Source organism: Mesoplodon mirus (assembly GCF_964341445.2).
Source record: "Mesoplodon mirus genome assembly, chromosome: 15".
NCBI classification, from domain to species: Eukaryota; Metazoa; Chordata; class Mammalia; order Artiodactyla; family Ziphiidae; genus Mesoplodon; species Mesoplodon mirus.
The window spans coordinates 87,066,095-87,135,811 of NC_138991.1; the positions used below are offsets into that span (position 1 = coordinate 87,066,095).

At 57.7% G+C, this 69,717-nt stretch overlaps 2 protein-coding genes across 2 annotated transcripts; both read right to left on the reverse strand.

Annotated features, from left to right (window-relative positions):
* Positions 1-8,252: 8,252 nt before the first annotated feature.
* FOXL3 (forkhead box L3) lies at positions 8,253-9,489 on the reverse strand (the record flags this gene model as incomplete). Its single annotated transcript, XM_082644585.1, has 3 exons — positions 8,253-8,663; positions 8,891-9,059; positions 9,383-9,489. The coding sequence occupies 3 exons, from the start codon at positions 9,487-9,489 to the stop codon at positions 8,253-8,255; spliced, it is 687 nt and encodes a 228-aa protein (XP_082500711.1).
* An 8,577-nt stretch (positions 9,490-18,066) lies between these two features.
* On the reverse strand, positions 18,067-56,440 carry FAM20C (FAM20C golgi associated secretory pathway kinase). Its single transcript, XM_082644922.1, has 10 exons — positions 54,742-56,440; positions 52,816-52,991; positions 47,076-47,154; positions 27,081-27,173; positions 26,556-26,671; positions 21,054-21,234; positions 20,398-20,507; positions 20,158-20,239; positions 19,501-19,560; positions 18,067-18,940 (listed from the first exon to the last, which is right to left on the reverse strand). Exons 1-10 carry the CDS (start codon positions 55,350-55,352, stop codon positions 18,691-18,693), a joined length of 1,758 nt encoding a protein of 585 aa, XP_082501048.1. The 5' UTR covers positions 55,353-56,440; the 3' UTR covers positions 18,067-18,690.
* Positions 56,441-69,717: the final 13,277 nt, after the last annotated feature.

Here is a 69,717-nt window from a genome sequence, read left to right on the forward strand (position 1 = left end):
GTGTCATACAGAGACCTCCAGGGTGGTGGGGGGTTGGGTTACATCCAGCTGGCCCCCATGCCCCTAGCTCACTAGTCTGTGAGCTGCTCAGGGCACCTCCCATCCTTCCTGGCAGCAGCCCCGGCTGAGACCGGCCACCGCGGCTTGGTCACTGGGTAGGACGCCTGAGACGCTGCTTTAGAAGTGATGGGTCTGGACGGGAGATTCAGGGTTTTCTCAACTGGTGGATCTGTTTTGGCAAATAGTCCTTGGCTTTAATTAGTTATATGTGGGAAGTTACTGGGGTTTCTTTGGGTTTCTCCTCGATGCTAAGAGCTGAAGCATGTGCCTCCAGGTGAGAAGTCACACCTGGAATCCAAGGTCAGCTGGGGGCGTTGGCACTTCTCTGCTACCTCTAAGTAGACTGATCAGGAAAAAAGGAACAATGTCAGGAATGAGAGACGCGACATCCTTGCAGAGTCTATGATTATTAAGAGGATACGAAAGGGAATATTAGGAAGCATTTTTATAAATTAGACAACATATATGAAATGGACAAATCCCTTAAAAATCGGAAGGCACCACAGCTTATTAAAGAATAGATAACCTGATTAGCCCTATATTTGTTAAATAAATCAAATTAGTAGTTAAAACCCTTCCCCCACAGAAAACTCATGTGGCTTCACTGGTGAATTCTACTAAAATTTAAATTCTACACCAATTCTCCATGAAATTGAGAAGGTGGGAATATTTCAAACTCATCCTACAAGATCAGATCAGCATTACCTTGAAACCAAAGCCAGACCATGTCCTTAGAGGAAAACTGCAGCCCAATTTCTCTTATAAACATAGAGATAAAAAGTCTAAACAAAAAAATCAAATTGAATCCAATATATATAAAAAGAAAAATGTATAATGACCAGTGGAGTTTATCCCAGGAATGCAGGGATGATTTAACATTTGCAATCAATGCAATCAACCATATTAACAACATAAATTTGACGAAATCCAATATCCATTCCCAGTAAAGACCTCTTAGCAAACTAGGGAAAAAAACGAACTTCCTCAGCCTGATAAACAACATCTATTTACAAAATAAATGTAAATAAATTTACAGCTGGGTTCACACATCACAGTGGAAGATGGAATTCTTTTCCCTCAGGATCAAAACAAGGCAAGGATACCCACCCTTGCCACTTCCATTCAACATTGCACTGGAGGTTCTACCCAGTGCAAAAAAGCAAGAAAATAAAGTGCATCCAGATTGGAAGTCACGAGATAAAACTCATAATTTATTCACTGAAGACATGGTCATCTACGTAGAAAATCTGATGGAAACGACAAAAAGCTAATAAGTGAGTTTAGCAAGGTTTTGGAATTCAGGATCAATATACAAAAATTAATTGTATTTCTGTAGACTACCAACAAGCAATCAGACCTTTAAAATTTTAAAATACAATTCATAGTAGTATCAAAAATATGAACTACTTAAGTCAATTTTCCTGCAATTGATCTATGGCTTCAACACTATACTAATCTGTCCCAGCAGGTTTCTCATAGCAATTCACAAACTGATTCTAAAATTTATTTGGCATTTCAAAGGCTCTAGAATAGCCCAACCAACTTTGAAAAAGAAAAGCAAAGTTGTGAGGAGAACACTCCACACTTTCCATATGTATTTTAAAGCTATAGCCATAGATACAGCGTGGTATTTGTACCGAATAGACAAGCAGATCAATGGAACAGAATGAGAGTTTAGAAATAAACCCACACACAGACAACCGATTTCCAACAGAGACATCAAAATAATCCCACAGGGAGAGGGAATGAATGGTGCTGAAATGACCCTATGGGGAAAATAAACTTTAACACATTCCTGATGCTATACCCAAAGCTTAATTCAAGATGGAGCGTATAACTATGTGTAAAGTATAATACTGTGGGCTTCCAGACCAAAGTGTAATATAAGACGTTTATAACCTGGGGTTACAGGCAGGGCAGTGGGGAAGGCTTCCTGGATGAGGCAGCCTGGGCACACACATGAGTTAGCAAGGCTGAGAGCCCAGGCGCCCAAGGGAGGGCCTGGCATTTGGCCCTTTACAGGGAGCAGAGAGCTGGGCAGCCGGGCACACTCAGCCCGGAAAGCTGGCAACTCCCGGCTCTGGGTGGGGGAGCAGGACAGGGTCATGGTCTCCTGAGGCAGAGAGAGGGGAAGGGGCCTCTTTTATTTACTGCAGTTGTAGAAATGCTAAAAAATGAAGAATTATTATTATTATTATTATTATTTTTTGCGGTACGCGGGCCTCCCACTGTTGTGGCCTCTCCCATTGCGGAGCACAGGCTCCGGACGCGCAGGCTCAGCGGCCATGGCTCGTGGGCCCAGCCGCTTTGCGGCATGTGGGATCTTCCCGGACCGGGGCACGAACCCGTGTCCCCTGCATCGGCAGGCGGACTCTCAACCACTGCGTCACCAGGGAAGCCCAAGAATTATTATTTTTTTTAAATGGAGTAACTGGCCAAACAGGGCTGTGAGTTTTAAGACTAGTTTTAATGCTTACGTTTAACAATGTTTAATACCGACTGCAAAGCATCATCTCATTTGGAGATAATATAGAAAGTGTACCTGCAGCCCTTTGCAGATGTGAGGTCTGGAGCCCCGACATCCCACCACGGCTCAGGCCCTGCGCCCGATCCTGGCTGTCAGAGGCTGCCTGGAGGCCCTGGGGAGGGTCTTGGCCCCATTTGGAGTGTCCTATGTGAGGCTGGCAGCCACAGGCAGAGAGAAGGCACTGGGGCCTCGACGGAGCAGGGCAGGAAACAGGCTGCATGGGGAGGTCTTGGGGCGGAAGGCGTCTGCTGAGCTTTCTGTCAGGCTCCTCAGGGACGATCCCAGGATGCATGGGCTCTCGGGCCATTTGGAAAGTTCTCGTGGCCTGACCCCGTGTTTGTGACGCGTCCTGGATGTCCTCAGCACCAGCAGACCGGGGGCCTGAGCGCTGGACACACACTCCCACCTGGGAGGCAGCAGAGACTTGCGTCTGGAGTGAGGGGCCATCAGTCTGGGGATGTTACGGACATGATTTTTCTGAGGTTTCGTGAGCAGGTGCCCAGTGCTCGGCCCTGCCCCAAGTTATGCCTCCGTCAGTGTTAAGAGGCATTTGACATTTCCCTTTGATTTAGGCACTAACCTTTACAACCAGCAGCTGTGGTTGCCCCTCCTCTGAGCACGTCTCACCTCGGCCCGCTGAGCGGCTCCAGGAAATGGGGCTCACCGCGGAGACCCCAGTGGAACCCCCACCAGCCACTCCACAGAGGAGCTGTTCCTCAGGACCTGCGGAGCTCCCAGGCACCTTTGCTTTGCATACACGTTTCTTGGCACAAAAAGGACCGGAAGAGATGTTGATGTGACACACACTCACGAGTGTACACTGGTATGTGCCCACACTCTTGTGTGCACACCCATCTGAGCACACTCGCAGGTGCATGCTCTGCTCAACCACGTGCACACACAATGTACACTCATTCACACCCACACGTGCACACTCACCAGGGCTCACAGAAGCACACCTGGCAGACACACACACATGGCCCGTGCACACCCAGCATTCAGACACACACAGAGCACCCCAGGTGGGGAATCCTCTCTGCTCCCAGTGGCCAGGGCCCAGGGCAGACAGGACTTCCCATCACACCCGGTGGACGCAGCGATCCCACTGACGGTGCCCTTGGCCTGGACCAGTATCTGAGGGAGGCGACGTGCTGAGCCCCTGACCCGCCCCCGCAAAATGCACCAGGCCTTCCTCCTGTGTCCCTCCTCTGGCTGAAATGCCAGGCTCCCTGCGTGTGGATGGAGTCCAGGCTCCACTGCCCCAGAACCAGTGGCGTAGCCTCCCCAGGCTTCTTGTGGGGAGCAGACCCTCCTGTCCCCATCACCTGAGTGAGGCTCTGTCATCCGGGATGCCCGTAAGTGGGTGGAGGGGCAGGTGGTGTCACCCTCAGGAGCCTGGCCTCTCAAGCCTCGGGCTTTGCTGCGCCCGCCACGTCTCCCACGCTGAGAGGCCCTGGGACCTGCGGTCTGTGGCTCCCCATCTACATTTGAAGGGATGGAGACGAGTATGAAGCAATTAACGGCAGGAATGGTTACGGATCCCTCACCACCTGGAGCCCAGTGCTTTTCGTGGGTGTCTGAAGAGACAGCTGGTCTGAACTCTCTCTTCTTGCCCCCAGTTCAGGGACAAAGAGTGTGGTCTCTTGGATCGTGGGGCCCTGGGCTTGGCGGGGCGGGGGGCACACATTGGCTGCCCCAGAGGACGACGGGCTCCTGGGTGAGAAGTGTGGATGGAAAACCAGCACCTGATGGGCAACAGGGTGAGGGCCGGGCAGGAACCCGGGAAGGGGGCACCCGTCCTCCCACCTCCCCACTCGCATTCCGCACAGAGCCAAGCAAAGTCGGACGGAGAGCTCCAAAGTTCCCACCCCATTTCCGCTTTTTGAAAACGGCACAGCCGCGCAACCTCTCTCAGTTTATTATAAATCTAATACTGTGAGTTTCAGCTGAGTGAACTCACGTCTTGTTTGGACTCTGGGCCTGAAGTCGCCTAAAGCTGGGGAAACGTAATTGCACAGCTGCACATGAGGACACTTAATTTGTTCTCAGCGGCAGCCTGACAAGCTGTGCCTTCCGTTCTGGGGAACCCGTTTCTCCAGAACAGCAAGGCCCATTTACGTAAGGTGTACTTGGTTTTTTTTTTTTTTTTTTTTTTTTTTTTGGCGGTACGCGGGCCTCCCACTGTTGTGGCCTCTCCCGTTGCGGAGCACAGGCTCCGGACGCGCAGGCTCAGCAGCCATGGCTCACGGGCCCAGCCTTTCCGGGGCATGTGGGATCTTCCCAGACTGGGGCACGAACCCGTGTCCCCTGCATTGGCAGGCGGACTCTCAACCACTGCGCCACCAGGGAAGCCCTGACTTGGTATTTTTAATGGGATGAAAACAAGCAATTTTGCAAATGTTTATGGACTGTTAATTTGGCTGAACGCAGAAGCAAATCCAGGTAACAGACTGTCCTTCCTGGGTTCCTCTTGAAGTCAGGCCTGGGGGCCTCACACCAGGCTGACCCCCCTGGTGGGGGGCGAGGGAAGTGCTGACTCCCCCCTGACTAGGGGGGGTGGAAGGTTAGTCTGCTCAGGGGTCCACACCCTCGAATTCCCAGATTCGGGTCCCTGGCACTTGCTCAGGGGTCGAACGCAAGTGGACGCAGTGAGTGGTTGGAGGGGCCCGGAGTGTGATTACCTCTAACCTCCTGGCCAGAGGGTGTTACCTCCTCCTCAGCCAGGCATCCTGGGCACTTGGAGTGGGGAGGGGGGCCCAGGACCTGACCCCCTGAACCTCAGTTTCCCCATCTGTGAAATAGAGCTGTGTGTCTGCCTGTCCCTGCTCACAGGGCTGCTGGAGCTGGCGGGACAAGGCCACTCGTGTTTACATATAGGCTTGGCAGTCGAGGGCCCTGAAGAGGGGAGCCACCCCTGTGCGGTGGCCCTGTGGGGATGAGGGGATGCCGCCAGAGGGGGCATCCACCCTCCCCTTGGTTGTCATTACCCTGTCTTCCCCTCACCCCTGCAGCACCCAGCTTGGGTGGAGGCCCCTCGCTCGGCCGGCTGCTCTGAACAGGGACAACCCACGGTCCGTGGGCAGGAGGCCGCACAGCCCAGGAACCTGCTCTGCACAGCGGCAGTTCGCACGCGTCTCCCACAAGCAGCCCCCCGACTTTGCTAATGGAAACCTGGTGATCCATGATGCGTGTGGCAGACATCTGCTTGGGGTAATGTGCTGGTGATGTACGTATCGGTGATCAATCAGCGGATTTGCAAGAGAGGCATAAAGTGTTTAATTATAATTGCGTTGGGCAGGTGTGGCTGGTGGAGGCGACATTTGAATAGGTCAGGCCAGCCCTCGCCCCGCTGTGTTGTTGGGGATTAAATGCCATTCACTCTGAGGGCTGGGAGGCTTTCTGAAGTCGCAAGGTGTCACACGCTGGCAAATTGAAAATGTCCCTTTGCTTCTAAAAACATGATTGATATCCTTTGCAAAACAAATGCTACACCTCACAGTACACAGATCTCGCGGCCCGGTGCTGCCCTGTGGCTGCGGCCGCCGTGGGCCTTTGCCCAGGAACGTGAGCAGGGAGGCCGATCCGAGGCCTCCTCCTCCCTCTCCAAGGCTGGAGCCTCCAGATCGTCTGCTCAGGGCACAGGGTCCTTCCATCCCCGCGAGGCTTGATCCCCAGAACGAAACTCAGGAAGAGAACTCGAAAGATAAACTGAAACGTTATTTGCTCAGTTGGTAGCAGAAAAATATATCTTCAGATACTCTATATGCCGTATTCTTGTGTATAGAACCACCTGTATCCTGTCACCATCTGAACTATACCTGGTATAATTTAAAATGATGCTTTCAGCACAACTGACAAGGGGGTATAAGTAAGAGGAATGAGACAGACATAACACATGCCCACGAGGCACACGCATGCACACATGCATGTGACCACGGCATGGAGGATGCCGTATGTTAGCAGCCTGACCCCAGAGTCACACGCCTGCGTCCTGGACCTGGCCTGCTGTGCTGCAGGTCCCCGACTTGTAAATGGGATGAGGGGAACAGGGCTGGGGTGCTGGCCAGTGGATGGTTGGCACTGGGGGCTCAGCACTGTGCCTGGCCAGCCCTGAGAGACCACAGTCACTGGCTGCTTCCCCAGCAAAGAGTTCTGGCCGTGGGTGTTTGCGAAGGCGCAGTGACCTCCACGTTACAGACCTTGGTCCTCTCCCATTGACAGAGGCTGCCTTTGGCGGCCTGGCCAGGCCGAGAGGACGCTGGTGGAGTGAGTGGGCACATCACCGCCAGTGCCCATCTCTGGAGTCAGGGATCGGCACCTCACATGAGTAATCCCCCTCTTCTCAAAACAGTGAAAGGAACGCGTGGGGTTTCTATTTACAGGGCGGGTGAAGGAAGGGATACTGTGATTTAATGAAATGCCCAGCCTTCTGAATCAGACGCAAAGCCGAGTGTAAGCGTGTATTTTGTGTGATTCAGCCTGTCTAGGCTGCTGCCTGCCTTCATCTACCCCCAGCCGCAGTTTCTCCGAGTCCAAGTCCGATAAAGCAAGGCTGTAGTTCCCAGTCGAGACAGCTGGCCTCCTTGGGTGTGTTTTTGCCATTTACAAAATTAGCCAATCATTGTCACCTAGTGAATCAGATTAGGTGTAATCCATACTAATGTTCAAATTAAGTCATGGAAAGCAGTTAACTCTGCAAAAAAGGGCTGGTGAAAAATGATAAGATTGGTCAAATAGTTTCACTTTGCATAATTGTGTTTTTTAAATGCCCATGTCTACACGGTAATTAAATCATTTACATTTCAAATGGGTGTACCCACCTCCAATGCTTGTAATTGTGCACTCCCTAACCATACACCTCACGGTGTAGCAGGAATTTATCAGCCTCCTGCCTCGGAATGTCTGCTTTCTCGGGAAACCAGCTGGATGGAACATGCTGGAATAGGGCTTACTTCCTGCTCAGAAGAATCAAGAAAAGTGTGCTTTGCCCCCATGCTGTCTCAAATTTGGACCTCCCTCCCTTCCCCCTCCCACCCTTCCTTCCTTCCTTCTTTCGTTTATAAAAAAGTACACAGAAGTCTGAAAACAATCATCAAATATTCTATCCACAACACGAGATGCATTTGTCACTTCCAATCACATTACCCATAACAGGGACACAGTCAAAAACCTTGGGCAACATTCACGGGATTGATTCATAGCTGCCTCGACCATCTGCACTTTATTATTATTGTTTTCAGCTCTAAAGGAAGATGCCCACCAGCTTCACTGACTGGACACTTAGCTCATCGGCAGCTTCGTGCGCATCCGTCTATGAAGCAAACGCTCCGACGGTACCTTGACTCTAAGTGAATGTGACCCTGAACCCACGTTCTTAGTCCTCAAGCAGGATCACCCGGTGGGTCTAGAGCAAACCCTTAAGTCGTCAAACGGGACCCGATGGGTTTCATCTGAAGGGATAAAGCCACAATATGGAAATGAGTGCCTTTCATCAGATGACCGTCTTTCCCTCCAACCTAGGCTGGTTTCAGCGATGAGCCTGAGTCTGTGGAAGTTTGTGGGATGTGGCAGAACCTCATTTCTCCACTCGAGGTGGGCCCAAACCACCCAGAAGACCCCAGACTGATTGTCTGACAGCCCCGGAGGTGGAGCAGCCTCAGCCCTCTCACATGGTCCAAAGGTGAAGGTTCATTTGCTGGGCCTCCAGCCGGGGGCATCTGCCCTCCTGCGCGTGGGGCAACCTGAGCCCGGGAAAGGGGCCTGGGGTGGAGAGGATGGAGTCGATGCTGAACTTGACGTCCCCGCGCGCCTCCCTCCCCAGGGCGGCGGGGCTGGCTGGGGCTGGGGCCTCGCGGCGGGGGACGGGGGTCCCCCTCGCAGTGGCCGGCTCAGGGGGACCCCGGGGCGCTTCCGCTTCTACCGCGCGCGTCCCCCTCGCCTCCTCGCATTTGGGGCCTCGCCGCCGCCGCCGTCGCCTGTAGTTGCCGTTCTCGAAAAGGTCCAGTAGCGACTCGCAGCCGCCGGCGAAGGTCCAGTAGTTGCCTTTGCCCTTCTCGTGGCCATGGGTCCGCGGCACCTGTGCGAGCGAGGGGCTCAGCGCCCGGCTGGCCCCCAGGTGCGACCCGCCCGCCGCGAGCGCTCACTCAGGGCCACTTAGGGTGAGCCCTGGGCAGCCCTGGAACGACGCGCCCCAACCCGGTACACCCCCGCTCCCCCCGCCAATCAGGGATAACTTGGTCCAGGTGTCGCAAGGCCTGGGACCCTCAGGGGCCGCTCGGGGGCGGGGGCAGGGAAGGGGCTCACCTTGACGAAGCAGCTGTTGAGGGACAGGTTGTGGCGGATGGAGTTCTGCCAGGCGCGCTGGTTGGCGCGGTAATAGGGGAACTTGCGCATGATGAAGTCGTAGATGCCCGACAGGGTCACCTTGCCCGTCGGGCTCTGCTGAATGGCCATGGCGATCAGCGCGATGTAGCTGCAAAGAGGGGCACTCAGGCCAGGCGGGCGCCGGAGGCGGGACCCCGGAGCGCGTCTGGAGTCTCCCCCGCCTGCCCTGCCCGGCCGGACCCGCTCTGCTCTGCCTTCCCCCAGGGCGCTGAGAACTCCCAGCGCCGCTCTGCGCAGACCCCAGAAGCTCTCTCTCACACCTGGGGGTTCCCCGGGGAGGGTGGAGAACCTTCTCGGCTACCTCCAGACGTGCGGACGAGAAGAGACCCCTCCCTCATCCCAGGCGGGTCTTGGCCCCCTCGCGGAGGAAGGCCGCTGTCCCCTGCGGCCCCGCCCCGGCTCCGCGGTCACCTGTACGCCGGCCGCGTGAGCCGCTTCTCCTCATCCGAGCTGCCCGCGGGGTAGTCGTCGGCGTCGTAATTGAAGCAATTGTAGGGATACTGCGAGCTGTCAAACATCGTGGCGCTCCGGGCGCCCGCGGGGCCACCGCTGCTGCCGCCTCCTCCGCGCCGCCCGCCGGCGCTCCAGGTCTGCGCGGAGGTTCTCGCTGGCGCGGGCGCAGCAGCGTCTGAACTGCCGGCTGCTCTCCTCCTGAGCTGGGAACCCGGGTTTCTGAGGTCCCCCCGCCCGCCCCCACCCCGTCGTCTCGCATCCAATCCCGGAGCGGGGGAAGCCCCAGTCACCGGTAGAGCGGCCGAGGGGAGCGCAGCGGGCTCGCGGTGGGCCTCTGACCGGCGGCAGGAGGAGGGAGCCGCGCGCTGGGTGGACCGACGGGCGGGGCGCCCACAGCCACCGCTCTGGCCTGATTCACCTCGCGGTTCCCGCGCCGGCCCCAGACTTCAGGGCCGAGCTCGCTGGGTCCCCCACGCCTGGGCGCACCCCGAGACTTGTAGGTTCTTCCCTGGCTCCTGGATCCCCATAGTGGGCTCCTGCGCTGCCAGGAGCCAGGCCACAGAGAGGGCGGGGGCTATCTCCCCTCCCCACCAGGCTCTGCACCTCCGGCCTGCAGCCCCAGAGCAGCAGTGGTCCAGGGTGTGTCCTGCCTGGACTCTGGATCAGAGCCAGGCCAGAGACACGGGGTCCAACACATCCTCCAGCGCCCTGTGTCCCCGACACACTGTCTCTCACTGTCCCCTCCTCCAGGGGCCCGGTGCGGGGCTCTGAGCCCAGTGGCCACCTGCCCTGTAACCGGCTCCTGCAGCCTGGGGTGAAGAGCTTGCACTTCTCATCGGCCAGGCCACTGCTTCACTGGTCCCTTCTGGTGGGAGTGGGCTACCGGTGGGGGCACGTGGGAGAGAAGACAGGGGTAGGACGCTTTAGGAAGAAGAAGTGAGCTGGAATCTTAAGGGGGCCCCTTTGTTTCAAGTTGGGCATGCCACCCAAAGGCATTTCCATGAATAATCTGCAGAATTCCGGCCATGAGCCCTGTCTGTGAGTCTGCCCAAGGCCAGGACGCCTGGATTGTCTTCCAGAAGATTTTGCCTTCAAAGCTGCACCTGTAGGTCTGAAATGACTGTGCTTTTTTTTTTTTTTTTAGGTTAAAATAAATTTTTATTAAAAAATTGTATTAAATGTTAGAAGAGACTTATACACAATTCACAAATTCTTTATAAAACATTGCCAATCTTTCCCCAATTGTAATTGTTTTTATGCAGACTTGGAAATTTTGCAGTGAAATAAGGTCTACAAAATATTTCTTTTAGAAAGCATCACAATGATAATTTTAGGCAAAATAGTCTTTAAAACTGAAATATTTGCATGCAAGTGAGTGAGCTCTCAAACACCCGTATTCTTTATCCCAGTGACAAAGTATTAAACTGACTTACTGAGGAAACAATGAACAAGTATTCTGTAAACTTCTCAAATTCACTCAAATATTTAAATTACTTTCAAAAGCAGTGCCATTACAAGGTATTGACAATCACATTACGTGCTCAGTCCAGCCCATTGGCCCAGGAGGGCCTGCTGCTTCCCACCTTGCTGAAGAAGAGTGGTGGGCCTGCTGGGGTGGGGCGTGTCCAGGACCTGGGGCCACCGGGGCAGCTATGCCAGTACCCTTCTCGCTTTGGCTCCTGTTCGGGTGGGATCTGAGGTGCGCTTGGGCTCAGATGCATTCATTGGCTCCACAGCTTCCTCTCTACCAGGTGTCAAAATTTAAAATGCTGGAACGTGGGAACGTAAACCGGTACAGCCCTTGGGAAAACATTTTGGTTGTTTCTTTAAGAACTAAACTTGCAACTACCATGTGACCCGGCAGTTGCACTCTTGGGCGTTTATCCCAAGTGAAGACTTAACTTCACACAAGCACTTGTGACACGTGTTCGTAGTGGCTTTATTCCTCTTTTCCCCAAACTGGAATCAGCCCAGATGTCCTTCAACAGGGAAGCATTGGACAAGCTGTGGTCCAGCCACATCACGGGCACCGTCAGCAGCACAGAGGGACCAGCGGCAGATACAGCTGAGACCTAGGTGAAGCTCTGACAGAGGCAGGTCTGCACAGTGAAAATGACAAGACTGCTACCCTCACGGCAATAAAACCGGAGCTCTGCACAATCACGACTCTTCTTGAATCTGTCAGAGAACTAAGGTTTCAGGGCAACCGACTCAAGCCCAGGGGAACAGGCCCATCAGAGGAGAGTGGGTCTGAACTCCCACTTACCTGCAGCAGGTGGGGGGACGGGATGGTGAGTTGCTGAAGCCATGCGAGTGCTGGCGGGAGAGCCCAGAGCCCCGGCCAGGAGAGGTGGAAGCACGTCCCGCTCTCTCGTGGACCGGCTGTCTCGTGGACCTCACTGGATGCACGGGAGCAAGAGAGAGAGCAGGGGACCGTCTGGAAAGGTCTCCTGCGTGCCAGGCCTGGGGGTGTGGAATCGCGCAGCTCCTTCCCGGAACAAAACAGAGTCTGCCCAGGGAAGGTGGCAGCCAGCTGTCGCCCCATCCCAGACCAGAGGTGCTGCAGGTCCTGAGACAGGGGGAGGCTTCTGAAGCATTAAAGAGTGGATGGTGGAGGAAACAGCTCAATTTGTTCACTAGTTTAATTGAATAGAAAATGAAGTCTGGTTGGTTAGAAAACCTTCCGAACGTGTTTTGGTTTCTTAGGCTTCTGAAGCGTGCTTGACTTCCTTCTGAAAATAATATTAATTTGGGGCCCGGCAGTGAGAAGGAAGGCTTCTCTGGCGTTTAAGCCAAAAATCCCCTCCAAATACCACTAATACTGCCAGTCATAGGCCAGCAGCGTTCCAAGATTCTTTATGCTCTTTATGCTCACTCACTTCTCAGGACCATCCTGTGAGTCAGGCCTTTCGTTTAGTCCCCTTTGCTGGGACGGAGAGGGCAAACAGCTCACCTGAGATCACAGCACTCGTGTGGGGTAGAGCAGGATTTGAACCCAGGCCCTTCAGGAAAGGCTGTGACTGCAGTTCCAGGGCTCGGGAGGTGGCCTGCGGGAGCTTGCGTGCCTGTTCACCGGGAGGCCTATATGAAGATGTGGGAGACCAGCCGGAGGGGGCTGCAGCCTGTCTTTGGGAACAGTCCTGGACCCCAGCAGCCCTCACCCAGCATGTCTGACGCAGAAACATCACAAACGGTACAAGAGGAGGGTGTGGGGGAAGACGGGACTCACGTGATCGCTATAGTGTCTTATAAGTTACTCATATGCTTTGTTTTTTTTTTACATCTTTATTGGAGTATAATTGCTTTACAACGGTGTGTTAGTTTCTGCTTTATAACAAAGTGAATCAGTTATACATATACATATGTCCCCATATCTCTTCCCTCTTGCGTCTCCCTCCCTCCCAACTCACACACTTTTGTGTTTTGTAGTTAAAAGCTGTGTTTGTTACAGAAAATTTATAAAGTAGAGAAAGGTGAAAAAATAAAAATCCTCACACATGGCAGCTCTCCCCCTTCACAATAGGTCCAGAGAGAGGGGCAGGAGCCTGGGGTGTCCTGTAGCCCAGGTTTGGCGTGACCGGCTACCACTCACATATCCTATTGGCCTCAAAGACAATTTGGGCACCAGGCGGCGGGGGCTCACCCGGCGTGAATACCAGGAGATGTGGACCCCTGGGGGCCTGCTTGGGGGCTGCTACCACACACGGGGAATTGGGAACCCTCGACCCCAACGGCGGGGACTGCGTGGGGTCTGCAGAGGATCAGAAAGCCTGGAACGATGGACCGGGCCAGCCTGGATGCAGGGCCGGGAGGGCTGTGCCACTGTGGAAGCTGACCGTTTCAGTGTCAGGGGAGCAGGCCAGGGCAGAGGGGGCTGAACCAGGCAGAGCTGCCGGCCTGTATGTGCTGGAGCTGTGCTCCTTTTTGTCCTCACGTGGCTCCCAGTCTAGTGAGAAGTGGACACTGGCCAGCTGACCTCAGAAACACATGATCTGACACGGGGTGGGGGACGTCCATGGGTGAATGCACTTAGGTCACCCAGGCTGTAAGGCTAGGAAACCTTCCAGGATGAGATGTTTGAGCAGCACTTGGAATAAGAATGAATGAAATAAGGGTGGGGTGGGGGCAAACAGCTCCAGGGTGGAAGGCTGCGCTAAGACCCAGGGGCACCATGGAGATGGTGCTTCTAGAAGCTTCCGGAAGGCCAGAACACTTCAACCCTCCAGATGAATTCCATATTCTTCTTCTTCTTTGGTGTTGGAAGTATGTGTCAGTGTACAGAATTTGTATTCAGCACTCACTGAAGAATGACCCACTGACTCTATAGGTATTTTTGGGCCCAGGCACTGTGTTAGGTCCTGGACAACAGGGGACCAAGGTCGACAGCCCCCTCACCTGGGCTCCGGGCCTGGCCTGGGGGGCGGGTGGGGCCACCCTGAGCCCCTGGGCACTGAAAGGACAGGCTGGCCTGGTTGGGGCCTGGGTAGCCACTGGCAGGGCTTGCTGATGCTCTGGCTGGCTGAGGGACCCATCTGCCAGGCAGCCGAGGGTCTTTGTACCCCCTCTGCTTCTGAGGTGTTGGATTCTGATCCTGAGGACCTAGGGGACTACTGAGGCCAGACTCTGGTCATCTCTGCTCTGGGGAGGCTGGTCTTGCTTTTCTCAGGTTCTCCTCTAGATGGTGCAAGGGGACCAGACATGGGCTGTGTCCCCAGCGCAGGCCTCCCAGGCCCCCCCAGGACGGCAGTGACCACAGGAATACATCCAGCTGAGTGTAGCTGGGGTGCTGCAACCTGCAGCAGGGACAGGACAGAGCACAGGCCTTGGGCAGGGCTGGCTGCCTGCAGCCGCCACAGCAGCCCAGCGGGGCTGCCCAGGGCCTGGTGTGCACCCCACAGACCCTGTACTGCAGCCGGCCCCGAGGTCCCCTCATCCGGGGTCCTCTCCCCGCTTATCCCATCAAAGCCGAGAGGCCAGGAGCTGCCCCTCCCCTTGGGGACGGGATGGACACTGTTCCCAGGCCCTGGCCAGCCCACACCCCGGTTCCCGAAAGCCAGCTCCGAGAAGAGTAAGAAAGACCCCTCTGTGCGGGTGGGGACCCCTCCCACAGGGGCTTTGGAACTCTGCTCTCCTGATGAAGGTGAGGTTCATTCAAGCCCCCTCCGGTCCCCCAGGCCAAGGCTTCTGAGGCGTCTCTGCTCACCTGCTTCATGTTCCCTTTGGGTTGGGGGGACATTGACTTGAGGGAGAGTTTCCTGTGAGGGCTGAGCAGGACCTCCGGAGGGTGGCCTGGGGGCCACTGCGTCTGGCCTCCTGGGGAGCCTGCACCTCTGGGCATGGCCTCTGGGGGACTGGCCCCAGGAATGTGCACATTTGACTTGCTCCCAGGTGGAGAGGCGCCGGGGAGGGCCAGGGCCCATGAGGACCCTCTGCCAGCCCCCTCCTCGGGCCTCCCTGCCCTTCATCCGTCTCAGGCTTGTGGGTGGGGCCCGGGAGTGAAGGTGAGCCCACCACCTGCATCCCCGGAGCCCCACTGACACACTCTGTCCCTCGGGCCCACAGGGCAGGGGTCGTGCACGCGTCCCCGTCTATATACTGATTTATTTATTTACTTGTTTTAATTCAGGAAGTGGTCTCTGCCCTCAGAGGGGTTGCCTCCTGCCTCTTGATTCTCCACAGCCAGGCCCCAGGCCGACTGAAGGAGGGTTTTTGTTTTGATTTCTCCCCAGTTTGTCTTTTTAATCATGTTTGAATCCTTAACCCTTTCTCCTCAGCCCTGTGGCAGGTGCTGTCCTACTGTAGACCAAGCAGGCTGTCTAACTCTTGTGGAGAAGCAGACTTTCAACTAGAGGAATTTAACTGAAAACCTTTTCTTTCATCTTGTTCCAGGCTTCCTCCACCACCCTCGCCCCCTCAGCCCCTCCCTCTGCAGATCTGGGTCCCAAACACCACACGCTCCTGCGTTAATTCAGTAAAGTCCCTTCACCTGTCTGGGCCTCGGTTTAGATGGTGAAAATGGGCATAACGGAATTCAGGTTTTACGTGCACAGCTGTCGTGAGCAGCACACGGGACAAGGCAGGAGGGCCCTGGGCTGGTGGTGTGCACGGTCTCGCGGGGCTCACAGCTCAGGCCCTGCCCGCATCTCTCCTCCCATCCAGCAGCTTTACCTGCTGTTTGAATTTGTATCAAAGTAATAGATAAACACAGTTTTAAAAGCCAAATAACACTACAGATCAGATCATGGACAAGAGCAGACTCCTGCCCACCTCACCCCTGTTCCCGAAGCAAAGACCCAGAGAAGTCACTTTCTGTAAGTCTCCCTGGGTGTGCTGTTCTTTGTCTCGTTTGCGCATCACCTCCATGTTTCTAAATGACAGGCTTTTTATTTTTAAGTTTTACAAGATACCTACCAACTTCCTACCTGAGAGAGGACCAGCCCCTCCCAGTTCAGTTGCATCACATTTTCCTTTTGGGGAAACAGTGCTGATTGCTGACAGGGTCATGTCTGTGAACCTCATCACGGCCGAGCCAGACTGTCCTAGACTGTGTTTCCTTCCTTGTGTGACTGTCTCCCGGAGGTGACCAGTTCTCACCGCTGCCGTTCTAGGCCTGTCCTCACCCCGACAAGGCCACGGCCTTTTCCCACAGAAGGACTGGCTCCTCTTGGCTCCCGTTTGCCTGGGGACTGTACTCTGAGCAGTTTGGTAACTTTCATCATCATGCCAGTGGTCCCACCCCCCGTCCCGTTTTCCTTTTACTTGACTCCTTCCTGGTCCCACACCCCGCGGCAGCGTCCTTGGGTCCTCGAGGTGTGCGTGCAGAGTCTGTTTGCTGCATGTCTGTCTGTCTCTCCCAGGCTCACCTCCCGGCTTCCCACTGGTGTCTCAGCCGCTGCCCCAGCTCTGGAGCCTCTGAGAGCACTGCTTGCTGTGTGCTAAGGGGACGAGACTCTGTGCTACCCGAGAGGTGTCAGTCAGCCTCCTCCGAAGCCCCTCCCAGCGAGGCCTTGACTCCCGTGTCTGCATCACACAATTTTAGCAAGAATCCTGTTAACTCAGTTGGACGAGAGACCCCTGGCCCGCCATCACCGAGAACCCTGGTTTAGTCAGAGCCCCTGATGCAGTGATTTCCCATCCCTCACCTCACCTGCTCCTTGGCTGTCAATCCCTACCTTCCAGGCTGCATTGGGAATTGAGCCAGTTCTGTACTGAGGCCTTTTTTTGTCCCCATTGCAATGGTGCTGAACGAACCTGTCTCCATGGCTTTAACTGCTGTCCAGCTCTGGGCCTCTAGGACAGCTCTGCTGAGCTCGGAACCTCCTCTGTGACACTGCTTGGCCTTTGAGGGGGAGCCGATGTCACCTAACGTGTGCCTCTTTGGTGTAACGATTATTATTATTTCTTTTTGCGGTACGCAGGCCTCTCACTGTTGTGGCCTCTCCCGTTGCAGAGCACAGGCTCCGGACGCGCAGGCTCAGCGGCCATGGCTCACGGGCCCAGCCACTCCGCAGCATGTGGGATCTTCCCGGACCGGGGCACGAACCCGTGTCCCCTGCATCGGCAGGCGGACTCTCAACCACTGCGCCACCCTGGCGTAACAATTATTTTGAGCTGATTATTTTGAGAAACAGTGGAGCAGAAATTGCCCTTTTGGGAGGGACATTCGCATAGTTAAGGAAATCTCCCTCTGTACATGTCTCTCTCTCTGTACCTGAACGGGGGTGGCTCTGGATCAGGAGAGACTCTTACTGGGGAGAAGCCCAGATTCAAATCCACGTAACCACTACACCCTCATTTCTGCTCTTCTTCGTCACCCCCATAACTGGCTTCCCCCACACCCTTCTTCTCTTGTCTTTAGCTCAGGGAGTTCTGAGGGACTGAGAAGCTCTGTGTCAGCAATGGGGGACAACGACCACATGTGTATTTCTGATCACGCCCTGGGTGCCGCACCAGGACACCACAGACGGCGCAGCTGAAACACAGACTCTTCTGTCTGCTCTGGGGTTGTTTCTGGTGAGGCCTCTCTCCCGGCTTGCAGACGGCCGTGTCCTCCCCGCATCCCCACGTGGTCTCCCCTCCTGTGCGCATGGGGAGATCTGTGGGGTGACAGGTGAGGGAACCTCCAGTAAAAGGCACAGGGGCTGTGATTTCTCTGCTTCATGAACCGAGGTTCACACGAGTCCTCATGTGAGTCCTCCAGGGCTGGGCCCCGCCCACACACCCCAGCCTTCTGGCTGGGAGGAGGCCAGTGTCCCCTCCCTCCAGCAGGGCGGTGGGGGGCCGGCTCTCCCAGGCCACCCGTGGCTCAGCCGCTTCCTCGCCATCCCCGTGGCCAGTCCAGCCACCACTGTCCTGGCTCCTGCTGGGTAAACACGGTGCCCACGTGATGCCAGGCCTGTAGAGACTCTGGGGCCCACATGTGACTTCAGGGATCCGCACTCAGCTCCCTGGGAGCAGCTGCAGCAGGAGCGGGACAGGCCGTCCCTGCCACACCAAGGCCCACCTCAGGCCTTGCGTCAAGCCCCTCCTTCCAGCCTGGACACTGGGCCACACCTGGTTCTAGGACTCACTCTTTTGGAGGGCGGGTGGGCAGGCAGCTGAGCACCACGGAGTGAGGGACCCAGACCCCAGCAAGGCCCCAGTACACACTTGCTGAATCTTTATTGCACTTTTACCACATTGCAAACTATTCCACGAAAATGCCGTGAAAGTAACCAGCTGCCCGGCCACATGACTGTGTCACACACGAGCACAGGCTTCCGAAGCAAGTCGGAAGGTGCTCTGAAGGCAGCCTGGGCAGCCAGGAAACGACTGGTCCTTCACGTCGCCCAAAAGCTACGCAGTGTTCATCTGTCGACGTGAGTCTGTGACAGCCTCAGGAGCCTCCTGCAGCCCGAGACACCTCTCAGCCCCGGGGAGGGAGGAGAGTTTTTACTGTACGTTCGGTCCAGAGTGGGAGCCCTTCGCAGGAGCACTTGGCCCTGCTGGGCGGCCCTCCGTGTGATTTGCTGGGTGGTTGGGGTCTGCATAGATGTCTCTATTTATGTACATTTACACCAGGTATAAATACAAAATAGTAAATAAAGACTTCCTTTCCATACAAAAGGGTGGTGGCCCACCGCCAGGCTGCCTCTGTCCACGGGGGCAGAGTGCTCCCGCCAGCCCGCCCTGGTCTGGAAAGTGAGGACACGCATCCCCGGGCAGCCCGTCTGCTCCTGCGTTGGCCCGTGTGCCCCGGCAGCTGGCCTGGCCACGGCTCGCGGTCACTACCTCCCGGCAGAGGCTCTGTGCTCGGGGCTGAGGTCGTCCTCCACGACGCCGGGCAGCCCGTCCTTCTCCACGCAGTCCCTGACCGCCTGCAGCACGACGCGCAGCCGCCGGTCCAGAGCCTCCAGGTGCGGCTGGTACAGGATGGGGGCCACGCGGTCCCTGCGCAGGGACTCGGCCATCAGCAGACTCAGCTTGTACTCCTCCTTAGCCAGGAGCTGCAGCCGCAGGTACGTGGACCGCCTGATCCTGCGGGGAGAATGACGTCAGGCCGGCACCAGGAGGAGGAGCCTGGCTGTCCGCTGCAGCCGCGCCGAGCGGGGTGCCGGCCCAGCCCCTGGTCCACTCCAGCCCCGGCCTCTCAGAAGCACGCGGGGAGGGTCCTGCCTCCAAGAGGGGCCCGGGTGGGCCCAGCGGTGTCCAACGGGCCCCTGTTACTCCCGGCAGACGGTAGCGGGGAGGGAGGCAGCCCCAGCTTGGCTTGCTCGTTGTCTGGGCCGGGCGACATGGAGCTGCTCCGGGGCCGAGCAGGTGTTTAGCCCCACAGCCTGTTTCCCCATCTGCTAAAGGAGGGGCCGGGCTGGGAGCCCCGAGGAGGGTGGCAGAGTGGGAGCCCGGGGCGTCGGTGTCTTCTGCTGCAAGACGGGCTATGATGGTAACAAGGAGCTGGGTCCCGGGAGGAGCTCTGGGAACTGCTGGGGTGGGGACAGGAAGGCTTGGCCTGATCTGCGGTTGCGGCACGTCCGGCCTCCTGTGCAGTGACAGGGCCAGCCCGGGGGTGGGGCCCTCGGGGAGGGGCAGAGCCGCACCTGCAGCATTGCTGTAAAGGCACCAGGATGGAAAGCTCGTCGTGGGAGTATTTCCCAAACCTGTGGGAAGAAGAGCGGAGCTGTGGAGAGGCCACTTGCAGGGGGCACCGTGCGCAGAGCCCGAGCACGGGGACAGGAGCATCAGCGCAGGCGGTACCCGCGTGGGCCCTGCCTGGCAGTGCGGGGGCCTGGCCCCTGCTGTCCAGCCCCGGGTGCAGGGCCTGGGACGAGGCAGGTGCCTGAAAGCAGCCTGACCTTCTGGCCACTGGACTGAGCAGAAGTTCAAAAGTGAGAGGCCCTGGGCAGGCCGAGTGGAGAAGGCTCGAGGGCGGGTCAGCCTAGGGTCTAGCTGCAGGGGCGTCTTTTACAGCTGGGAACGAGTGACCCACAGACGTAACGGCCCAGGTGCCCAGAGCTGATTCCCCTGAGGCGTCTGAGAACTTGCACCTCTGACCACTGGAGTCGTCTGTCCCCGGCACACACACCCACTCCAGGCCTCAGTCTCCCCAGCTCACAGGCTCACAGGAGTCCTGGTCAGAACCCTGTGTCACATAGGGGGGCCTTTGGGTGCCGTGCCATCCCTCCCCACAGAGCGCCTGCTCCCCCAGGTCTGGGTGGGGACACGGCCAGCCCTTCGCTGCGTCTGGAAGGACTCACCCTCTCCCATTGTCCAAGTGGATGATAAACGTCTTGTTCCCAAACTTCTCGAAGGTCTCGTAGTGATGGCGGTCCATGTTTCCTGTAGGGACAAGCCTGCTGGGAGCCTGTGTGCAGCTCAGAGGCGTCCCCTCCCTCCCCCGTCTGGCCTCCAAGCCGGCAGAAGCGAGTACAAGCAGGACCACGGTGGCTGGATCTGTGTCAGGCGTTCCCAGGGCAGGCTGGTGGCCCCGGACATACCCATGAGGAAGTCGAAGATTGTCATGTCCATGACGTCCAGGATGCGGTGGCTGCTGTCGTAGGGGGGCGTCTGCTTCACCTCCTCGCAGTAGTCAGGGTCTACTTCCCACCTGCAGGGGCACCGGCGTGAGAAGGGCGGGCTCCTCTGTAGACAAGGAGGACCCAACCAACCTCTGGGGCTGCCCAGCTCAGTACACCGGGTTCACGGGGCAGCAACAGGGACCGGGTGAGAAAACGTGTCACCGCAGAGCAGACTGTCTGCAGATGATACCCGGCAGCGGTGGGCTGAGGCTGCATTAACAGGAGCACGAGGCTGGGAGGTGATGGAGCCACACCATGTGGATGCCACATATTTGCGGTGGTGGGGGCTGGATAGCACACTTGCAAGGACGTCTCCGTGGCTGGAGGGACCGTGGCTCTCTTGCGAGAAGAGCAGGGGTCTGAAGCCTCGTCCGAACACAGGGAGATCCCAGTGGCCAGTGAGCACCCCGTCCCCAAGCGAGGGGCCCTTTCTCATCATCTACTCCCACACACTTGGCCCTGCCGCTCCTCACACCAAGCTTGTTCCCTGCTGCAACTCGGGCAGAAGCCAGCCCTCTGGAGACCCCGGGGAGTCAGGATCCTGGAGTCCCCGGCCCAACGTGCCCCCGACTCACTCTGCCTTCTTGCGCTTGTGGTATGAGCGTCGCCAGGGGTTCCGCCAGGTCTTCCTCTTGGCCAGGGACAGGTCAGGCAGAAAGGCAGCCAGCGAGCCCTCGATCTGGTCTGGCCTCCCGCACAGGGCATGCTCCGTGGAGCAGTAGTAGGAGCACTCCCCGTAGAAGCAGATGTTGTTGGCTGTGGGTGGAGGACACGCAGTCAGTGGGGCCACTCGGGCAGCGTCCCCGTGCCGGCCCCTCCCGGGCATCCGCCCTGGGCCAGCGCGTCTGCACCACATCCGACTCGTCCCTCCCCTGGGCAGGGCTCACCCACACTCTCACGCTTGACCTCAGCCGCCTGCTCCAACCCCACATCACAGACCATGGGGCCACACAGCTCGGGACTTAGAGCTCGGATCTGAACCCAAGCTCTTTCTCGTTACCCTCGAAACTAAGTCTGGAGTCTGTGGAGATTCTGTCCAGTGGCTTGAAAAAGGCCCTCATACCAAGAAAAAAAAGTGAGACTCAGCCGGGGGGGAGATGCTTGCAAACCGTAAGTTAATAAGCATCCAGTGTTTGCACACAGGAGAGTTCTTAGGTCTCAGTAACGAAAAGATGAACAACCCAATCAATAAATGGGCAAAGGATATTTCTCCAAAGAAAATATAGAAATGGCCAACAAGGACACGAAAAGATGCTCGACACCGTTAGTTACCAGGGAAATGCAAATCAAATCCACAATTTCCCAACCAGTAGGATAGTTTTGATCAAAAGGACAGATAATAACTAGTGTGTCGAGGGTGTGGAGACATTGGATCCCTAACACAGAGCTGGTGGGAACGTCAAATGGTGCAGCTGCTGCGAAAAACAGTCAGAAAGTTGGACACAGAACTACCACATGACCCGGCCATCCCACTCCCAGGCACACGCCCGAGAGGAATGAAGACACACATCCACACAGACACTTGCACACAGATGTTCACAGCAGGCCATTCTGGCAGTCAGAGTGGAACCAACCCACATGCTCGTCAAGGGATGGGTGGATAAACACAGTGTGGTTCATCCATAAAGTGGAACAATATTAAACCACAAAAGGAATGAAGTGTAACACCTGCTACCACGTGCATGAACCATGAGCATTACGCCCAGTGGAAGATGCCAGACACTGCTTACGTGAAACACTGGGAACAGGCAAATCCACGGGGAAACACTGGCAGCTGCCGGGGCAGAGTGGGGGTGACTTTGAATAGGGACGGGGTTTCTCTTGGGGTGAGCAAATGTCCTGGAATCAGATAGTAGTGACTTGCACAGCACTGAGAATGTACTAAAAACCACTGAACGGCACACTTCAAATGTTGGGTTGACGACGTGTGGATTATACCCCCACAAAGAAGAGTGATTTGAGAAGCACTGGGCGGGGAGCAGGCGGCAGCCACGCCTCAGTGCCGGGTGCGGTGGGTCTGTCCGTGCATTTACCAACCGAACCATGTTCTCAGGGTCAATCACTTCCTTCCTTTGCTGGGGAAAGAAACCCCGAGCCTGGGGTGTGCAGAAATACAGGGCCAGGGCCCCAGGCACCACTGCAAGTCCCCTTCCCTGTGCGAACGGCTGGTTCCCGGGCCAGGGGTCCCCCCTCCTGCTGCACAGCCTGCCCGAGTGACACTTGTGACCTTCTCTGGCTACAGGCAGCAGTCACACCCCCTGGAATGGAAGCGCAGGCTCGGCGGCTCCTCTGAACACGCAGAGTCCCCGCCAGGTCGGGACACGGGGGTGGGAGACAGCTCCCACACCCCCTGCTGCCCCCACCTCAGGGTCTCGCAGCTGCTTCTGAGTCATGACTCTCGGGCGATCAAAGAAAGATCAGCCTGAGATCTCGTCTGTGTAGACACAGTTCAATCTCAGCCCATTTTCAGTAGGAAAATACTTTTCTGAGCCCTGGAATTTGTCCCTCTAATAGCCTAAGCTGGCTTTAGATGGATTCATGTGAAAAGAGAGGCAGTCCCTTGGGCCCACAGCCTCTTCCTCATCAGAGGCCCAAATCCAGTCTCTAAAGGGACGTCCAGGGTGGGGCTCCGATAGCCCATAGCCTCTCGCTTCTCAGCTGTGCAGCCTTGGGGGAGGCCCTTCACCTCTCTGTGCCTCAGTCTCCTCTGAACGGGGACTGCAGCAGTTTAGAGGCTGAGTGTTAAACGTGTGACCCGAGGGAGGAGTGAGGGGCCGGTCGCGGCAGTGCCTGCACGTGGCGAGGAGGGGGCTTGAGGAGGCAGTGTTGGCTCATCTTGATAATGACACTCAAGACAGACAGCTCGGGGTGGCCGGGGCCAGGTAACCAGGAGGGCCTGCCTGCTCCAGCCCCCAGAGGACTTGGATGAGATGCGCTGCCTGGGCAGGGAGCCTCGTCTCTGAGAGGATCAGGAGGTCCCAAAACCCGCCAGCCTGAGGGTCCCGGAGGGTCCAGGCACGCCGTTCTCTGAACGTTTCAGGGGTTTGCCGGCCAGAGGTGGCCAAGATGTCACGTGGGGCAGGGCTTCTGGGGAGGGGCCTGAGGATGCCCGGGTGCAGTTCTGGGAACCCCTCTGGCCCTCAGTGGGACTCTGACTGGACACTGACCACAGTGTGTGGACAGAGGCCCAGTGACCACCCAGCCAGACCGCGGCCGACATGGCAGGAAAAGAGCCGATTTAAAAGTGGGGCTGAGTGGCTGGGAGGGGGCAGGAGAGGCTCCTGGGGGGTTCACGCGGGGCCCCTGTAGAAGCCCACAGATTTGCACAGGAGGACGTGGGCTGATCTCAGGATATGAGGCACGTCCATAGAAATCTGCCGGGAAAGCACGAGGAACGTGTTCCGTAGAAGACGTGGGCTCCGGCTGCTGGCCTCCGCGCAGCCCCACAGTGGCAGGCACTCAGCTGTCCCGCAGCCCAACGTAGCCCTGCACCTCTGGCCGCTCACTGCTGCCCCGGGCCCGCCGGCAGGAGGGTCGCCTCCACCTCTCACCCCCTCGGGCTCCCTGCCCTCCACTCAGGCCCCTGGAGGCGGAAGGGAGCTGGCGTAGATTAAAGTCTACAGGGAAGCTCGGCATCGATGGCGATTTTGGCCTCTGATGGGTGCAGAAGTGCAGGCAGAGCCAAAGTGGTCCAAATGAATCCCAACAGACTTCATTTTCCAAAATGAGATCAAAGCTGGCTCCTGTTATCCTGCAGCTTAAGAGAAAACCAAACCTTCCCCAGGGCTTTCTGGAAGAAATCTGGCTGACGGAGCAGGGGCGGTGGGAACAGAAGCAGTCTGGTCAGAGAGGGTGGGTGGCAGGCCAAGCTGAGCCTGCAGCCAGCTGCTCCGAGGAGCGGGGTCAGGAGTGCGACCCCGGCGGGGAGCTCGGGCGCCAAGCAGGATTCTCGGAGAAACACGCGGGGCCTGGGAGAGCGGCTGGGAGCTGGGAACCTGAGTGGGTCCAGCTGTCAGGACCGACCACAGTCAGAGTGACGGCTCTGCTCAGGGTGAGGACGGGTGTCGGCAGCAGGCTGTGTACTCGGGGACAACCAGGGAGACCGACAGTCATGATTCGTGCAGAGGACAGGGTGGGACGCCAGCATCTCCGCTCATCTGCTTAGGCTAACAACTGACTCCATCTTCTGGTTGTAGAAAGGAGTCCCCACTCAAAGCCCAGGCTAAGGCTGCCTTTCCCCAGGAGAACATGGAGCAGGCATCAGCTCGGAGGCCCCTCTGCCCCAGAGGAATGAAATCCAGCACAGAAACCCCTTGATTTGTGTCCCTTTCTCGAGATTTCAAACTTCAATCCCTCCCTTTCCTTGTGGCAAGTTACATCATCCCTTCCGCTCAGGGCCCTCAACTGTCGGGACAGAGCTCGGAAATGAAAGAGAAAATGCGGGGACAGGCAACAGTGTGGGTGACTCTCAAAATAACCATGTCGAGGGAAAGACAAAGAACATGCCCAACGCCACCACCCACCCTCCACTGGCAGAAGCAACCCAATCCACAGATAGAAGGTGGGTCCCAGGCCATCTGGGGGGACGCAGGGGCGGGAGGGGACTCTGGGGGACGGACATGGTCACCATCTCGACCGTGGGGATAGTTCAGACTCCAAACGTCAGTTAAACCATTTAAAAATGGGGATGTGGAAACGATGGGCCACCCCAGGGCCTGAGCGAGGAATCCCACGCAGGTGCTCAGCGAGGCTGGGGCTCCTGCCGCCGTGGCTGCGTCACCTGAACCTTCCCACCTGTGCCATGACGGAGGCAGGGGCACACGCCCCCGGACAGGCCTGTCCCACCCATCCACGCAGCTCGGGCACAGGCAAGGCGACCGGAAAGCCCTCAAAGACCCCTCCCGATGCACAGGCTCTCACTTTGCCCTTTGGTTTCTGGTCACATGGGTGAGACACTGACGCAAAAGGGAATGAAAACCCTCCTGCCTCGGGCAGGTGGGTGGGTTTCTGCCCTACTTTCCTCTCTTTGTGGGCTCTGAGAGGAGGAACCAGACGAGGCTCTCTGTGAGCACTGGATGACAAACATGGCGCTTCATGAAATTAAGGACGTGTGGGCCTCAGTTCTGATGCATTTATGAATGCAGCTGAGAAGCGTGCTGAGTATGTCAATCTGAACATCAATCTATGAGAAAGGAGTTTCTAGGCCAGGCTTTCATTCGCCAGCAGGTCTTCAGACACAGACAATCCAGGGCCTTATGTGCCTTCTGTCGGCATGAACTAACTGGGCTGGGGGCCAGGCATGGCCGAGGCATTCCTGCAGGGGAGCGGGGGGTGAGGTCCACTCCCTGTGGATCTCGGTGTCCCAGCTGGGTCACTCCACTCTGCTTTGCCGGCATCACTGGGACAACTCAAAATGCTCCAAGATGAAATACAAGAGAGTTCTCCATGGCTCAAGCTTAGTGAGTGTGGGCGCCTGGAACAGCTCAGCGCAGGGCCTGGCGCAAAGGAAGTACTTGGGAAAGGGATGGGCGGATCGTGGAGCCCCAAGTGCCACATCTGAAACAGGCTGGGGCAGGTAACTCAGCAGAGCGTGACTTACGTTTATGTGTGCATTTAAGGTTTATAATATGAAGTGTTGAGGGTTTTCATAAACGTCAGCACCGCATGGTACACGGAGCGTGCAGGGTACCCGAGTGCGAGGGGAACCGGGGCCAACCCTCCAGGGGACCAGGGGAAGTTGCTGCTCCCTGCTGGCACTTGGTGGAGGAGGGGGAGGCAGCATGGCCCCTGCCACTATGGGAGGGTCTTGCTGGGGTGTTTTAAATCTGGGAGAGTCCAAAGGACGGAGTTCCCCTCTGGCTGGAGCACCTGGAGGAGACCCCCAAGAGGCTGCGAATTTCCTTTTGCCTTTGGTAGAAACAACATCTATGCCAGCCCAGGGGGCAGAGTCAGGAATGATCAAGACCATTCTGGCAACTTTTAGACTTAGGGTGCGTGGCACGCGGTGACTTGAACACAGCAGCTGAAGCCAGCGCCACACGCGGGGCAGGGGCAGGTTACCTGGGGAATGAGGTTACCTGGGGAAATGAAGAAGGTTCTCCACAGCTTCTTGTCCCGCGTGACGTCCCGGATCTCCTTGGTCATGTTGACCATCCTGCCAGCCACGGGAGGGACCCGGCGGAAGTCCAGGATCCTGGCAGAAGGACAGGGAAAGCCGGCCTCACCTCCGTACCCTCCAGCCGCTCCCACCGGAGCTGAGTGGACACCTCACTCCCCTCCGTTAGGCCCAGACCCCTCACGTCAGCTGCCCACCTTCCTCCCCAGCAGCAAGGGGCCTGTGAGGCCAGAAAGGATTTGCGTTCTGCTGGCAGAGCTGCCCTGAGACAGGTGATCATGGAGGGAAGGGGCCCAGTTTTGTGAGACTCATGACCTTTGGTCTTGCCAGAGAGGCTGATGCCCTGTGAGTCTCCTCTTTTCTCTCCTTTATTCCTGACGGCCGGCTCTCTACCCTGGGTCACCTGGGCAACTCCTGTCGGCCAGGCACACAGCAGGGCACGGCCATGGGGTGACAATGCCACGAGGGTGCCGGCGGGAGGGCTCACCTGTCCAGGTGGAAGGCAGCGATCTCTGCGTTGTGCCTCTCGTAATCGGAGAAATAGAAGAAGTCAGGGGGTGTCTCCTGCTCCCTCGTTTGCCTGGAGAAAATGGAACAAAACAGAAGGAGTTTATCAAAGAGAAGTCCTCCCAGTGGAAGGGGGCGTGTGGCTCGTACCAACTCCAGGGAGCTGACTGTCAAATTCCCAAGGATTCTGGGAACAAGTCGTTACATGTAGTCATCGTTAAAAATTAAATTATATGGGGAATTCCCCGGTGGTCCAATGGTCAGGACTCCAAGCTTTCACTGCCGAGGGTGCGGGTTCAATCCCTGGTTGGGGAAGTAAGATCCCACAAGCTGTGTGGCACAGCCGAAAAAAAAATTAAATTATATAAACCTACAGCTAAATAAGTTGCATTTAAGAATAACCACTTAGGGCTTCCCTGGTGGCGCAGTGGTTGAGAGTCTGCCTGCCGATGCAGGGGACACGGGCTCATGCCCAGGTCCGCGAAGATCCCACATGCCGCGGAGCGGCTGGGCCCGTGAGCTATGGCCGCTGAGCCTGCGCGTCCGGATCCTGTGCTCCGCAACGGGAGAGGCCACAACAGTGAGAGGCCCGCGTACCGTAAAAAAAAAAAAAAAAAAAGAATAACCACTTAGATCTCACGATGTCCCAGCTATTTCCTGAGCTGAGGCTGCTCCTCTTGTCTGCAGGTGGAAACCCGTGCTGGGACACCTGTTCCCAGCCCACCTCTGCGACCTCGTGCTGGGAACCTGAAGCCTGGAAGTGTCTGCACTGTGGAAATCGGCAGACTCTGCCCATCAGGCTTTAATAGCCACAGGGGCTGGTTATTAAATGATGATCAACACCCCCCACCACCGCCCACCATACACAGATTCTTGGGAGAGGCTGCTGGCGAGGGTGGCCAGGCAGCAGAGGACCCGCCCTGAGCAAGCGACTTCCCCGGGTGTGAGCCAGGGCCCGGGTCAGGTTGTGCAAACTGACCCCAACCTGCTCTCGCTGGCCGGCCGCTGCCTGGAGAGAGGGCTCCCCGGGGCTGTGCAGGAGGCACGAGGACCGCAGGACCCGTCTCTGAAGCCCACGAGGTGACCGCTGTCCGTGTCCCCAGGGCACCCTGGCATTCAAGACCAGCGGCCTGCCTCCGCCCCTGCCCTGGGTCTTCCCATGTCCCTGAGTGGAGTTGAGGTCACCACACTGTCTCCTGGGCCTCTGCTCTGAGGCCTCCGCTCCGCTGTTCCATCTTCCTGGAAAAACCTTCCCTCCATGTCTCCCAGTGGCTCAGTCGGTGTTCCCAAATGTGTATCCCACCCCACCAGGCCCTCAGGCTCCCAGCACAAAAGCAGTCCTCAGTCAAAGGAGTTTGGAGTCTGGGTAACAGCCCCACCAGAACGCACGTGAGCGCCGTGAAGGCTCGCAAGTGCCGCAGCCTCATCCACGGGCTTCGCAGCACCGTGCCACGCTCTGCACCTGTGAGGACTGCCGGCTAAGCTCTCCGCGCCTGTCCCCCCACCGCCCGAGGCAGCTCCTTCACAAGCCTTCCACGAGGCCACAGTGAGCACGGCCACTGCTGGTCCCTCCCCTCCCAGGCTGGTGAGCAGTGCCCCGCCCCACACCACCTCTGGGAAGCCCTGCCGGGCCGCTGGCTGCTCCTGTGCTGCACTGGCCGCCCCCATCGCAGTGTGTGGGGGGAGGGGAGCACCGCCTGGCCCTCCCCGGACTCCTCATCCCCCCAGGATGTGAGGACTAAGGGGCTCCAGGAGCCTGTCGGCTCTAACATGCCAAGCCCACCGTGAGCGGCAGACAGCCCCTCCGCCTGGCCACGGGACAGGAGGCCACGTGCAGGATTCTGCTGAAGGGTGGACGGCACCCTGTAAACATCAGAGCTTAGCAGGTGCCTGGGGGCAAACACGGTGAGGGCCAGTGTTTGACCTCACATTTTGGGGCGTTTGCCCACTGTCCAAAGTCATGTGGGAGCAAACACACTCCCTGCATGAGATCCAGGTCCGTTCCGTGTCCTGCCTCCACCGCTGGGGACAATTTCCCCAGGAGGCCACCTGGCGGCACCCAGGGAGGAAACCCAACCCTCAACCTAATAAGAATTTACCAAATGCCAGCGATCTTCCCTGAGCTGGGAAACACCGATCGGGCGAGAGTCAAGGGCCTCCCATGATCTGGCCCACACCTCCCACTCAAGGCGGAGGCTGTCCAGTACGGGCTTGAATGCGCCAGCGACAGGAGGCTCACCACATTTCCCCAGGTAACTCTCCCAGCCTGGCTTCCCTGAGTCCTTACTCCCCAAAATGCAGCTTGAGTTGGCCAGAGACCGCCCGACCCCGAGCATCTGGACCCAACCGCCAGCCGACGTCACTGCTAAACACACACGCACACGCACACGCACACGCACAAGTATTGAGTACTGGAGAGCCACCCTCAGGAAACTGAGGCCACGCGGGGAGGACCAGACCCAGGCCTCAGTCCAGTGGGTTGCACATCCACTGGGGGGTCCCTCGCTCCCTGTGCTCTCAGAGCTCCTGACGGGACACGCCCCTTTCCCCGTGCTTCCCCAAATGTCACCTGAATCAGCCTTTCCAGGAACCAGCTTGTGACTCTGGTCACAGACCAGAGTTCACAATTCCAGCTGGTGTAACTCTGGCCTGGGCAGGACTCTAGCTGGGGACAACCCTGGCCTTGCACCAGTCCCTTTGTGAGCCACTTAGGGATACCCTGCAGACGGCTGCTGGTGACCGAGGCACAGGTCACCTAGTCACCCGGCTGAGCTGGAGGCGGCTGGCGTGCACTTCCCAGTCACAGACCCTGCAGGGGGCTGGCACCCAGGGCGGGGACTGCTCGGCGCCCAGGAGAAGGGAAGGCCACACTGGCCAGGGCTCCTGAGACATCAAGGAAACCAAGTTCAGGCTTCCTGGTGGAATCTCCTGACTTTTAAGTGCTGGCAAGTAAATTTCCTTTTTTTAAAAAAACTGTGGGTCCAATTAAATATGTGAGCCTCCCTCACTGGAAGCCGCCTATGCCCTGGGTCTACAACGGCTGGAGGACTGGGTATTTCTGAGATTGAAGGTGGTGGTTGACTCAACTGAGAATCCCTGGCCGAGCCAAGCACTGTCTACCCAGCACTGGTTCTGTGGACTTTGACGTTTTAACTGGAAAAGGGCTGGTGCAGATTTAAGCCAGATTTCTTCCCTGCAGACCCCAGAACAGCCCTCCCTGCAAGGCAGCATCTCCCAATTGCACAGCCTGCAAACCCCACCCGATACGTCCCTGGCCTTTTATTTTTTCAGTCTGTCGTGGAATTAAGAATTATTTTCGTTGGAAAACACATCAGAACTCACCACCAGCTCCTGGGGCAGAGCCCCTCAAAGAGAGCCCTACAAAAATGTACGAAGCTGTGGGCCCTCAGAGGTGCCGGGGCCATGCCCAGGGCTGGCAGCACAGCTCTCGCCTGTGCTGCCAGGGGATCAGCCATTCTCGCCCCTCCCAGGGGCTCCGGGTCACTGACTCTGCTTCTCAGCGTGGCCTGCCCTGCCCTCCCCAGCCCAGCAGGACTTTCCTCCGTGATGGACATGCTCTACACCTCACAGGCACACCCAGATGTTGGACACAGGACCCGACTTCCACATTTTATTTTAATTAACTCACACATAAACAGACACATGTGACTGGTGGCTACTGTCCTGGACGGTGCAGATCTAGAGGACGGCCTTTCTGAGGGCTCTCTGCTCCCTCTGACTGTCCCTCTGTCTGCCCGTATACCCTCACCGGGTGGAAGGTGGGGCCTGGGTCCCTCTGCCCTGTCTCCCAGGCTCTGCCTGCCCTCCCAGTGGACCTTCCTTCCTCCACTCTCTCGGCCAGGCCATCATCACCATCACCAGTGCTTTGGCCTTTGTCCCCTCTCCCTCACCCTGGCCCACCCCTCTGAGCAGGTCACACGCGTGGAATGCAGGTGGCTCTGAGCCCTGCTGCTCTGGGAAAAGCCCAGCCCCTTCCTGAAGGCACTGTGACCAGGTTCCAGAACAGTTCCTGCTTCCTTCACATCTCCCGCCTTGGGGTTTTCCGGTGACCTCCGGCCCCGGGCCATTCACAGGAATGCAGCTCTGCTTACCTCCTGGCGGATGTCCTTCCCAGCCAGTTCACGCCTGGGAGAACTCAGGGAGTCTCAGAGTTCTGTCTATCTGCTGTGGGGAGGATGCTGGCACATCTCAGGGCACAGGTGCTGAGCAAGGGATAACCTGGGAGCATCTGTGGGATGCCAGGGGCCAGGGGCACCAGTCCCACTGGGGAGACTGGGATTTCTTTCGTTGCACTGAGTAGGGAGAAGGTGGGCCATGATCCCCTCCATGGGGGGCCGGCCACCTTCCTGCCACTTCCTGGGCTGCACTGGGGAACAGCAGGTACTTTGGAAAACTACTGAACCCAAAGCACCAGGCAGGAGACTGGACTTGGCTAAACCAGGTCACCTGGAAGCCTCTTCTTCCTCCAGGTGTCCCGGCGGAAGGTGTGCTCAGACGCAGAAGGGCAGGTGTGGGGTGCGGCCCGCCCCAGGCTTCTTCCTGGGAGGGGGACATGGAGATGTGAAAAGGAGATGCTATCGGACCCTCTGGAGTTGGCTGAGCACCCAGGGCTGGCCCTGACGAGGGGCAGAGAGCCCAGTGGCCAGGGACCAGCATTTCCTGGAACGGCACCTGGAGCCCAGGAGTCACGGTCCTCCCCCACCGACTGAGAGGGAGCAAGGCCGGTGGCAGCCCCTCTCCTGGGATACACTGAGATCTCTGAGGAACCCGGGACGGGAGGAGCCCCTCACACGTGGAGCAGTCAGCACCTGGAGGCCCCCTCCCACTGCCTCGGAGGTCAGTTGGGCACCCTGGCCTTGGGACTGCAAGGCAGGAAAATGAAAAGGTGTTAAGGCTGACTTCCTGGTCAAACAGCAGCTGAGGAATGAGGCAAACCATGGATTAGGTGTCTGTTGAAGTGAAAGATGGCCTTGGCAACTGCGACTGGGGTTAAAAAGGGAAGAAAGGTAGAAACTGGTGGAAGTGGGAAGAGCCAGGGTCCGAGGAAGGTTCGGGTCCACTCCTCCTCTCAGGAAGGCCCTGGAACTTCACACTCCACCTGGCTCAGACAGTCAGATGGAGCCTCAAGGCCACCAGAAAGCAGGCACTGGAGGGCGGTCCCTGATACTCTCAAAGCCCAGACCCGCTAAACCCTAGTGAGAGGCTGCTTGGGACCAGTTCTCGGGGCCTCCTGCATGTCCCTCTCTCCTTCCTCTCCAGAGCTGACCACACCCAAACCCCCTTCCTTTAGAGGGACTTCCCTTAGCTCGGAAGGAAGCACAATACTACCTGATTGTGGTTATTCATACTAAAGTGAGAATGACTGCTATGTTGACCTCTCCCAGGAAATCTGTGATCTAAATCCCCAGAATCTGCGAATACGACTGCCTTAAATGGCAAGAGGCACTTTGAAGATGTGATTTAGTTAAGGATCTTGAGATGAGGAGATTATCCTGGATTATTTGCCCTATGTCATCAAAAGGGTCCTTATTAGAGGGAAGCACAGGGAGATCTGAAGGCAGAAGAGGCTACACTGGCGGCCCTGCAGATGGAGGCTCTGGGGGGGGGGCGGAATCTGTTTCCTTCTCTAGCTTCTAGAGGCACCTGCATTCCTCGGCAGAAAGCCAACTCCAGAGCCTCCAGAAGCCCATAGCCCACAGATCCATTTTAGATTTTGGACCTCCAGAACCGTAAGAGACCAAGCTTGTGTTGCTTTAAGCCACTAAATTTGTGGTAATTTTTTACCACAGGAAAAAGAAAGGCGTATGGAATCTTTGGCAACACCAAAGCAGCACAAAGGACATGGTGATTTAGCAACGTCGGGGAGGTTGTGAAATCCCGTCTGCTTCCTCCAGATCTGGTCACGCTGAAATGCATTACACTTTTAGGAAGTGACGCAGAACGTTTTGAGAGAAGTACCTCTGTTTTCACATAAGCTGAGGGGGCAGAATCCAATGCGCATCGTGGGCCCTCCCTGGGCTGCACGGTTTGTCCTTGGGGCGCCCCTCAAGGCTCTGATCTTTGTCCCTGTTTTAATGACACAGACGTCTGAGGTTGGGAAATGGGAAGCGACGTCTGCAGAGTCACACGGCTGGAAATGGCCGGCCCTGGGTCAGGACCCGGGTGTCTGACCCTGTCCTAGGCTTTCTTTAGGCCCCAAAGTCAGACATGGCTCTGGGTGTGGGTCTTGAAAGCCTGCGTTTCTTCTGGGATCAGAACCACCTCTGGGCACAGCGAGGTCGGAAGACGCTGGCTGCCAGCCGCCAGGTCAGGTGCCTAGGCTCACAGGGGACAAGGGGCTGCAGCCCCAGAGGTTCGGCTGCAAGAACCGTCCCCACGTCCCCAAGAAAGGTCCTGGTTCCTGGTGGGAGGAAGGGCCCACCAGTGCGTCCAGTTCCTGCCAGACGCTTGGCCCAGCTCCCAGCAGGTCTGCACCGCTGCACCCCTCTGAACAGTTGTCAGACCCCTCGTCCCCTCCCACAGACCAAGAGCCCCCCTGCTGGTCTCACTGCTACTGTCAACATCTCAGCATTCTTTAACTTGTGGGAAAACAGAAACTTTTGCTTTGATTAAAAACAGAGTAAATTGGCAACTTATGACCAAAACCCACGAAGGAATAAAAGCCAACATTTATCTGGCTCTTACTCTGAGCTGAGTGCCCTGCTAAGCGCTTTCCGTGCGTTCACTCCCTGGGTCCTCACGACCCCTGTGAAGTGTCCCCGTCCTACAGACAAGGACACAGCCAGTGAGAGGTTTCAGCTCACCAAGAGAGGGGTCCCGATACAGGGCCCAGCACTGGGGTCCAAGGCCTTGATTTAGTCCAAGGGGACCCCTGGATTGAGATGGGGGGACTGGGGTGGGGATGGGCTGGGCCACATTCTCTCCACTGGACACCCGGGGAGGACAACTGGTGGGGAAGGCTCTGCTCACACAGGCCTGCCCTGGGTGCCACCCTCTCCAGGCTGACGGAACAGGTGCGCCCTTGGTGCCTCTGTGAAGTGGGGCGGGTAAGACGGCTCAGGGGTGACGCCCCCGGGGGGAGCAGAGCCCTGCCGCCCCCCTGCCGCCCCCCTGCTGCCCCACCAGCCCGTGCAGAGACGGACTCGCCGAGTTGCGCAGCTGGATGGGGATGCGGGAGCCGGGAGAGAGAACGGCAAACCGTTGGGTGAAACTTTGGAAAAAGGGCAACTGTGCAATTTGCCCAGGGCACACACAGCTGTCACAAGGCTTTTCCGTGTCCTTGTCAGAGCTAAGGGCCCCCGAGATCCCTGAGCCCAGATGGGAACCTGAGGCCCAGAGAGAGGTGGGCCACACATACACCTTTTGTGTGTCGTGGAGAAGGACCGGCGTCCCAGACCCAGCAAGAGAGGCAGAAGGAACGAGAGCGCTTCCAAGGCCACATGAGAATTGCGAAAGGCACCCCTTCAGGCGTCACTGCAGGTACCCGCTCGGCCCCGAGATGCTCACAGACAGACGGCGGTGCTCCCGAGGGCCCTCCCCTGGGTCCCCGTGCACCCAGCCTCCTCTGACCCTCTTCTATCCATTATTCAGTAAGCTATTGATGACAGCAAACCCTCCTGTAGAATTTTCTAGCCCCCTGTTCTGCTGTCAGCGCTCCACCCACACTGACGCACGCAGGTCAGGACTCTGGAAGGCAGGCAGTGTGACTAGACCCACCTCACAGGTGAGGCACTGTAGCCGGGTCACGCGCTGGGAAGTGGCAAAGCCGGGCACGGCACGTGGACCGGAGAGCCTGGCGGCGTCTGTATCCCCGCCGCCTCCTCCTAGGTCCAGGAGCGGGGGTCCCAGGGGGCACATGGATGGGAGTCCTGCAGCTACTGTAACAGATGACCACAAACGTGCTCCACACAACAGGAGTTCACCCCTCACAGTTCTGAGGACCAGGATCCAAAATCAGGGTGTGGGCGGGTCACACTCCCCCCAGGGGCTCCGGGGGTGGGGGGTCCCTCCAGCCTCTTCTGGCTTCCTTGGCCCCAGCCCTGCCTCCATCACCACATCCCTCCTCTGGTTTCTCTGTGTCCTAACCAAGGACACACGTGACTGCATTTCAGGCCCATCCAGGGGTCCAAGGTGACCACCCCACCCCAAGATCCTGACTCCATCACTTCTGCAAAGACCCTTGTCCTAACCAGGTGGCCTGATGTCCTGGGGGCAGAGGCCACCGCGGGGATGAGGCTCTGGCTCCCGTCCCTGGGCCAACCTCAGGGGCAAAACACCCGATGAGACAGACACTTGCTCGTTCCTCCAAAGTGTGCAGTGGATCTGGACGCACCCGGCGCAGGCAAGGAGGCAGAACTCAGCCTTTCTGTCTCGGACAATCTTCCCCGTCACTCACACGGCAGAGAGCAAGCACCTTGTCATTAAGGAGATATATTAAGCTGTTTAATATCAGGTTTTCAGCTGGTAGACGTTCTGGAAGGGAGAGGAGGCCGCTCCCTGGCAGTTACCTCGGCGAGACCTTTCCGTCAGTATCTCCTGCCAGTTTTGGCAGCGCCTGTCCTGGCCCCTGCGGGGCTGGGGATCTGTTTGGTAAAACACGCTCTTCCTACTGAGAACCTCCAGCACCTGTTGTCCACTCCTACCAACCTATTTTCTTTTGGGGGAGGATTTCCCTGAAGGCTATGGGCCTCATAATGACCACACCCAAGGACGGGTTCCCCCAGCATCTTGTTACTCGCCCACAGACCTGCCCATGCCTCGACCGGCCACGCCGTGAGCCACAGCCAGAGCATCAGGACCAATCAGCGATTTGCCGCTATCAGGTGATCACGAGGGGCCTTCACACCCGCTGATCCCCCTCCCCTTGGGTCTCCAAGAGACACGGCGACAGCTCTGCAAAGTAGGACACAGGGGACAAGTTGCTCACTTATGGTTGGGTGGAAAAATTAACTCAGAAGAGACTCAAACCTCTTATGGTCAATTTCATGAAAACCAATTTAAAAACAATTCAAAGATCTGTAACTGCAAAAAAAAGTCTGAAGTCGTTTCCATTTAAAAATAATTGCAGTGACTCAGACTTGCGTTCCAAAGCAAAGGGTCGGCGGGGGGTGGGGTGGGGAAGAGATTTGCTTGAAAGTTTAAGATCTATTGTGTTCTAAATACTTTTCTGTCAGCTCATCTGGAATTTGGGGACATGACTGAGGCATGAAATCAGAGTGGAAGTGAACGCTCCGTCCCCGGCAGCCGTGAGCACAGGCCTCTAGTTCTTCTTTCCGTATTTAAGCCTCCGTCGCTCATCTTTTTATTCAAGGTAAAAAAAAAGATGCTCAAATCTACTAAACCGTGTATTAAATATTTAGCACCAAGGCTACTGCTGTGATGTTGTTTTTCCTGCTGAACGAAAAACAAACTCAAGCCCGAGCGTAGGGGTCGATTCCAGCTTATTTTCGAGGCTTTTTAAGATGTCAGGTCTGCAAAATTTCCTTTTAGGGCGTAAAAAACCACCAGCTGATCAAACTGCTCTTGAGCTGCCCGACTTGGTTTCTTCCCTGGCGTGTGGGAACGAGGACCAGAGTTTCCTTCCTTCTTGTCACCTTCTGTCCCTTTCACGATAGCTCAGTGACGGCCCCCAGAGACCCTAACACCAGGGAGAACCTCCATGCTGCTGTTCAGGAGGATGTTTTCGGAAAAAATGACTTGCTTGCTTTGATTTGAACAAAGGGGATAATCTTTTCCAGAAGCTCCCAAGGAAACGTTTGTCACGGTCAGCTGGGGCGGGTGTCCTGACGAGACTGGGGGGACTGGGAGACGGCACAGCCCCCCACCTGCTCGACGGGGGCAAAGCAGGGCGCAGGGGGCAAAGCAGGGCACAGGGGCCAGAACTGCGCTCTCTGCAGGTTTTACTAACTTCTTACCATTTACCCATTTCCCTGCCTGCTTCCCTGCTACTGTTATAGAATTGTTAATAATTTCCTTTTTCTTTTATTTTGTCAAGCAAAGGAATTCCCAGCTGCAGGAGCAGCCGGAGACAGTGATCTCCCGCGGTTGCCCGAATCAGGCAGTTTTGGCCGATGGTGAAACAGCAGGGTGTTTGGGGAGCCGGAGGGACCGTGCCCTGGCCACTCGAGCCCATGGACAGTAGCGGCCCAGCATAACAGCCAGGCCAGCCACATGGAGCCACCCAGGAGCCCGGGGCGGGCGGTCCCCTTGGCCACGACGCTGGCCTCACAGCTCTGCGGGCGGGCATTCCCTCTCTGAGCCTCTGGGTCCTGTCTGAATGGGCGAGGATGACGAGCCCCTGGGGCTGCAGTGGGGACCAACTAAGAGAATCCTCCCAGCGCTCAGGTGTACCAGCGCCCAGGGCACGTGGGAGGTGGCGGTGCTGTGCTGTTCTCAAGGTCCCCCTGCCTCGGACCCTTGGGAGTCTCTGACTGGGCAGCACCAGGCCAGCCTTTCCTGGGGGCCTAGGAGCTCAGCTGGTCAGAGGCAACCATGTCCTCCACGTGGGGACATGGGGACGCTTGGACCCCGGGGAGAAGGCTTGCAGTGGACCCGGCAGCGAAGCAAGGATTGGAGCAGGAGAAGCCCCTTCTCCAGAGACCCTCCCCCGAGGCCCGGCACCACGCTCCTCAGGCAACAGCCCCCCACATCTCAGGTGAGCCCCTCTGTCCCCCAGAGCCTCCTCCTGCCCTCTCATTTCCTCAAGACACTCACTCTCAGTGACGGTGGATCTCGAAGGTGGGCAGCTGACTTCCGATGGTGCTGTCGGGCAGAGAGCCCAGGGTGGCCATGCAGGCTCAGCCGGGGTCCTGGCTGCTCTGCCCCAAGCCTCCACTGGGCCAACAGCTCTGCCCTGCTGCTGACAAGCTCGGGAGAGTCTCTCAAAAGCCTGTAATGGGTTGTTACTTGTTTTTCAATTAAGGAAGTCCACGGCTTTCTGACTATAAAAATAGCCCATGAAATTGGAGACAACCTGAGTGCCCTACAACTGGGGGCCTGTAAGGTGATCAACCACGTGAGACGTGGTGTCTGGTCATCACTCCCAGTGGCACGGGGAGGGCACCGTGCAGATGCACCAAAGACCAAGGACAGGACCCGGAGTAGCTGCCGGGGAGCCCCCTGCACACTCAGACCCTCACAGGCCAACCGCAGGACCCGTCCACCCACCCCCGGCACAGGGCCTGTGCCGGCCGAGGAGGCCCCCCTGAGCCTGGGGCACCAGGCTCTGCAGCTCTGGACGTTTTCTGTTTGCACCACGTGCAGAGGCCAGGACGGCGCTCAGAGGTCCTGCTCCTTCAGGCAGGGGCCACGTGGAGACACCAGGTGCTGCTCTGAGTCCGCGGGAGCCCCGCACAGCGTCCCCACTAGGCTGTACACGTTAACTGCAGGAGTTTGGAGCCCGAAGCTCCCCTGGGTCCACTAGGCCCTGTGCTTACTGGAGACATAGATGGGTCACACCCAGGGCTCAGTGGGGGGGTCAACTGAGGTTGTAGACAAACTGCAGGGCTCTGGGCAGCCCCGGATCCGGAGCGGAGGTGGGGCCCTCCCCCGAGGTAAGTGCAGGAAGGGGACTCTGGGTGCCAGAGACCAGCTGAGGTGATGAGACCAGGCCAGCGGGGTGCAGAGTTCCAGAACGACCCAGCGACCCCATCTGTACTTAAATCCCACAGTGGCTCAGGGAGGAAACAGCCAGCCCGGCTGCCCTGCTGTGCGCCTGGTGTGCCTGGTGCGCCTGGTGTGCCCCCCGTTGCAGGCGAGGCCGCCGAGGCCCAGGGGAGCTCAGGGCCCACAGGAGGTGGCACTTGCCTCCCTCAGCAAAGGAGGCAGCTCTGTGGCTCACAGCCCAGCCCCTGCTGTACAGGATCCATGCGGCATGTCTGACGGGAGCATCAGAAGAGATTAAGTGTAGGAGAGGCGCCGTCTGGCTCATATATAAATCGGCCCTGGAGAGCAACACGCAGTACAGGGTCACGGACAGCAGAACCGCATTTTACACACTCAGCTGGGATAGCCGCTAACCACGCAAGGCTGTACCGGCACCTGTGCTGCAGGTAAACGTGGCCATGGCTCCCTCTCTGGCGGCCAGGGGAGCGCAGCGTTTCACGGAGCCTCTTTAAATCCTCTCCTCGTAAAAGTGATGAGTGGAAATAGCGTGCTATGGTTTCACGCTTTGATAACGAGGCACAGAGCCCCAGGTCCACCGATGCGGTGGCCACGTGGGGACCACGGAGAACACCACCCTAGTCCCTCTGCCTGTCAGCCCTGGAGGGAGCGGGGAGGGAGGAGGTGTCAGGGAAGAGCCAGCCCCTCCAGTCGCCTCCCACATAACTGTTCCAGGGACAGATAACCTCACAGAGTCAAGTCCCTTGCGACTCCTGCCCTGTGTTGGCCCCAGAGAAGCTCACCCCACCAGGTTGTAGCAAGCGGGCTCCCCCGGGCCAGTGCTCACGACAGCTGGATGCGGTCCTAGGGCAGAGGCGCCCCAGCGAGGGGCAGCGCCTGCTCAGGGCCAGGCAGTGGTCTGGCCACCGTGTCACTAACCCAGAGGCAGTGCAAGTGCTGGGAAGACAGCCGAGAGGGCGCCCATCCGAGCGCCACACCCAGCTGGACATCCTGGTCATCGGGAGGCCCTGGCGGGGCCTGGAGGGCAGGCAGTTCAGTGAGGCTGCCCGCTCACGCCCCTGGGCCCCAGCCCAGGCCTGAGCAGGGCTCAGCAGGCTGAGGTCGAAACCGCCAGGGGAGGCCCTGCCCTCCAGCACTTCCTGTTCTCAGGCCCGCGCTGCCCCCTGGCGGGCCAGGCTGTGGCTGGGGGGCGGCTCGCGTGTCTGCGGTGGAGAAGGGCTGGCTGGCCAGAAGGCGGTTCTGCAGCTGCCTCTGTGTGTGCACCTCGGCTACGAGGACCTCCTGGACCTCCAAACAGCTGCTCAGGGATGGTTTCTCCAGGAGATGCGTGCGTGCACATACACACGCGCGCGCGCGCACACACACACACACACACCCCTGTTCTTTGCAAAAGTAATGCAGGTACTTAGAGCCTCTTCACGTGCAATGCCTCTGGGAGGAGTGGGCAGCGTGGGCGCCACACCAGCAGAGACCCCGGGTCCAGGGTCTCCGGCCGGCCGAGCCTCGGCCTCACGGTGCCTGACAGGCCTGGGACCTGACGTCCAAGACCCTGGAACCAAGCCCGGGCCGGCCTCCCACGCCTGATTCACGTTTAAACCCTCTGAGACTCAATTACCTCCTCCTTGAAGGAGAGTGGTGATAAAGTTAAAATGTGACGTGTCAGCTGCAGGGGCACTGGCTTCGCCGGCCAGAGTGGAGGCTGTCAAATCCTAACAAACCTGAGGAGGTGAGGGAACAGCTCTCACTGGGGTGGAGAGCCGCGGCCGAGCGTGGTAGCCTCAGGGAGACCAGGGCGTGGCACGAACAAGGAGCACGTGGTGGGCAGAGGCGGCCATGTGTCCCTGCAGGGCGGGCAGCAGCCCCTGGACGGACGTGCAGACACAGGCCCCTCCCCCCGCAAGGCCACACACACGGCTGTCCCTCCAGACCAAGGCTCCCAGAGCAGGACAGAGGGGAGCTGCTGCCCGCAAACAAAGGGAGTGAGGCCCCAAGGGCCAGAAGTGGGGTTAGGCCTGGCCCGGTCCAGAGGGACAGGTCATTCACAGCCTGTGACCTGTCCAGGTTCTGTGTACGGCCATCACAGACACTGGCATCAAGCCTGGGCACCACACCCTGCCTTGGAATGAGCTGCTGGAGTGTAGACCACAGGATGGCTGCCCTGGACAGCAGCTCTACTGAAGCCAAGCTGAACAGAGCCCGACCCTGCCACCCAGCACTGTGCTCCTGACACAGCCCTGCCCCCCAGACGAGCCCTCAGAAGTACAAGAGCGGTCAGGGCAGCCCCACTAACAACATTCTTTAACTGAAACCGCCCACAAGTCCATCAACAGGAGAGGGATGAAGAAACCGGAGGTTTTCACAGAGTGGAATGTGACTTGGCCACGAGAACAACCAGCCACGGGAGAGGCATCTCTCGGGCGCACGGGCAGCACGGGTGGGGGCAGGGGGCGGGGATTCACTCGCCGGGAACCGGGGGTGGGGGGCAGGAGCCACCCTAGGAGGAGGACACTGCAGCGGCCACAGGGGTCTAGGGGCTGTCAGTTGGTCCTGACCTGGTGCTGGTTACCTGGTCACCTGGTTACTGGCGTGTGTTGTAAACATCCGCTTACCATCTGTGTGCGTTTCCATATGAATGTTCCAACTCAACAGAAGCGTGCGTTTTAAGAAGGCGGGAAAGCGGGGAATTACAAGTGTCGGTAGAGCTAAAATTGTGTTGGATTTTATCAGCACTGATGACAGTTGCCCTTGGCCTAACTGACCCCCTCATACAACATACAGAGGAGAGCAAGGCAGGCGGGGCGGCGGGCGAATCCATCAACAGTGAAGATGAAGCCTCTTTGCTACCGTCGTCACCCAGGCACTGGGAAGAGGTGCGGGTATACACGGAATATAGTCTGACCTGGACGTTGGAAGGGGTTGAAGTGTGTTCCCCCAAAATGGTACGTTGAAGTCCTAACCCTGGGGACCTGTGACTGGGGCCTTATTTGGAAATAGGGACTTGGCAGATGGGATTCATTAAGAAAAGGTCACAGTGAGTCAGGGTGGCCCTGAGTCCAGTGACTGGTGTCCTTATAAGAAGAGGGGAATTTGGACACAGACCCGCAGGAGAGGCCATGCGAAAACAGAGGCAGAAAAGGGAGTGACCTGGCCACAGGCCACAGAACTCCAAGGATCGACAGCCACGCCCAGAAGCTCGAAGAGGCAGGAAGGACCCTCTAGAAGCCTTCGGGGGAGGCGGTCCTGCGACACCGTGGTTTCTGACTCTGGCCTCCGGAACTGAGGAAGAAGAGCTTCCTGATTCTCTAAGCTGCCCAGGTCGTGATGCTTCCCGAGGGCAGCCCGGGACACTCACACAGTGTGGACGCATCGGGTTAGAGCTCAGCTGTTGTTATAAATTAAGGAACCAGAAATGAACCCACATGTTAACGACGTCAAAGACGATGATGGCCACTGCTTTGAGATCTGAGTAGGGACAGTGCAGTGGTCACTCCAGCCACATCTAATGCTGGCCAGTGCCCTTGGGTGCCCTCGGGCACTCTGAGCTTCAGTCTCCTTGTCCACAACAAGGTCTGTGGGGTAACAGTGGCCTCCCTGTCTGGGTCCGTGAGGCACTGTGCCTGGCGTGGCGCCCTTTCGTGCACCCACGACCTCGGCCTCATCTGCCTCCAGGCTAGGGGGGTGCCTTCTTTGGGGGCGCCTTCCACTGTCCCCCCAGCTCCTGAGCCCTGCATGACAAGTGCTCGGTAAGCCAGACTCGAAATGACCCAGTTCAGACTCACTGAGCCTGGCCCGTGGGGTTTTTCTCCTCTTCTTCTGCTATGCAAGTGATGCTGGGTCTGTGGAGCCCCAGCGACCGGCTCGTCTGTCCTGCAGGTGTCGTCTTGCTGTTGGAGTTATTTTCCCCTCAGAGCTACCACAGGGGCAGGTGTGCTTTCCTTCCCTCCCTGCGTCTGAACACGCTTTGGGTCCCAAAATACACACGGCACAGAGGGCGCTGTAGCTCCGGATTCCAAACGCTCAGGAGGCGGCCCGGATGTTTTGGTGAAAACGGACCGTTAAAGCAGCCTCGCCAGGCCACGGGGAGCGATGGGTTGCCTGCTGGCAAGTGACCTGAGCAGAAGCGCGGCTGCAGCTCTGTTTCCAGCCTGCATTCAGCTGTTGCGCCCTAAATAGCCACTGTTCAAGTGCACCAAATAGTCATCATCCCTCGAATGTTTGCAAGTCACAATTGCAAACTCCAGCACACCCAGACAATCAGAGAGCAAGGCCTGACTCGGGGAGGGGACTGCAGTGGCTCCTGGAGCCCCACCGGGGCTGAACTTACTGTCTTCCTTACTGGAGATACAGAGGTCCCAGAACGGCAGGGGCCCGAAGCCTCCTGTAAGCCAGCCTCATGCAGCGTAAGGCAAGCGAGGCCCAGAGAGGGGAGGGAGTGTTGCAAGGTCACACAGCAAGGATACTCTCTATGGCTAGGCCTCACCTTCTAGGGGCCTCCACGTGCACCTGCTCCCTGCCTGGACCCCTCCCCCCCACACACACACACATGGCCCCGCAGGCCACTGGCACCTAGGTCAGAAGCCTTCACTCTCAGCCCCGACCACGTCCGTCACTGTGCCCAGGGGTTCTGCCTCTCCCAAGTGTCTCTAGGAGCCACGCTCATCCCCCATCCTCACGCCTCCTCAGGCGCAGACGCCAGCACCTCCCATCTGACACCCAGTAAGCCCTCCCACCCTCCCCGCATAACGTGGCTGACTGACACTCCTGGAAAAAATCCAAACATCCAGGCCCAGATGCCCTGCAGAGTCTGACCCCTGCCCCTCTCCAGCTGCCTGGACTCGTCTCCCCTCGAGTTCTGTGCTCAAACACAGAACTGTCCCACAGAACTTTCTGTGATGCTGGGCGTGTCCAACACGGCACCACCAGTTACGTGCAGCCGCTGATGCCTCAGGTGTGGCTGGTGTGACCGAGAGACTAGGTCGTAACTTCATCTCACTTAAATTAACCTCAGTATAAACAGCCGTGTGATGTAGTCCTCTGCACAACAGCACTGGTCCTCCAGACCGTAGAAGCCACCCGGTCCTGGAATGTGCCGCCTCCTCCAGGCCGGCCTTCTGGCCTGGGGTGCTGTCCGCCTGACCGTCACACTTGTGCTCAGGCCTCAGCTGGAGGTCACTTCTGAGAAACCTTCCAGCTGCCTCCCAAGTGCTCACCAGCCCTCAGTCTCCCGTCTGCCGTCAGTGGCTCGTTCTCTTGTTCGTTCTGCAGACGTACGTGTAGCACCCACCGAGGACCAGGCCCTGCGCGGTGGAGCAGACACACTGCTCTCTGTCCCGCCCTAACCAGCAGCAGTGCCGGGCCTGAGTCACGCCTGCATTCCCTGAACCTGGCAGGAGGCCAGGCCGGGCTCAGTGCTCGTGGGGTGACTGAATGCATATCTCTGCCAGCAGGTGGTCACAGCTAGTGTTACGGGCACACCTGGACGCTTCCTTTGCAAGAAGCAGGTTGAGTCCTGTTGCAAAGCCTGTACAGTCTGGTGCATTTGCCCAGCCCCACCCTGACTTGCCAAACACCAGCTCCTCCCGGCTTCCTTCTATAAACTTGGTGTCCTGTCTCCTAAACCAGTCCAATAGAGTTTAGACCTCAAACCTCTTCCTACAATGCTTTTGTTGACAGATGGATAAACTGAGTCCCAGTAAGGGGGACTGAATTTACTGGAGGTCACACAGCAATGGCCTTGCCAGACCTGCTGTCACCGTGGATCCATCACTGCTTCCGAACTTCAGCCACACACATCACCTGCACCACTATTACCTAGCATGTACATTCTTCGATATTAAACTTTAAATACTACACCAAACGCATGAGCAACAACATAGTAGTTAAACCCCACATCCTCCAAGTGAGAAACTTGTGCCTCAGAGGACACCGCGTATGTGATAAGGGTCTTATATCCAAAGTACATAAAGAATCCTTACAACGCACTGACGGAACGACAACCAACCAAACAACGGCAAAGGGTCTGCACAGACGCTTCTCCGAAGAAGCTCTAAATGACCAACAAGGACGTGAAAAGACACTCGACACCATTAGTCAGTAGAGAACTATGAGTCAGAACCTCAAGGAGACACCATGTCACACACCCACCGGGATGGCGAGGACCAGAAAGGCGGATAAAGACAAGTATTGACGAGCAGCACGTGGACATGGCTGGTGGGGCTACACGTCACGTAGCCGCCCAGGAAAAGCGTCTGCAGCTCCTCAAACAGTTACACTTAGTTATTATGTGACCCAGCAATTCCACTCCCAGGCGTACAGCCGGGAGAAATGAAAACACATGTCCACCCAAAACCCTGTACATGAATGTTCATACGGCATTATTCACACAGCCAAAAAGTGGAAATAACTCAGATGCCCATTAACGGATGAAAGTACAAGTAAAATGTGGTCCATCCACACTGTGGAGTATTGTTCGGCCACAGAAAGGAAGGAAGCTCTGACACCGGCCACAACGCGGATGAACCTTGAACACATGATGCTCAGTGAGAGACGCAGACACAAAGAATCAGATAGTGTGTGATTCTGTTTACGTGTAACTCCAAGACGGGCAAGTCCACAGAGACAGAAAGTAGAGTAGTGGTTGTCCAGGCCTGGAGGGAGGGCAACATCGGACAAGGTTTTTTTCTGGAGGAACGAAAAGGTTCTAAAATTGTGGTGATGGATGCACCGTGAATCCCGTGAATATACTGAAAGCCATTGAACTGTAGACTTTAAGTGGCTGAATTATGAAATATGTAAATTACATCTTGATAAAGCTGTTAAAAAATCTTTAACACTAAAGCAAGAATACTCAGCAACTCATGGGCTAATGCACTATTTAAATATTTTTCAATGTCTATTAAAAACATATACCATTAAACTTTAAATGGTGGGGCTTCCCTGGTGGCACAGTGGTTAAGAATCCGCCTGCCAATGTAGGGGACACAGGTTCGAGCCCTGGTCCGGGAAGATCCCACGTGCCGCGGAACAACTAGGCCCGCGCGCCACAACTACCGAAGCCCGCACGTGCCTAGAGCCCGCGCACAGCAACAAAGACCCAACGCAGCCAAAAATAAAAATAAATAAAATAAATAAATTAAAAAAAAACTTTAAATGGTCATGCACATACTACGTAAATTACACTTTGCAGGCCCCCCAGGCTCTACCTCCCACCTCAGGGCTGTTCTCTCTAGACCCTCTCAGCACACATCCTTCAAGATCTCAGAGGAAAAATACTGCCACCTAATTAATTCAGAATCTTCAACTTACAAAGCTCTGGGCGCACCTGGAGACGATTTACTGGACTGTGGACAATACACCACCGAGACGGGGGGCCTGTGTGGCCGACGGGACGACAAAGACATTGTGGTTTTCGGCTATTATCCCGGATTCCTGCCAGGGAGGGGTCCAGGCCCACCTGTCACCTGGCCGTCAATGCAGCATCCGAGCTCGACCCCGCCTGGCACACCCTCCTCCCGGCACAGCTCCATACTCACTGTTGCGACATCAAGAGGCCTGGAAGGGGCCCCTCTCTACTCAAGCTCCAGTCTGAGAGGGCACAGAGGAGCCTACGGTGGCCAGAAAGTTCTATGAGGAGCCCCCTCCCCTCCAGAACCTTCCCAAGGAGCCCACATGCAGCCTAGGCCTCACCTCACCCAAATCACCCCTCATGAACGTTGGGGTTCTGTCCTGTGTGAACCAGGCTGGCCGTCCGCCCTGGTCACAGATAGCTGCTCCTTTTGCGGGGGGCCCATGCCCTGGAGCTTTGCCACAGTTCCCACCCAGCCCAGCAGCCCCACATGACCTGAATGGCCTCATGGGCTTTTGGGGGTGCAACCCATGCTTTAAAAACAATGAACCGTCTCAACAGTGCAAAAATGGCCCTGTTTGAAACTAACCAAAGATGGCAAACAACCTGGGCCCATGCAGGACAAGCAAGCCCCAGGACCATCAGAGTGGACATCACAAACCACAGGTGCTCATTTCTGGAGTAGTCTGGCTTCCAAATGTTCCTTCTCCACCATCCCCACAGTTTTCAGATGCCACTGAGGGGTTCATTTTGATTTTGGTGGCACAGTTTCTATTTTATCTAGAATAGGGATCGGGGGTCAAATCAGCTGGCCCACTAGTTTTAGAAATAAAGTTTTACGGGCAGGGCTACGCGCGTTCACAGACATAGAGTCTGGCTGCTCTCGGGCGAGGACAGCAGAGCTGAGAGGCTGAGACACAGATCACACGACCTGCGCACTCCCGACCACAGCCCCTCGCACCTGACCCCCACCGGCCCGGCACTTACTTCATGGGTTTGAACAGTGCTTGCCCGTAGTTCTGGAAGGTCATGATGAGCTTGAGTTGTGTGCCCCCCGACTTCATGGCTGCAACAGGAAGGAAAGAATACAGGGTCACCTGCTGCCTTGGGGCAGGCCCGTGAGCTTGATGATGCGCTGCTTCAGGGTCTGGGGGGACCCCCGGGTAGCGGTGGCCTGAGGCTGTGGGGTTAGGTCAGGGTATGGGTGCAAATGTGATGAGGGTCGTGGCGGTGGAGTGGTGAGGGTCCGGGACCAAGGCCTGGGGCAGGCAGATGTTTCAGGGTCAGGAAGCGCCAACCAGGGGCTGGAGGAGCCGTGCTGAGGAGGGTGGACGGGGCCTGGGAAAATGGGCCGACGGCAGAGGTGGCGGGAGGGTGCCACACTGGAGGGTTGGGTGTGCAGTGGCCCCAGCTGGCGCCCTAGACGGTGTCTCTGCTTGCCCCAACCTCGGCCCCCTCTGTTGAAGGGGGCTCAGCACACCCACCCAGCCTCCCCCATGGGGCTGGGGGCAGGGCTGAGACCCACTCGTCGGTGCCTCAGGGGACTCAGGTGAGCATGGGGACGCGTTGCACCCTCTCCCGGGGTTACTCTTGTGGTGACCGGGGTCACGCCAGTGAAGCACCTGGAACAGCGTCAGGCACATTCAGGTCAGCGGACTTCAGGGGCGAGAGAGGCAGAACCTCAAGGTCCAAGTTCCCAGATGTTTCAGGGGCTGCAGGGCTCCATGGGCGCTGAGGCCAGACCTGTCCTCCAGGTCCCCGGCCACCTGCCTGACTCCTGCTTCCAGGTCAGCAGCTCCATCTGAAGGGGACCTGGACTCAGCATCGGAGACAGTGTGACCCAGGTCTGTGCGTGAAGCTCCCCGAGCCTGTGCCCTCCCCATTCCTAACAAGATCCCTGACCCCTATTTGGATGGGCCACCCTGACTTTAAATGAATGAACTCCGTCTTCTGGAGACTGGTGGACCACACAGACACCTCCATGTGGGAGGTGCTGCCAGGTGCCAGCAGGGCCACTGACGTTGTGCCCTCGGCCTCGGCCAGTTCATCTGTGAAGTAGGACCAACGTCTGTCCTTAGGAGTCACGGTCAGGACGCTGGTCCAGCTGTTTTCACAGCCCCTGCCTTGATTTAAGGGCCAGAAGAAGCGAGGCCTGGCCCAAGGACGGCTCAGGTTTGGAGAATGTGACACCGGGAGCAGCTGGGCTCTCTGTTCTCCCCGCCCACCCCACAGCCACGGAGAAAGGCGAGAGCGCGTCCATTTACAGGCACTGAGGGGCCAGCCCCGTGGGCACCTGCCCCACGTAAGCCTGTGCTCCGGCCTGGGTCCTCGGCCCAACTCAGGGGTGCAGCCCAGACTTCAGTCCACGACACAGGCCCCAGGATGTTTGAGAAGCAACAGCTTCCAGCCTGGACTACGACTGACGCTGTGATTTGCCACAATCCAGCTCACCCTTATTGGGGGAATTCTGCTTATTTACTTGAAAGGGAAACCACAGCACCGCCCCAGGTGGAAACCAGCTCCCGCCCTGGACTTAGATGGAACCCAGTCGGAACACACGCCTGCTGGATTCCGGGGCCGTGGCTGCCAACGGTTCAAAATGGAGAAAGCAGGCGCCGGTGGGTGCAGCCGGGTCAGCACCGCACAGGCTTTGTTTTTGACCTTCAACCCGACAGCGGAGAGAGATGAGGAGGAGCTCAGCTATTCACCGTCTTCTCCGGGTCCCCAGGGGGGCCTTTGTCCTTCCTCCAGGATGACTGAAGGCCCCTCTGGCCCTGGGCTTGGGCGTCCAGCTTACTGGGCATTTTCAGTTCCCTTCCTCCGGGTCAGTCGAGCCAGGCTCCTGGGACTGGGGCATGAAGTGGTGGTGTCCCCGGGGTAGCAGGGGGACTGTAGCCTTCCTGGGCCCAGAGCCACCTTCCTGAGCAGCCCGCTCATTAGGCAGGGCAGCCCTACGGCCCCCAGGGCTGCAGGTCAGTGAGCGCCCAGGACTTCCGTCCCGTGGAGCCGTCTCCACTGCTCGGCACCACCATGGCTTTGTCCTGATCTGGATGAGCAACTGCGGGGTCTGTGCTTCAGGCCAGAGGCTGCCCGAATCCTCTCCTGCTGAGTGACTTCTTTTTAAGTAACTCCAAGTACAGAGTAGTTAATTGTGTCATTTATTCTTTGCATCCATGATTGTGCACAATAGTGATTTAATTATCAACACTACCACTGGCCCAGCCAAAGCCTCCGCAGGCCTGGCTTCAGGGTCCTGAGCCTCTTTAAAGGCGGCTAATAGCCATTACCAAGCAGCCGGGAGCCCAGGTCTAAAGAAATCTCCGCTGGCCACATGCGTTTTGTGAGCGGATCAAGGGGCTCTGAACGGGGAGCCTTGACGGAACTGTTCTGAGGGAAAGCATCGGGGGCCTCGCAGGACCCGTTCCCACGGCCACACCATTTCTGGGCTCATGTTCCAAGACTGAAGTGACCATTTGGGTCCAGACACAGCCCAGAGCTGGGGGCAGAGATGTGCTGACCGTGGGCAAGCCTGCCCTCCCGGAAGCCTGTTCCCTGATTTGCAGGATGGGGTTGGGAGATGGGCTGGATTTCTAGCTCTTCTTCCATTTTAAGCTCAAAAGGACGGCGCTGCTGAACCCTGACTCCCAAGGCAGGTTCCCGGCTCCCATGGGGCCTCCGAGGGCTGCACCCCCCCAGGTCACAGCAGTGTCAGGGGCAGGCCCTCCAGCAGCAGACAGCTCTTGTCCAGGGACCCCGGTCTGCAAACCCACCCAGCGGCTCTGCTAAGCCAAGGGCCCAGTCAGAGGCTGCTGTTTCAGCCGCTGGGTGTCCAGCGAAAACGACCAGCTGGATGTGGGGGCAGACACCCCCGGGGAGGTGTGCATTCCCCGGGGACGCCTGCAGCCTGGCCGGGCCAGCCCCTCTCCTGCTCCCCACCTAGCAGGAGCCTGGGCCTGGACACTTGCAGCCATGCTCCCGGAGGCTCCACTGGGCTCCAGGTGAGAAGATGTCCTGCTTCCTCAGGAAGAGGGGCCTTCTCTCCAGTGTGAACTTGCTGGGAGCACCTCCAGGCACCTCCAGGCACCAGGCCGCACATAGTGGGGTGAGCGTCCGGTCGAGGCCTTCAGCAGGCTCCAGCTTGCCCAGTGCTGGCCGCCCCCCCCACAGGTAACCAGCGGGGACACGGCTTCGCCTCTGCTCCCACCTCTTCCTCTTCCTCACCAAAACCTCTCAACAGCCCTGTGAGGCAGGTTTCATGGACCCACGCCCGTCTTCAAAGTCTCTGGGGCAGAAGTGTTCGGGGTTTGAAAATTTCAGATGACAGGAGTTGCAGGTGGTGTATCCACCCCACAGATCCTGTAGCCCTGAGCGGGTCGGGGGGACCCCGGAATTAAATGCACTCCATGGGAACATTCACCCCAAGTGAGAAAAACAAGGGTTTATAAACAGTCCCTCATTTTAGGTTTTGCCTCCATGTCCGTTCATGTTGGGTCGGGTTTTGCTGTCAAATGGGTTATGATTTCAGATTTGCAAGCTGGAGATTACAGGGTCGAGGATATGACCACGTCTGTGAGCCACAGGAGACACGGGGAGGCCCACAGAAGTTAACCCATCTGCCCAGAGTCACGCTGACTCGTGACTGGGGGAGCCGGGACACACCAGGCCTGCTGTTCGCTGTGGGTGATGATACCCGGGGTCCCACCAAGTCAACCTTCCCATGCTCATCAGGCACCTGTGAATGCCAGCCTGGGCTCTGACTGGCCCACGGCCCCAAGGAACATGCTGGATTAGGACCAGCTAGGCCAGGGTAGTCCAGCGGGTGAGATCAGCTCAAACAGCCCACAGGACACAGATGGGCAGGCATTCACCCCAGGTCACCCTGTCAGGCGCAGAGCAAGCCAGAACTCTGGGACGTCAGGCAGCCTAGGCACCACTGCCCAGGACCAAAGGGGGTGGGGGTGCCCCAAGGCCAGGCCCCCGGGAGAATGGGGGAGGAGGGTGCCCAGGGCGGGCAAAGCTTCCTGTGAGCCCCCGAGGCTTGTCCTCTGCCTCCGGCGGCTCCCTGGGCTCCTGGGCTCTGCTATCTGCACAGGGCAACGTCCAGTGAGAGCTGGGAGGCTGTCTGTCCCCTGAGGGGAATGGTGAGCCTGGCTGGCCTGTGGGATCCTTGCAGCCCTGCCTCTAACCAAGACCCTGAACAAAGCCCGAGTTAATACTGTACAAGACTGGGTGCACTGTCCATCTTCTTGAAATAAGAGGCAATGTGCCTGAGCCCACTTGACAGATGGGAGACTGGGGCAGACAGCAGCCTGCAACCATGAATGCTGCACTTCCCTAAACCCCAATTTTAAAACGCTGTTGTCATTTTCCCAAAAGGCCCACGCTCCCTGCCCCCTTCCATCATGAAAGCCTTCGCCCCATTCAAGACCTGGTCCTCCCAGGTGGAGGTCACCTCCTCGCTAATCACTCTCGACTTTATCTGTCCATCAGCATGTGCAGGTCAGGACGCAGCAGAAGCTTGTTGAGGCTGGATTCACCCCCAACTCCCACGGCCTGGAAAGGGGCCCTGAGATGCAGGAGGTGCTCAAGAGAATCCGCTGAACAGATGACAAATGGTCATCGCATTGGATGTTTCTCTAACGACCTCGTCTACTCAGGAGAGAAGGGGACACCCCGGCTGTGGCCTCTCCCATGCAGTCCTCTTCATCCGCATGGATTGCCTTCCAGCACAGGAGGAGGGCTGGGTGGGGCTGGGGGCCGGGAGGCACTCAGATTCCTCCTGGGCAGCAAGAAGGAGGGGAGACCACCATGGTGCCCCGGCGAGTTCTCTCTCAGGGTGAACAACCATATGCTAGGGAGAAGGGTGGTGCTGCCAAACAGCTCAGCACCGGGTGGAGACACCCAACACAGCCTCTAAAGAGCTCTGGAAACCCAGGCGCCAGCCTCGCAGGCAACTCCCAACTCCCTGGGCATCAGCCCAGGTTAGCAGAGCCCCTTCAGCCTCAGGATGGCCCAGACACCAGTAAGACAGTGCCTGGAACCCCCCACTCCCAGCACTCATGCTCCTGGGGCCTCCCTCCACCCTACGCGCCTCCTGGGACTGTTCCTCCCACCCAGGGCCTCTGCCCACCCCCTCTGCCCTTGGAGCTATTAGTGACTAATCGGGACCTTCACAAACAATTGCCTACAGGCCTGCGAACAACGGCATCAAACCTCCACACTCAGAAACCACTGCCGACACGTTTTCCTGAAATCAGTAACTGGATGCCCTGAAACTTCTGATTCAGCAGATCCCAAAGAACTCAGAGATGTCTCCTCCGAACCACTCAGTGTATGGGGCTCTGCCCTGGATAGAGTTGAGCCCTTGTCACTCCCCGCCCACACGAATCCCAGGAGCACCTGGTGGGCTCCGAGGCAGAGCCTCCCCAGACAACCAGAAGATGCTGAGCTCTCCAAGGCGTCTCCCTGCAGCTGCCAGGGGTGCCTCTTCTTAAGCCGCGGTGGGGACCCGGGGTGCACCCCCCCCCAGCAGAACAACAGGACTGGCTGGGCGGCGTCTGGCCCTGCCTGGCTCATCTTGCAACAGCAGAAGGCAGCCTCCCGCTGCCCCCAAATACTGACAGCATCGAAGGCCTGCAGGCGCCTCCTCTGGGAAGGCTGCCAGTATAACTCGCCCATGAGGTGATGCTCCAGCAAGGAGAGCTGGCCGGGCAGGGAGGGCACCTACCAACACTGGTGATCTTCTGGCCGCCGAGGTCACGCAGCAGGGCCTCCACCGCTGGGTTGTGTCGAGAGTACAACTCATAGCGGTTGATGCCGATGTGGAATTTGAGCCAGTTGGGATAGGAGTCCACGGCCGCGGCCCCTGTGGGTAGGAATTCATCCTCAGGACCTTCGTGTGGCCTGCACAAATGAAGGTGACCCAGGTCAACAGGGAAAGAACAGAACAGCAAGGTCTCGAGATGGATGGGGGAGTTGGCATCGATGCCAAGGTTTTCACTTTGGATCCAAACAAATATGGATTTATTCAGAGGTGCCTCTACTCAGACAGGACCCTGCGACGTACGCACTTTTTCTGTGGCTGTTGTTCCACCAACTAATAATACATTTGAAGGCCTATAATTCTCACTTACCCTTGGGAGATGCCACAGACAGCTATAACTAAAGCAGACCAAACCCAGACCGTCAGCGCTAGGCCCCGCCGCGTCTGTCCCAGGGTCACTGAAACAGCCTGACAAGCATGGTGTCAGCCTGGGGTGCGAGGGGCTGCCGGCTTCCTGGGGGCAGATGAGCTCAGTCTGGCGGAAACCTTCGCTGGGTGCTGTTTGGGGGCGGCAATGATTCAAGAGGCTAAATTTGATTTTCAGGAAGCAGCCTTGGGTGGGGAGAGAGGAAAGTGGCACTCACTCCAGCCGAGGCCCAAATTGAGGACCTGCTGCCAACGTGGCCCCTCCTTGTCTCTTGAGCCAAAGGGCCAGTCTGGGGGAGGACAGGCCCTGTTTGCTGCTGGAGGGAAAAGCGGAACTTGTCTAAGCGCTAATTCACCTGAAAGTGAGGCCTTTTCAGCCCCAAGTTCTGCCCCACAGTGGACACGATGGGTTACGAGAAGCTGCCCAAGGGCCCCATCCCTGACCACTGGCTCTGGGCTCTGGCTCTCCTACAAGGAGGCCCAGGCCTAGCACACTGTTCTGCCTCTCAAACTTCTGAGCCTCTCCGTGAACCTGGCCAGCAGACAAAGCTCAGAGGCCACCAAACACCTTGGTGTGTTTAGACAGAAAACACTGGGTCTGGTCCAACTGCAAAGGAGAAGGGATTTTATGAGATGTTTTGGAAACCTGGCCTTTCCCCTCTGTTGCCTGTGTAACCTTTGCAGGTACTTATTTATCCTGGCCTTGCTGTTGGTTAATATTTCACCACCCAGGGCGGCAGCATCTGCTTATTTTGATCTGTGTGGCTGAGGAGGGCCTTGGGGGAGGGGTTTAAAGCAGGACAGTTTAAAGAGATGCTCCTGGGGGATGCTACTCGCCTTTTAGGAAGCTGTCACACCGTTGCAGCCTGGGTGGGGGGAGAACCCCTTGGTTACGCCTCATGGGGGCCAGCATGCCCCTCTGATAATTTTTTCTCAGGGACTGGTTTACAAGGCTCATGAGGCCTCTCCAGACCTTCCCGACACGTCCACCAGAGCGGTGTTGCCAAAAGCACTGGCAGGCAGCGGCTTCCCAAGGAAGCACCTTCACTCACTGCCTGAGTCCCTTTGTGAGCCAGTGACCAGGGCCTTGCAGGCCAGCACTGCTTTCCTGTAAATGCAGAACTCAAGCTTCCCGGCTCCTGCCTGCCATGTCTGCCTTCCAGGTCAGTGGCCACAGGAAACAGCTCCCAAAGCACCCAGCAGCCCTTCTCAGGGAGGCAGTCATTCTGGAGACAAAGGCAGTGCCCAGAGCCTGCACGCTGCCCGCCCCACAAAGCTCCCCTTCCCAGGGCCTCTGCCATGGGGTCCACGCCCTCTGCGAGTTTCTGACCCCGAGCCTCTTTACACAGCGCCTTGGATGTGCAAGGACACTTTCTGGGGTGGATCTTTATTCTCAAGGGGCGCATGGCTGCCTTGGGTGTCGGGCCTGCCAGCACCCACCTCAGCAGCCGCAGCCCCACTCACCAGTCTGGGTTCTCCGCTGCCGCCGCCTTGGGGTTGAACCTGATGTCGCTGTTCACGTTGAAGAGGACGTCGTCCTCCGTTAGCGGCGGGATGGCTGCCTGGTACAGCGGGTGCTGGAACAGCCTGGCCAGGAGGGAGCCGTCCCCGCTCGGGCCGGGGGGCGGCACAGGTCCACGCGGACCGGGGTCTCTGAGCAGCGGCCGGTGACCGGGGTCTAAGGGTCGCAGGGCGCCGGGATCCTGCCCCGGCAAGGCGCCCTCAGCCGGTTCGGCTGCGGGTGGCAGTTTCTCAAGCGAGTGGGACGTGAGGTTGGAGGAAGGGTCGGAGCTGAAGTCCTGCAGGATGCGCAGTGTGTGCTTGTTGGGCCAGCCCGCGTCGCCGGCGGCGGAGGCTGCTGCCGGGGGCTCCCCCGGGCGTCCGCGCGCCTGGGCCCAGCCGGGTGCCGCCGCCTCGGCCGCAGGCTGCGCGCAGGAGCAGCCGGGTTCCCCCGAGGGCTGCGCTCCGCTCCGCTCCAGCTTGGGCAGCAGATCCAGCACGATGTGCAGCGCGCAGGCCACCAGGAACGCCATCAGGATGAGCACGCGGAACCTGCGCACCAGGATCATCTTCATGGCCCGGCGGGCGAGCGGGGCCTGGAACTCCGGGCGCCCCCAGAGCGCGCTCCGCCCGTGCCCTTCTAGTCTTGGCTTGGCACGAATGCGGTGCCGCGGCGCGGATCAAGGTCCATCTGGCGTCGGCCAGCTACTCGTCCCGGGGCTGTCCCACGCGTAGGGCGCCCACCGCCAAAGCGCCCGCTCGCCGGGCCATTTCGGGGCCGTTACCTCTCGCCTCTCCGGAGCGGCCGCGCCCTCAGCCGGCCGGGCCCGGCGGCCCTCGTCCGCGAAGCTGGGGGCGCAGCTCGGGGAGGCCCCGCGCACGTAGCGGCCCGCTTGGGTCTCCGGGGCCGCGGCCGCGCTCATCAGGCGCGCAGGGGCCGGACACTTAGGCCCATCCCGGCCAAGGCGCGGCGGCCTGGGGTGGGGGTGGGGGTGGGGGATGGCGGCGACCGCGCGGCGCAATCCGATCCGAGGCTCGGCGCAGTCTCTTGCGCTGCTCCGTGGGCCGCGCTAGGCGCCGGGCCGGCCGGGCGGAGAAGGGGCGGCTCCTTCGGGCAGGGCTCGGTTCTCTCACGCTGCGGCCCGCAGGCGGGGACCTGGAGGGGAATGAGGGCGCAGGGCCGCGGGGACCGAGGAGGGGAAGGGAACGGGGGGGCGGGCGCACGGAGCGTCCGGCGAAGTCCCCGGGCAGGTGCACCGGCCGTCCCCGGAGCGTAGCCCCCGCACAGCCGAGCCTCTCCCCGGGCGGTCAGATATCCGAGCGCCGCGGAGCCGCCCCCCGCGTCAGCGCCCGCAGATTGGCGGAGCCGCAGCCCCGCGAGCCCGGGCCTACGCTGCTCCCTCTGTTTTCTCCTCCCCTCGGCCGCGCCCCGCGATGCTCTGCAGCTCCCGGCCCGCTAAAGAGAGGGCGCTTTCTTCCCGCGGTTTGCCCGGAGAAGACAGAGAGGAAAGCAGACGGCGCTGATCCCGCGCTGCGGGTTCTGCCGAGAAGGGCTCCTCGGCCTGGCTGCCGCGCCCAGGACCTCGGCCCGCCCGGGGCAGGCCGCCGCCAGCTGCAGCCTCTCGGCTCCTCCCGGATAAGCCGAGGGCCAGAACCCAGGCCAAGTCCCTCCCCGGAGGCGCTGGGCGTCTGCGCCGCCGGATGAGCTCCCTCTGGGCGGCGACCTTATGCCCCACGCCCCCGCCTCGGGCGGGTGCCGCGCCCCAGGCGGCCGCCGAAGGGGAGGAGGAGGGGGCGTTAGGGTCGCCACCGCTGGAGACGAGGAGAGGAGCGGGGTGTTGGCCCAAACCCGGAGGGGAGGCCCGCACCGGGGCGAGGCTCCTGCACGCTGGGGCCCCATCCCACCTCGAGGGGACCACGCCTGCGCCTTAACTATGGCGGCGCCGGTGCCCCAGTTAGAATTCGCTTGGCACAGAGAGGTGCCCGGTGTGTGCGGGAGGCGGCACCTCCCTCGCTTTGGGCGGGACTGTGTGTGTGTGTGTGTGCGCGCGCGCGCGCGTATCAGTTGGCCTCGCCAGATGCGCAAAATTGGCCACCTACAGCCAGGGGCGTGGTACTTCTGTGCCCACACAACTTCTGGACCCCCAGCCCCCAATAGGGAATATTTTTTATTTAATTATTTATTTTATTTATTTATTTTTGACTGCGTTAGGTGTTTGTTGCTGCGCACAGGCTTTCTCCAGTTGTGAAGAGCGGGGCCTACTCTTTGTTGTGGTGCACGGGCTTCTCATTGCGGTAGCTTCTCTTGTTGCCAAGTTCGGGCTCTAGGCGCACGTGTTTCAGTAGTTGTGGCTCACGGGCTTAGTTGCTCCGTGGCATGTGAGGTCTTCCCGGACCAGGGCTGGAACACGTGTCAGGCGGATTCTTAATCACTGCGCCACCAGGGAAGCCCCCCAGTAGGGAATACTAATGTGCATTTCGGCCTAAAGTCATAGTTGGGAAGGTAAGTGAACCTGGCCAAAGGAGACGTCACAAACACACCTACCACAGGCTCACTGCCCCCTGCCCTTCAGGGGCTGCAAGTTTCCAAGGACGAAGCCTCTCTGTCAGGACTGAGGGGAGGCCAGTCTCTGGTGGGAGCGCTGGGGTGGGAGCCCTAGTCTCCCATTGACTCACTGTACTGCCCTCTCAGGACTGCAGTTTTCTCTTGCATGGATTCAGGGTCCATTTTCCCTGAGACTCACCATTGAATCTCAGTGCCTGGCCCAGTGCCTGACATTCAGAAGGCGCCCATTAGATACTTGGGGTGAAGGAGGGGAGTCCCAGCCCAGCAAGTCAGTGAAATAGATGTTTCTGAGGCCATCTGAAGTAAGTGAAGGGCTGGGCCCTCCTGGAACGGGGTCTGGAGGATGTGTTGGGGCCAGGGCTGGGGCTGGGTGGGGACCAGAGGGTGAAGGTGGACTTGACTGGAAATGGAGCGCTTGGGGGCATTTTCATCCCCTGGAGATAGAGCCCCTCCCTCCCTCCCTCTCACACTGACAGCACCATTTGTGTGCAGAAGAGGTGACTCTGGACGGGGTTACTCAGAGGGGCCGAGGGGACGCTGTGCAAACTGAGACGGAGGTTGAGAAGCACCAGCCCCCATCTGGGGGAGGGGGAACCAGGCAGGAAGGAGCTTAGGTCTGTGGTCACCAGTGTCTCCCTGGGCCTCGGGGTTCTATAGGCTCCAGCGCCCCGCCCACCCACCCAGGCCTCCCATGTTCAGTGTCCTTAGGGTGGATGTGGGGTGAGCAGATCCCATGGACCATGGACATTAAGAGTGGGGGCCTCACTGGGGCCCCCTGTGCACTTAGGTTACCTCTCCCCCCACCCCCGTCATTCTCTTGGGACATATATTATTTGGACCCTACCACTGGATGGCTCCCGTGCACAGTTCTTGGTTTATCTCAGCTATCACCTTGGAAAATCATTGTCTCACTAGCTTCGCCCCACTTCCTCTCATCCCGCCACTCTAATTATTTTCCCAGCAGCGCCATCACCGTGTGAAGACACTGTACCGTCTTCTGTTCTCATTTATGGCTTGTATCCCCTGAAATGCACATGCTCCACCAAGATCAGTGCCTTGTTCACACCCGTGCCCTGGGCAGATGTAGGGCATGTGTCAAAGGGACCACAAGCCACCATCCAACTTGGGGTCGGGTGTCAACAGGCGACGGTGACGTGGAAAACGCCTTTGAACACAGAGCACTCACCACAGGAGGTCCGAGTCCTGCCTGGTTCCTTATATTTCGCTCTGAGAAGTAATTTGATTTGGCTGAATGGACTCATCCAAGGAAATATACACATGCACACACAGAGAGGCACAGCCACAGACAAATACACACACACACTCAGAGACATACACACAGGTACACACACATGCACGCAAATGCACAGGGTCCGAAGCTCCCTTAGGCCTCTGCTGTACTGTCCCTGGGCAAAGGCCAGGACAGGTGGGCTTACTCCAGGAAGGGCACCAGGAGGTTAAATGCGGCCTCATCCAAGACTGAGGAGTAGCACTGGGAGCTTTTTCCTCCCAAAGGCTGGTGCTCCAATAAACCAGTGTTAAATATGTCAGGTGGTGCCAGGAATTACGTAGAAAAATAAAGTTGGTACCACAGAGAGGGAATAATGCACATTCTGGGTGAGGGGACTGCTATTTACACGGGGACGGCCCCTGAGAAAAGGACATTTGACTAGAAACCTGCATGGGAGGGAATAAGCAACTTGGAGGCCTGTGGGGCTGGAGTCCTTGGCAGGACCGGCCCTGGTCCCGAGTGGGGTCACCTGGATGCTGAGCCTTGTGTTTGTTGAGGATCCTGGGCAGGAACCACTGTATGACCTCACCTGGGCTTATCCAAGGGAATCCGACTGGAGGCCCCGGCTCGAGGCTCAGCAGCTGCCCTGAAAGGACAGGAGGAGGATACTGGGGCCGCAGGAGTGGGTGCACCTCACAGGATGTGCTGGGACTGGGCCAGAGGACAAATGGCGGTTCCTGTGAGGAGGGGTGCTCCAGGCAGAGAGAGATGAGGTCCCTGGGGACAGACACAGGGGAGACGCCACCTGCCTCTTACCCGTTTAGGGCCCCTGGTTCCCCCACGTGCCAGGTGCTCCTTCCACCCAAAATCTCCCCAGGGTGTGGGGAGCCGCAAGTGGGCCTGGCTCAGGGGGCTCTGTTAATCTTTTCAAACAGAAAAGGCTGCAGGTGGTGACTGGAGACGGGAGAACAGGGCAGTGGCTGTCTTTGTGCAGAAGGGGAGACGTGCACACACTCGCTTGTGGGTGTCATGTGAGGGTGTGGGACCAGCACTGGAGCCTAATCCAGTGTCACCTGTGAAGTGGCACCTGGAAACCTGGGACAGGCTGGGAAGAGACTTGGGCCGTGAAGTTAGAGCGTGCGTTTGGGGCGGGAGGGGGAGGACTGTCCCAGGACCTGTGGGCCGACAGCTGCAGGGTGACAGTTGTCCTGCAGGGCTGGGGAACATTCCAGGAGGGCCCAGGACCCTCCTTCCTGAGTTGGGGGTGTAGAAAGGGGAGCAGCATGGCCTGCAAGTTGGCATGCCTCCTCCTTCTGGGACACCAAGCCTGCCTTCCCCACTGCAGCCCCTCTGTACCCGGCCAGCCCGTGTCCAGCCTGGAGTGGAGGAAGGAGACCTGGAGGGACCCGCCCACCAGCTCAGGTCCCAGTCCCACCCCTGTGTTTTCCTAAGGATGACTCATCCCAGACCCACCAGGGAGGCTCCTGGGCTGTTTACCACAGGCCAGCCCTGGCCGCAGGCTATTCTGGGAGCTGGGGGCTGGGCTAGCTGGGCTGGTGGAGAAGGCTTGTCTCTGGGCACTGGGCGGGGCGTGGGGGTGTGGGGGTGTGTGCGTGGGGTGCGGGCATCCACGTGTGCCCAGGTGTCACGGGGTTTGGGGTTTTAACCCTTGTCAGGGGGAACTGGAAAACATGGAAACATTCTTGCCCTCCCCCGCCTGCCTGGGACTTGGGGCCGTTGGGGTAATGGGCCTGGAGAGAGGGATTTACACTGACCACTAGCAGGCGGGATGCCTCCATAGGAGAGGGGGACAATAAGACCAGTGTTATCTGCGCTGGGCTTGGGGGACTCTGAGGGGCGGCCGCAGTGGGGTTAGCATCCTGTGGCCGAACCCAGCCCCACCGGCCCCACCAGCCAGCCCACTGAGTGCCTCCTGCTGGGGCTCTGGCCCATTCATCCTCCTGTCCTCGTCCCCACAGCCACAGCCTGAGGGGTCTTTGGAAAATAGAGCCCCTTTGTTCTAATTTAAAATGACAGATCAAGAAGCCAAAAAAAATGAGCAAATTAAACAATAAAAAAGCTTGACTTTATTTTGCACATTTTGTATCACTCAAATACATAATATATTGTTTTCTATCATACATGGAATAGCCACCAAAAACTGACCATCTACTGACTATAAGGAAAATAGTCAAGAAATTCCAAAGGAAGAAAATCTACAGTCTGTTCACTGAGTATGTGTGTGTATGTGTGTGTATGCACACAGACACATGTACATACAGATACATAAGCATATATAATCTACAGATGGTTCATGGAGTATGTACGTATATATACCATATACATATATACAGATACATATGCATACATCATCTACAGTCTGTTCACTGAGCACAGTGCAGTTTAATAAAACAAAAAAAGAGCTAAGCTTTAAAAATATTTCTACCTGGAAATTAATACCACAAATAAAAGCGCTGCTATATATAATTTGGGGGTTATGAAGGAAACCAAAAGGCAAATTAGACCATTTAAAAGTGAACACAGGGCTTCCCTGGTGGCGCAGTGGTTGAGAGTCCACCTGCTGATGCAGGGGACACGGGTTCGAGCCCCCGTCCGGGAAGATCCCACATGTTGTGGAGTGGCTGGGCCCGTGATCCATGGCCACTGAGCCTGCACGTCCAGAGCCTGTGCCCCGCAACGGGAGAGGCCACAACAGTGAGAGGCCCGCGTACCGCAAAAAAAAAAAAAGAACACTAATGAGAACGGCACCTATTAAAACCTGTAGGATACCACCAAAGGGGTACTCAGAGGAAACTTGGAGTGATAACCGCATTTGTTAAAAAAATGATAATGACTAAAAATAAGGGAACTAAGCTTTCAGTTAGAGAAACTAGGAAAAGAACAGTAAAATAAGCCCAAATAGAGAAGGAATGGATTCCTACAGAACAAACCAAAAACAAATGCCATAGAAAACAAACAACTGTGGAGATGGCAAATAAAACAAGAAGACATTTCTTTGAAAAGACCAGTGGAAGAGTCAAAATGCTGTGAAATCTGATGGAGAAAAAGAGGCCTCTAAGCTAAGGGGCAGTGTGGCTAGAGGAGTGAGTTCTGGTCCTGCAAACCTCTGGCCTCAAGAAAAGCAGGGGAGAAGGCGGAGTGGTAAGAATCTGGTGGTGTAAGGCCTCCTGTGCCCAGGGAGCACGGTGGGGCGGGGTGGGGGAGCTCCACGAGGGCCCCGTAGGGTGGGGGATCTGGCAGATTGAGAAGAAGGGGACAGTTACTGGGCAGAGCATCCAGAGCACCTGGGGCAGAAATGGACCTCTTGAGGGTGTCTGCAGCACCCATCTCCCAGAAGCTCTGGTGCAGGTTTTGTGGGTCTGGGTGCTGGCTGGGCACTGTTTGCCGTATTGGCCCAGCTGTGGTCTCCAGCTGGCACCATAGTGCACTCTGTCCTGTGAACTCACAGATATCACAACTCAGGCGCCTTCAGATCCAAACGGAAAGGCATGTAGGAGTATTTGGGGTGCTGCTTTGGGGCCACCTGCATCATCCAGGGCCATGGCCCCCAGGATGGGAGGGTCTGGGCAGGATGAGGGCACAGTAAGTAGAGACGTTATTAATTTAGTTGTCTCTTTCCTTTCAATAATTGAGGGATAATAGATGTCCACTGCTAACCTGAATAGCAAAAGCCAAAATTGATAAGACTTACTAAATATTTTTGTCTCCAAGTTACCAGTGACAGCATTTTGTCTTTTCTGGGGTGTAGGGGAATAATTTTAGAAGGAGGCATTTTGTAAAATTAAAAGGCATTCACCAAACATTATTTTATGCATGAATGTAATTTACAGGTTTAATGATTAGAGATGAAAATGCAAATATCAGACAAATAAGATTTGATATTTAAAGGCAAATGCAAGATTCAAGTGAGAATAAATTACAGCAAAAATTCTTATTCAGAGCCACCAAATTTCTGGATCTGGAGCAAAAACCTCATACTGACAAGTCACATAGTGGGATGTCAGGTTCTCCCTGGGGGAACAGCCTGCTGTGGGGCCCACTGACCCCGCCCCAGCTTCAGGTCCACCCTGGTGGCCCCATCCAACACCCCTGTTGCCACAGTGATGGCTTCCAGTAATCAGCCCTTTTTGAGAACTCCATCTCCTCCTCTGCCAACCCATGAAGATTCCACGTCTCCTCTGGTGTCGGGGGGCAAGCCCCAGGCTCTGCCCCCTTGGCGGGGCATGGCCAGAGGGGTCCCCTCACAGCCCTGGCCAAGGAGGACCCCCTGAGTTAGGGTTTCACGTCCAACCCAGACAAAACCTGCTGCTGTTTATGGTACCATAGAAACAGATACAGGACAGAGCTCAGCTCCTCCTCCCTCGCAAATTGGAGATTGCTGGCATTTCTGGCCCTGCCTGCCAATGCGTCTGGGGGCAAAGGGCACAGGAGCACAGCTCTGCCACTTGTCACTCAGAGGGACAGTGGCTTGGGCTCCCAAGACTGCTTGCAGGCCGACAGGGGAGGGTTTAGGAAGGGTCAGACAGTGAACACGGTACAAGTCAGGGGTGTAAAATGGTTTCACATAAATAATCTGGAAACAGCTGCCTAGAATGTTCTTTACGTTGGAAAGTATGCTTTGAGGTGATTATTCAGGGTTTTATAGGCCGTTGCTTGCCTGAGCCCCAGGCTGGCTTCTGGCTTTGCAGAAAGATGATGTCGTGTTTTACGAGTGGCAGATGGCTTTTACCACACCTCTGCATCATCGCTATGGTGTCAGGGCTGTGTGCTGCCCTGGGACGGGGTACCGCATGGCTGCACGCGGGCCGACTCAGCAGATCGGGCCTTGAGCAGGGGCCCCGGACGAGGCCTGACCAAGTGCGTTCCTCTCTGCAGCTTCCCGGCCGGTCAAGCGGCTGCAGCAAGGACAGCACCCGTGCCCCCCGCTCCATCCCGTCAGGGGTGGCGTCCACTCCAGGGCCCACGGAGGCCTCTGGCCTCCTTTATCCCCGCTTTGCTCGGCAGTCACCTGCACAAACTTCCTTGGCCAAACCCCGTTCTCTTTATCAGAAGACAACAAAAGCAGTTCTTCTTCTTCCTCGGCGCCCCTCCAGTCCAGGCCCTCATCGAGGGGTAAAGGCCAAAGCCTCACTCCCCTCGGCCCGCTCCCACTGGACGCGAGGTCGACGGACGCCTGCCTCCCGGGGGCTCCCGTAAGCTTGAGCTGCCCCAGCCTCCCAAGCACTGCAACAGAATTTGGAGAGAAGGACTGAGTTCACTCCAGGGAAATCACTGCGTTTGATCCGAAGAGGCAACAGCTTCAACTTCCCTCAAAGCTTTGCCTCGTCTCCACTCTCTCCAGAGATTAAAGGAAAACTTGGGCCCACCAGAGGGGGCCCAGCACCCACGACCCCAGCTGGGCCTCCAGGATGAGGAGTCAGAGAAAGGCTCAGAAGCGTCGGCCAGGGCAGGTGAGGCAGGGCAGAGCCCCAGGTAAGGAATGGCCCAAAGCCAGGGACAGAGGGACTGAGGCAGCGGAGATGTGAGCAGGGGGTCCAGACCCTTCTCTAAAGGATCCCAACAGCCCAAGCCCATGTCTCCAGCTCACAGGAGGGAGGAGAAGCGGGCGTCAAGCTGGCCCGCTTCTCTCGGGCACGCTGTGATCTGAGTCAGCACAGCATGGACCCTGGGCCTCCCAGGCCACACTCCCCACCCCATCCCTGTCCCTCTGAGCAGAGCCCACTACAGGCTGCTGGGGTCAGGCAGGATCTGACCGTGGTCCATGCTGGTGCCATGCAGAGTGGTCTTTATATTCTCAGAGGAGCCAGGGAGGGGCCCCTGAGAGGCTGTGGGGACGCTGAGTTCTCTTTAGAAAGCCCCCCGCCACTGGCCCTAGGCCTCAGGGGACTTGGAGGGGATGGGACCCCTCCCTGGGACGCAGCCTCTGCAATGGTCTGTGCTCCCCCATCATGTCTGACTCTCAGCCTGGCCTCTCACTTCAGAAGGCAGGTGTGGAGGAGATCTGAACGAGTTTTTCAGACTCCTCAGCAGTTTGGACTAAAAATAGGGTTAATGAGAAACAGAAGCAGGAGCGAAGGCTGGACAGACACTAGCGTCCACGATGACGCGAAGCAGTGGTGACTTCCCAGAAATCCCACCCTGCAGTCCTGGAGCCTTCGGCCCCAGTGCTGATGTCCCCTGCCCGAGCCATATCCTTCACTCTGCAGAATGGTTGGGGTGGCCCCCAGGATTGGGGTTCCCCCAGCAGCCTCCCAAGGCCCCGCATTGCCTACAGTGGGGTGTGGCCTCCCCGGAACACAGGGATCTGGAATTGCTCCCCCGGACTCTGGGCACAAAGCCAGCACTACCAGACAGCAGGGGGCCAGGTGTGACTGGGGGTACGTTGCTCAATCCCGAGTCCCCGGGAGGTGACCTCTTGGACAAAGTCACTAGGCTCCCAAAGGGCTGATGTTGCCCTTGGAGGCCTGGGGGCCTGGAGCCACGCCTGCTGTGAACCCAATCCAGCGTCTTAGGACCAAGAACAAAGTGAATATTTGGGGTGTGGCTAATGTTATTTTAGATACCTATGGAACCCACTGATCTAAAAACAAAACCGTTTTCTGAAAGCGCTGAGCTCAAAGCAGCAGAGTGTTCCTCCCCCCTGACCAGGGGGCCCGGCTCCACCTCCCTCATGGCCGCTGCAGGGGGCGGGACGGGTGGGGAGGGCTGGGGGCCTCTGTCCACCTCCCTTCAGCTCCCTCCGTCCACACAGGTCTCACAGGGTGGTCAGGCGACTTTATCAGAAACACCACAGCCTGGTGGCTTAAGTAACATCTATTTCTCAGTCAGGAGGCTGGACGTCGAGATCAAGGCGCCGGCATATTTGGCATCTGGTGACGCCTCACTTGCTGGTCACTAGCTGGCTGCCTTCTCACTGTATCCTCGTGGCTGAAGGGAAAAGAGCTCTCTGGGGTCTCTTCTCACCAGGGTCCTGATCCCACTCATGAGGCCTCCACCCCCGGGACCTCATCACCCACCAAAGGCCCACCTCCTGCAATAGTCATGTTGGGCATCAGGTTTCAGTACATGAATTTTGGCAGGGACCCAAATGTTCAGGCTACAGCAGAAGTGGTGCAGGACCTGCCTGGGCCTCATCTCATCCCAGAGTCCAAATCCACTGGCAAAACAGAAGGGGAACTGACCCCTGCCTGGACCAGCCCCCAGCCCGCCCGCCCTCCCTGCGAACAGCAGAAAAGGGTGGGAGGTGACCGGAAAACAAAGGAGCGCCCGGTGGACAGCACACAGCCTGGGGAGAGCTGGGAGGGGAGGGTGGAGGGGAGGGGACAGCCAGCAAGGTCCTCTCCCAGCAGAGAGACCCTGAGAGACCCTGGCGGACCCCTGCCAGCCCAGCTGTTGGCCCAGCTCCTGTCCACCTGAGGCCCGACCTCCACCCTCTGCCCCCACCCTGCATGCCCGGCCCGGCTCAAGGAGAGTGCGGCCACTGCACTCACACTCACACCATCTGCAAACCCCTGGCCATTTCTTCATCCACGTGGGGGCCGTCCAGCTGGCCTCCAGGCCTCGGTGCTCAAAGCAGTGTCTGCTCCAGCCATGATCCAGCGGCCTCCTGGGCAAGTTATTCCCAGTCCCTGGGATCCATCATCTCTCTTCTGCCAGGAGGACCTGGAGAACCAAGGATGCTTGGCTTCGTAGCCTCGTCGGGCTCTGCCCAGCCCTCCATGCAAGCCCAACACAGGAAGTCAGGGTGTCTGGAGCGGAAGAGGGCGCGGTCTGTGACACGGAACATTTTAGCCTCTGCGGGTGTAGCTGGTGGGAGGCTGGGCCCAATAACACTTTATTATGGACACTGAAATTTAAATTTCATATAATTCGCACGTCAAGAAATATTCTCGTTTATATTTTTTCCCAACCACTTAAAAATACAAAAATCATTTCAGTTTGCTGGTAAGCGAAGATGGAGGCAGAACAGGGCCTCAGATCTGCAGTTTTCTGCCCTGGCCTTAGACGGTTCTTTTTAAAGAGACTCTTTGAAAGAGACCCTTTGGTTTCCATATTTTAAATACAGAATATTTTATAAAGCTTCCACTTATACATATTTTTTAAAAATGTTACTCTAGGACCACACTTGCCACTTGGTTTGGAATTTGTAGATTCTGTCCTAGACTTCTGGGCCTGAAGCCCTGCCCCAGGCAGCCAGTCCCAAGAGCCTTGGGGAGGCAGCTCCCGAGACCACGCAGACCCCGGCTCACACGTATACATGGGGCAGGGCACCCCCCCCATCCACCCTCCCGCAGCTCGTTCCATCCGAAGGACCCAGGATGCCTGGAACCTCGCAGCAACCCCCAAGGCCAAGGGGGTGTCCGCCAGCTGAGGGAGGCCAGCGGTCACCCAGGCTCCAAGTGAGGAGGCTCAAAAACCTCGGTTTTCCGGGTCAGGCTCTGCTCACTCTGGACCTTGTATGTAGAGGTGTGCATACGCCTCAGAAGCACAGGGCCTGGGCTGGGGGCCGGTACACAGCCATATGCAGGTGTGGGGGCCAGAAGACAGTCCCAGGCCTTGGTCCCGGGTCCTTGCAGACGTCCTTCTAATTCAGGAGCACAGTGGGGCCTCGGGAGCGTGGGGAAGGGTCAGTGTGTCCCACATCGCAAATTTCAAATGGACACCAAAGCAAGGCCGGGAGGACGGTAGGTATCATGTCCATGCCTGAGTGTCCCACTGACACACGGCCTCCCATGGGTGCTGGAGGATCCCCGGCCTTCTCGGTCCCTGTGCAGGGGGATGGGTGCAGCTTGGGGGCAGGGAAGTGGTGGGTCATTCCCCGAATACCCCCAGATGTGTGGTAGGGACACACTGGCTTCTGGCCAGCATAGGAGGGGTGAGACCCCCGATCCCCTGGGACGGGGTCCGCACAGCGTTTCCAGGCAGAGAACCACCACAAAAGACCAGACACAGAGGTTAGGCCTGAAGCACTTTTCCAGCCTCCCCCCACAAAGAGAAAAAGAGGCAGAAACTTTCTCTCTAGGCCAAGGATAAATTAGCTGAGAGCAAACACAGCACAATGATCATTTATCATCTTGAGTCAGAGAGGGTACTGGGAATCCTGTCCTGGCCTCAGGACTCAAGGTCAGAGCTTCTGCTTTCCCTCATTATTTCTATTTTTAAAAACTGTGCTCAGGCCTCTTGCAAAAATAGCAAGAGGTGAGGACATGTCAAGCGCTAACATGCCCCCCTTTGTCAGAAAACCACAGGGATGCAGGAAAAACCGGCCAGGATCTGGGCAAGTGGCATCAAGTCGTCCACCACCAGGGTTGGTGGTCCCCCTGCTCGCTTCACAAGTGAGTAAACTGAGGTCCCCCAGGGCAGGCACACACCAGGGTCAGTCCAGGAGGAAGGCACTGGAGCCATGGGTACTGGTCCCTCTGAAACGCTAGCCCAGGCGGCCAGAAGGCCCAGGTCCTGGGGTCCTGATGGCAGGGGAGCAGAGAGAGCAGGGCTGCCCACCTGTGGGGCTCCGACCTCTCCGCTCTGACCATAGGGGAGGTCCTTCCCAAGCGGTGCCTGAGAGCTTAGATGCTGGACATTCAGTCCCATCACAAGGAAATTAGGATGTGCCCCTTTGGGGAGAGCTGAGGGACAAGGAACGTACATGTGTGCACACACAGACGTGTGTGAGTGCGTACATGTGTACACATTTGTGTGTGGATGTGTGTGCACACATGCGTGTGTGATGTGTGTATGCGTGTGTGATGTGTTTACACGTGTGTTAGTGTTCAAGTGCGTGTGCTCACGCATGCGTGTTAGTATGTGTATGCATGTGCATAGCCCCCTTCCAGGCCTGGAGGAGCAGGGATTCTTGCAAAGGCCAGGAAGCCCCTGCTCCTCCCCGCCCAGAAGTCTAGGCATCAGCCCCCATCCTGGAGCAGCTGCGTGGAGGTGAGTAAACCCAGGGCAGCGGGCCCTGCTGTACCTGACGTTAGAATCACCAGAGCAGGTCCAAGTCCGCTGGGCCCTGCGAGTCTGGAAAGGGTCACCCTCAGCTGACGCTCCGGGGCCACACTCCACCTCTCCTCTTCTGTCTCCATCTAGAATGCAGCATCTGGCTCCAGGCCCGGAGCCAGACGGGTGGCCCCGGAAAGAGAACAGAGAAACAGCAGCAGGACAGCCATCTGCTCGGTCCTCCCACCAGCCCCCCGAAGGCCCCCAACCCACCAACTCGGAGCCACGTTGGCAGGCTGGGGCTCCTTGGAAAGGACCCTCTGGGGCTGACTGGGGACCTGCCCTTACACAGAGGCCTTGTTTAACCCTCTGATCTACTCACCCCTTAGTTAACTGAACACACATCCCAAAGTGCCCACAGGGAGCCAGGCTCTGCCCTCAGCCCTCGAGTGTGGTGCGTCCAGGACGAAGAGTAAGAGGGACGGGGGCTCCCGTCCTTCCTGGGCCCAGGGCTCCCTCTCATCGCCAGGAGACCAGCGGCATCGCTGCACCTTCCCTGGGGGTGAGTGGGAGCCCCAGGGTCACTTTCAAAAAGGCCTCATGACCCCCTTGCAGGACTGAGGCTGCTTCCTATGCCAGAGCCCTGGGGACTTGGTGTGCAGACAGCCCTGGGCCAACACGGCCTTGCAGAGCAAGGGGTAGCTGCAGGGCAGGCTGAGGGGGGGAGATGGCTGTGTGGACCCCTGACAAAGGGAAAGGCACTGCACCATAAAGTGGTCCAAAGCCGGTGCTACTTACCAAATTGCCCAGGACCCGGCATCATAATATGACAGCATTTGGCTTCTCATGTTTTCTGTGGTCAGGGGATCTGGCGGCCTGGCTGTGTCTTCAGCCTTGAGGGCTGTCAGGGGGTGGGTTAGGGGTGCCATGGGTGCCCCCAGTCCATGTCATGTGGGCCCCTCTGCCTCGTCATTGGCTGCTCACAGCAGGGCAGCAGCCTTTCTAGAGGGAGAGAGAGAGAGAGAGAGAGAGAGAGGTCAGAGTCCTTATTCCCTGATCTCTGAGGAAGAGCCCTATATCCCCACACTCTCCCATTAGAACCTAGACCTGGGTCCTGGCTACACACACAGCGAGGGGGTTGCACAAGGGTGGCTACTGTCTGGGACGATAACACTGAGACGTGACA

Excerpts from the sequence above, each read along its gene's own strand:
- FAM20C (XM_082644922.1), bottom strand. The coding sequence starts at position 55,352 with ATGAAGATGATCCTGGTGCGCAGGTTCCGCGTGCTCATCCTGATGGCG. Across the intron at positions 27,174-47,075 it reads GCACTGTTCAAACCCATGAA|GCAAACGAGGGAGCAGGAGA; the intron begins GTAAGTGCCGGG and ends CATTTTCTCCAG. Across the intron at positions 19,561-20,157 it reads CACTTGGACAATGGGAGAGG|GTTTGGGAAATACTCCCACG; the intron begins GTGAGTCCTTCC and ends TTCTTCCCACAG.